The sequence below is a fragment of the Lissotriton vulgaris genome, chromosome 6 (assembly GCF_964263255.1).
Source record: "Lissotriton vulgaris chromosome 6, aLisVul1.2, whole genome shotgun sequence".
In the NCBI taxonomy this organism is placed as follows: domain Eukaryota; kingdom Metazoa; phylum Chordata; class Amphibia; order Caudata; family Salamandridae; genus Lissotriton; species Lissotriton vulgaris.
In genome coordinates, this window is record NC_141694.1 from 1373999013 (window position 1) to 1374071101 (window position 72089).

A 72089-nucleotide genomic window follows, 5' to 3' on the forward strand; every position below is an offset into this window, starting at 1 on the left:
GCAACTTTTCTTCTTGGATAGGAAAATATAGAGTTAATCTAGAAAGCAGAAGCTGTTACTGAAACAAAGCCAAAACACACATGCTAACTCATGTTCTATGAAGTCCTTGTATCACAGGGGTTTCAGTTAACAAGGTAAATTACGTGGACCCCTGATTACAACTGCCCCAGAAGAGGGTGCACTATTAATTTCAGATCGGAATTTATCGGGTGCAATAAATATCACCTATGACATGTTTTGGCCTAAAATGTGCACAGCAAGGATTTGGGGGCAGATTTACAAGCCCCAAGCACCGCCGGTGCATCATGTTGTGTGACGCACCGGTGGCGCAGCCTAAGGGATATTTACAAGGACAGGTAAAGTCACCCTGCGTGACTTAACCTGTGCTTGTAAATATCCCCCATGTTCACGCAACACTTTGCATGTTAGGGGCGGGACCTGGGTGTTGCAGTGGGTGTTCCCACCAACACCCATGTCCACTGCATCCTTCAGTCTCTGGTCCAACACTACTCTCCACCTCGCCTCCTAAGATCTTCATCCCTAGGGAACTTTCTGATTCCACGTTTTAAACTGACGAGAATGGGCGAACGCTCCTTCTCTTGTCTGGCTCCTAAACTGTGGAATTCTCTTCCTGCCGCGCTGAAACTCAAATCATCTTGGATGAAATTTCGAAGAGATCTCAAAACCTGGCTCTTCCCCCAGTGATAGTTGTTGGGCTTTCAGTGCCACCTCAAGCGGCGCCGGGAGACCCCATGTGGGTAGCTGAGCGCCTTAAAAGTCTAACTACAAATACAAATACAAAATGCATTTCCAGATTTACAAGTAATCGTAAACCTGGAAATGCGTCAGTTTGCTGCGCCACCGTAGGGGTGGCGTAGCCGAGAGAAACGAAGAGAAATGTTTTCAATTCTCCTCGTTTTTTTTTCTTCTTTCAATGCGTGCTGCATTGTACAGCACGCAAAGAAAGAGGAACATGTCTGCAGTGATTGCTTTTGTGCAGGAAGGGGCCCCTTCCTTCACAAAAGCAATCTCCCCATGGTGCAAGCATTCTTGCACCATGGTGCAATGGTGCCTGCGCCGGCGCATGGCAGCTGTTTCTGTGCCAGCGCAGGGGAGAGCACAGGAATGTGACATATCATTGTAGATATGTTGCATTCCTGTGCTCTGAAAGTGCTGCAGCGTGGCGCAGCCATAGGGCTTGCGGTGCCGTGCTGCAGCACTTTCTTGTAGATTTGCCCCTTGGTGTTTTCCAAACGAAATGCTTAATGCTCTGGTGTTTACCAGGCATTTTTCCCCAGTAAATTTAAGCAGGTTTGACTTACCAATAATTTTGGGGGGAAACTGTGCGGATGCAATGTTTGCCACAAAAATCATAATTCCGATACTAGCAGTAGGAACAGTTATCCGGGCATTGGGCCCTTAATGTGCTGATTTCTACAGACGCTCGCCGAACTGCTCTTAAATTATTCTTAGCTTTTTGAAATCTTAATTATGACCCTGAATTTCCTCCCGAAATGTCGTACAATAGCACAATCTTTTCTACCCAAGCAAAACATATTACGCTTAATAAATATATTTATGAGTTCTTTGCATAGTCCTTCTGCAGTCAGCCATGCTGTGTATGATAGCCCAAGACAATGAAAACCCATTGACTTTCTGTAGCAAATTAGTCTAGCACCTAATCGGTGAACCCTGCTAAGCTTTTGAATTATGACAAGAACCGGCAGCTCTGCGAGAACGCTGAAATGAATTATATCAATTCATAAACTTGTTCATGTCCAGATTTCATTAGCCACACATTAACAGCATTTTATGTTTATTACTGCTCTGACATAATCTATAAATAACTGAAATGCTAATCATAGTGTTCTGCCGGGCATCATCATTTAATCATAAAAAGATACATTATTATAAACTATAATAGATAATAACAAGCCTGGGTCAATGGCTGCCTATTAAAAGATGACAATTATATCCTAAAAGGGGATGTACCGCACACATTCGATGACACGCAGGTCCCAAACTAATCACGAGCAAATGTTTCCCCTCTGGCACACGCGCAGCCCAGGGTGGCATAGTCACGAAAATATGCTTGTAAAACAGGGTTGTACCGGAGCCGCGAAGTAAACAGAGAACCTGGGGCCAAGGGAAAGTTTATATCAATGTAGTTCAGTTACCCCCTTTCGAAATGGTCTGTTTTTAATCTGATAATGATGTTGTCCTTGTTACAGGGCGTTTTGAAAAATGAATGACTCTCGCATATCTCAAAAAAGGAAGAAATGCAGACATATTTACAAGCAGATGTTGCTCAGTTTCTCGGCATTCAGTCAGCAGACACAAAGAGATTGTTTTGTTTACAACTTTTCATAGGATCTTTGACTTCCTAAGTGACATGACATTTTGTGGCCACGGTCAGGGCTGGATTGGCCGTAGTGGGCACCAGGCGTTTTTCCAGTGGGCCGGAGGGATGGGGGCTGGTTTTGCGGCCGTGGGGGTTGGTTTTGTCAGTGGGGGATGGTTTTGCAGCAGTCCTCCAATATCGGCCCCCTGTAACAAAATAAAAGAGGCTGCTGTGCTCGCAACTAGAGCTTCTCAGTGACACATGCCCCCTCAATCCCATGGGGGCCGGTCCAGTTGAGTTGCCAGTGCTGGTTTTTCTTCCCAGTTCGGTCTGGTCACCACGGTTCTGCGACGATTGCGCCGATGTGATGCACTTAGGTGATATCTAGAACCCCTTGACGGTGGGATCCTAAGGCTGCCTAGAATTTCTTTTCACTAACTTTAATAATACTTACATTTTTTGGCCTCAGAAGTGTTACTAATGTTGAAGAAATGTTGAGCCTGATCCACTAGGATTTAAAGGCTTGACTTAGTTCTTGACGGATCAGGTCTCGCCATCGCTTTTCCATCAGTTTCTCCACCCGCCTACTAGGCGGTCCGCCTGCTCAGTTTAAATGCTGGCGGGTCTGTAGACGACAGTTTGTCCGAGTGCCACCATCTCGGCCAGAATTTTATACCCATGTTAACGGCACAAAGGCAAAAGCGACTGTCAGAGGGAGTCCAGCTAAGATTTCTGCTGTGCCAATCATGATGTGCCTTCCGGTTGACATAACTGTGGCGGGTAAACCTCCACAGCAGAGTTGGCAGTTTCAAAGGGATATGAGGTAGAAACTCCCTTTTTATCTCTTTCCACTTCTATTTCGGACATGAACTTGTTGGCCCAAGTCCTCCCTTTGCTGCTACTTGACCACAAATCAAATGAACCTCGTCATCGCCGGAATTGAAGGTAAGGTTCTTTTTTACCTGTTTCCATATGAATTGTCTGTTCACATTAGCTATGGACTTGTGATTTTTTAAATCTCTCCTACAAGCAATATTTTATTAATGTGTAATGCATATGTGTGTAATGTTGTCGTTTAAGAAATTAAGAGAAACACATCTGTAAAAATTGGTTTTAATTTTAAGTTTGGTGCAAGATAATGGGCACTTAAACAAAAATTTACATTAATCAAAAATTCAAAATGTATTGGGGATGCCGGACTCGGAAATATTTGCCTGCTAGCAGCCAACTTCCCTCTTCATGCTGCAGCGAAGCTAACGCCACTGGCACCCGCGGCCACTGGACCACAAGCCCCGGGGGGCTTTGCGAGATTGTGGCAGGAGCTGAGCAACACCTTGGCGCCACCCGGCGCATAAAGCACCGTGAGCGCTCCTGCTGCGCTGGACGCCCAACTTGGAAATCATTGCCTGCCACCCTGGGATGTATGACGTTAGCACGCATACTATTACCACGCATACCTTTACAACGCTGTATTTACAACGAATACCGTTACAACGCATAGCGCTTTGAGGTGCTGGATAGTGGTAAGTATAATTTTATATTCCAACTCCAGTCCCCGTGGACACTAGGGAAGGTGTTGGATATAAAATTAAACTTATTCCCTATCCTAGAGCGCCCCCCAGCGCAATGCGTTGTAAAGGTATGCCTGGTAATGCCTGCGTTGTAATGGTAGTGCGTGGTAAAAAATGCGTGCTAAACGTTGTATACCGCCACCCTGTTACCAGATAGCAGCCAACTTCCCTCTTCACGCTGCAGCGGCAGCTAATGCCACTGACGACCGCCACCCCTGGACTACAAGCCCCAGGGGTCTTTGCGAGATCGCGGCAGGAGCCGCGCAACACTTTGGCGCCACCCAGCACATAAAGCACTGTGAGTGCTCCCGCAGCACTGGACGCCCGACTTGGAAATCATTGCCTGCCACCCTGTTACCTGCTAGCAGCCAACTTCCTTCTTCATGCTGCAGCAGCAGCTAACACCACTGACACCCGCCGCCACTGGACTACACCCCAGGGGGCTTTGCGAGATCATGGCAGGAGCCGCGCATAAAGCACCGTGAGCACTCCCGCGGCACGGGACGTGCACGGGCACGCCCGGGTCAAGGGCGGGCACGTCCTTGCCCGTCAGGGACCATCAGAGGCCAGGCTGGGCCACCCCCTTTATACTCTGAAATACTTGATGGACTGCACCGTATATTTAGCACAACCCAGGAATCAAAAGGTACTGTTGTGAGTGACTTCCATTCATATGGTTTGTGTTTAAGTACATCAAGTTAATACTTGAAACAGACCGACTCTGGTAGAGTCAAGGAATTTTATTTCATTTATTTTGATTTATTTTTTATTTTAAGAGTTTTACATAGCGCTGGGTAGACCCGGAGGTATCAGAGCGCTTTACATGAGGTTCCACAAAATTACAAGATTACATCAGTTGCTAGACAAACAATTACAAGAGCATAGAAAACGAGATAAGTGAAGTGTAGAGGGGAAGGGGGGAAGGGCAAAGGGGTAGGAGGAGATACGGCAGAAAGATGAAGGAAAGTCTGCCCAAAGTTCGGCTGGGTAGGTGACGGTCGAGGGGGAAGTCCCAAAACCCATCTCCTCTATAGCTATCAGGTAGCTCCACCGGGCTTTGGCCAAATAGCTAGGTCTCAATGGAAAACATTTAAGGAACATAGAGGGCAAAATAAATGGAGCGTAGAGGGGAGGGGACAGGGAAGGTGAGAAAGGGAGGCGAGGGGAAGAGACAGCAAGGAGAGACAAAATAAAATCTGTCTAAAGGCCAACTGTGTAGGTGACGACCAAGGAGGGAGTCCATGGCCCATCTCCCCTATAGCTGAACCAGGTAGCTCCATCAGGGATCAGACAAAATAGTTCAATCTCAATGCATTGAGAGAGGAGAGAAGGAGAGACATAAATAGAGGGAGGATGCGGGTAGAGACGACAGGAGAGATGAACGGAAGTCTGACTAAAGACCGACTGGGTAGGTGACGTCCAAGGAGGGAATCCCCGACCTGTCTCCTCTATAGCTAAACCAGGTAGCTCCATCGGGCATCAGACAAAATAGCTAGATCTCAAATGACGAGGTAAAATTCACAGGTAAACAGGGAGGGGACTAGGGCCAGGACAAGTGAACGCAGAGGTCAATAGCAGGAAAATGGAGAGAAGTAGAGCGGGGAGGGGTAGGCTGTCTGGTAAATGTTCGCATGGATCTGCTTCGAGTCATTCAAAAAGCATAGACGGACCCCTGTTTGAGGCGGAATATACAATATATCCGGAATAGGATAGTGGATACTTCTGTACCAGAATCAATATTCGTGGAAAAAGAATTTGTGGTTATTTGAAAGGATTTCCTGAGTAAATGGTTTAATTTCGTGAGAATATACAAATTTCAAACAGAGGGGATCTTATGACATGTCATTATTGTATTGTTTTGAGAAAATCAAATTGGTCTGCACAACTGCGCTAGCACTGTCGAACATTGTTAGCCCTGAAGAAGTTCAGTTTCCTGAACGAAACGCGTTGGCTGTGATTCATCAAATAATAAAAAGAAGAATACAAAAAATCCAGAAAGAAGGATCTGCATTATTTTTGATGAACTATATACAATTGGGCCTAGTGAATATATGATGTTTTGAGGTGGTGCAAATTTAAAAGTTTTTGAAGAATCCATTCTGGAGAGAGTTGGATCCAGATATCTCTTCAATGGGTATAAATATCCTACCACTTGTTTTTTTCTATTAACCCCCCCAGGCGCCCACAGTACCAGAGTGAGACAGAGAACTGCTTTGGAGGTTTTCAACAAAGATTCTGTATTCCACCTAGCAATCAATTGAAGCCTTAAGCTCCCTGGGGGAAATTGACTGACTGAATGCGGGGGTACATCATCCTGCCGAGAATATTGAGGCAGTAAGGACCTTTGGGGAGGATCGCTCACATCCTGGGTTATTTAACATGGGGTTAAAAGTCAGCAAGTTTGTAAGATCAAGGGTTAGGCGAGTGGGGGGACAAGAAGATGGCAATGAGTTTACCTTCACTCCTAATACTCGTCCTACCACTCAATCATTTGATCTTCCCTATACTGGGGATAGTATTAGCACTAGGAACATGTCACTGCTACGGTCTGTGTACGGTGAAGTGACCCCCAGGGATATTATCTCCTGGAACATCACAGGATTGCATTCAAAAATAGATAACCCAGAATGGCATGAGTTCATTCAGGATAGAGATATTCTAGGATTACAGGAAACCTGGGTTAATGAGCCAATTCTTATCAATGGGTTTTAAACCTTTCATACACCAGCCGTGAAAGGCCTGTGGGGCAGGATTAAGGGCGGCCTGAGCCTTTATATTTCTAATAAGTTAGTAACTGTTAAAATACAGGCTTTTTTGAGTAGAAGCTTTTATCAGATAATTAAGGTGTCCATACTTATGAATCAATGTATGATACTGGTGAATTTTTATAATAATGAGATTTCAACAGAACTTTGTCTGGTTTTAAAAAATGTAAGTAAAGAGCTACATATAATTTGAAAGGCTAGCCCTGCCAATGTTGCGATAATTATGATGTGCGATTTTAATTGTGTAATGTTTTCCACTGAGGATAGGAGATTGTGTGGTCATTTATATGAGGAATCAACTCTTCTAAGTCATTTTTGTCATTCCACGATGGGAGAATTGTTTAATGAAGTTTTAGCTACATTTGACTTAGGTTTTGTGAATGAGCTTGTGAAGACCCCAGTAATGAAGCCTTATACCTATAATGGAAGAGGTGCCTCTACAATTGATTACATAGTAGTCTCCCATAACCACGTTTTAGGACTACTGAGTTTTGAGGTTGCTAAAAATTCCTTAAGTGATCACTTCCCGCTACACTTGGTTGTTGCTCTACCGGTAAAGAAGGTATCTAATACAAACAAGAGGAAGCGGGTGAATTGACTCTCGACAAACATAATGGGTATACAGTCAAATGGGCAACAGCGTATCCCTCAGAAATAACTAGAACTCTTGTGGTTAATTGTAAAACAGCAATTGAAACTTGCCTGTCCGAGATAGCACCGGTAGAAAGTATAGTGACATCTTATGCTGAAATATCACATGCCCTTAACAACTTATTAGTGGTGCAGCATATGAAGAAAAATAAGGCGGCATGCGGGTTTAACTCAAGATGTACTAAAGCTTATTGTAAACTAAAATTAGAATTACACAAGCATCCTAGAATAGTGGAAAATATCAGACTTGCAAGGATGGAATATCGACAGGCTTTAAGGAAAAGGAAGGATACCTTGAGAAATGAAGCATGGGAAGCCCTACATACAGCAGCAGTCCTGGAGGATAGTGCAGTTTTTTGGAGGGCCGTGAAGCTACCATTCCTAACCACACTAGAAGGCCCATCAACAGCTATTGATATTACAGAGGAGGAGTGGATAACCCATTTGTGCAGGTATATAATGGCACTGATGCTGCTCATACTACACCTGTCGAAAAAGTAGAGTACAACCACCCAAAACTGAATTTAAATTTCACTTTAGCTGAAGTGATTAGAGCATTGCACAGGAGCAAGTCCGGCAAAGCATCCGGCCCAGACGGCATCCCGATAGATTTGTTTAAATTCAATGTCGCACTATTGGGGCCTATTCTAACACAGGTTATAAATGCATGCTGTCAAACAAAACTGCCAGAAACATGGGGTTGGTCATTAATAGTACCGATTTTTAAAAAGGGGGACCGTCAGATCCCGGGCTGCTATAGACCGATCTCCTCATTAGATTCAATGGTGAAAGTGGCAGGGCGAGTGATTTTAGAACGTTTGCAGGAGTGGTCAGAAGAAAATAAAATGTTAACTGACTTACAATATGGTTTTCAAAAGGGGCTTGGAACCATAGAGCAGTGCTTAAACGTATCCCTACTTATAGGAAAATATACGAAGGCCAAAAATAGTAGATTGTACATGGTCTTTGTTGACCTAACTGCTGCCTTCGATTCAGTGAGACATGTAAGATTATGGGAAATCCTTGAGGACTTGAAAGTGGATCCCCAAATTATTCTTTTTTTAAGAAATCTCTATAGCAGCGCAAAGGCTAGTGTGCGTTATGGAATAGGGGGGAACATACAGCTAATTTTTCCGTTGGAAGGGGGGTGAGGCAGAGCTGCATGCTCGCCCCCTTTCTGTTTAATTTGTATACAAATGGATTAGAGGAAGCACTAGCTAAAACTACACATGATTTTCCCTATGTTTTCGGTCGGCCCATCCCGGTATTTTTTATGCGGACGACCCAGTTATGTTGGCTAGAACTCAAGTTGCCCTCCAAAAGGTCCTTAATGGAGTCTTTGTTTTTATGAAGGATCTAGGACTTAGTATCAACATCTCTAAGACATACGTAATGAGATATGGTCATGATCATGCGATTGATAAGTTACTAATTTCATAATCTTTTCATCTAATGTGTATCCTTCACCTGTTTGTATAATTTGTTTTGTTTGCTTTTGAGTGATTGTCTTTTAAAGTTACATATTACACGTTCTTTACTGCCATTTGTGTAATTTTTTTCCTTTCTTTTTAGTGGGAATACTTTAGTGCGTGCTGTGCCTGTGCAGAGTAGGTGCAGTTGATGCTCAGTGTTGCTGTTTCTTACAAGTGGGTGGAATCATTTTAGAGTAGATGAGTCTTTGTGTGCCTTGTAGTGATTGACTTTTCTTTCTAGATTTTACTATATTCCAGTAATTTTACTTTCCGTTTGACACACTTTGTTTATTACTTATTTTGTACATGGTTGAGTTGTTTGTCAAGTTGTGTTTCTCAGTAAGGATTATGGCTAGCTGGAGGATGACTGCTCAACAGGTTGTTAGTACACTTTTCGAGTTTTCTTCTGACCATGATTATGAAACGGACTCTCCTTCTGAGGCAAAGGTGGAAGGCCAGACTTCTGGCAGTGAATTTTCTATACAAGAGGAATCATCTGATGATGAAGCCACTCTCAGTGATGATGAAGTGCCGTTTTTAGAGGAAGACACTGAAGTGCCAACAGTACAGCAAGAGGCATCTGGATTGCTGCTTAGGACCTAAGGCTGAAAGGGTTCACCTTGGAAGTGCCGGACTCTGGGTGCATGGTGCAGTCGGTGTTGCCTACATTTAGTAGTGTTGCAAGGTGTAGAGTGAATACTGAACATTTTTGCCTATACATTTCTTTCATTTGTGTATGTACAATGTATTTTTGGATGAGATTGTTGAGCATACTAATTTGTATGCTGAACAGTATTTGAGGGACAACAGTGCAAGACTTAACCCCCATTCTTGATCTACCCAGTGGAGTCCCACAAATCTGAATGAGTTGAAGAAGTTCTTGGGTTTCACTTTTTTTGTTTGCTGCATTTTTTTATTAATGGTTTACCATTCCCACAAGATCACCCTGATTGTGAGCGTCTTTTTAAAATGTGGCCTTTCCTTGATCACTTTGTAGATTGTTTTTTAGAGATCTATGCTCCAGAGAAAGAAATAACTGTGGATGAGTCTTTGGTCCTGTTTAAGGGCCGATTGGTTTTTAGGCAGTACATTCCTAGCAAGAAGGCATGTTATAGAAATGATAAGTATATGCTGTCCGAGAGTAGTACAAGATGAGCCTATAATTTCAGGGTGTACACCGGTAGGGATTCCAGTATTGACCCCCCTGGTTGGCCGTCCACTTTTGGAGAAAATGAAAACATTGCGTGAGAACTTGGTAGAGTACTTTTTAACAAAGGTCACCATTTATACGTCGATAACTTTTATACTGGTGTGCAATTGTTCAGGAAATTATTCAAAGTGGACACTGTTGCTTGTGGTACAAGCTGCTCTAACTGTAAAGTTTACCCAAAAGTGCTTCTTTGTAAAAAACTTGAGAAGGGACAGTGCAGTGCCTTGGGTAGTGATGAACTAGCTGTGAAATGTTCTGTCAGAAGACATGTCTACATGCTATCTATCATCCATGATGAAAGGATTGCACCTAGTATTGTTTGGGGGCAGGTTGCTGAAGTAAGCAAACCTGTGTGCATTTCAGACTACAATAAGCACATGGGTGGTATAAATAGAGTAGATCAAATGTTGGAACCTTACACTGCTGTATGTTTGGTATACGAGGTTGGCTATCCATTAATTCCATTTAGCAGCCTTCAATGCTTTTATTGTATTCAAGGATTGTTCTCCAGTGTAAAATATGACATTTTTTAAGTTTCAGCAGTCTCTGATAAGCAGCATTATTTTAGCGGAACACTCAAGAGTTTGCAGAGAAGCAGTGGTGGAGGATGAGGTTAGATTGAAAGATCGCCACTTTCCTGATCACATTGCTCCCAAGGTTAAAAAAACCTTTCGTGCTGAGAAATGTGGGGGGCATATTTAAGAGGGCATTGTGCCACCGGAACATAATTTTTTCTGATGTTCCGGTGGTGCAATGCCCTGCCCTATATTTTGAAAGCGGTGTTTAGCAAATTGGCAAGGCTTAACGCCACTTTGTCAATATTGTCCCCTTTCACACAGCTATTTGAGTGACAGGGGCCTGAAATTGGGTGCTGCTGTGAGCTTTCCACCACAACAAGGATCTGTAAATCTGAGGCAGCGCCAAAAACTAACACCACTGAATAGCATTCCTTAGATTGGTGCAATGAGGAGAAATTACTTTATTTCTCCTTTTTTTTCTTTTTCTGTGTATGCTACAATCTGTAGCACAGCTAGAAAGAGCAAATTACCTTTAAAGTAGTAGTAGTAGTAGTAGATATTTATTGAGCGCATATTTCACCCTTAGGTCTCATAGCGCTTTGCCAACATAAAGACTAGAGGGGAGAAACAGAGATTAAAAGAACCATGTTTTAAGATTTTTTTGTGGTTCTTTTCCTGGCGAAGTTGTATCAGCAGTGAGTTCCATAGCTCAGGAGCAGTTTTGGAAAAGGACCTGTCCCCATTCTTTACAGTCCAACCATGGGGATCTTCAACAGGAACTTGTTGGATGATCAAAGGGGGCGCCGTGACTGATATTTTACCAGTTTCTTTGATAGTAAAACCGGGCCCTTGTTGTTAAAGATTTTGTTAATCAAGCAACATAGTTTAAAGCCGCAGTGCTTAATTTGTAAAAAAAGAAGTGCAGGTGCTGAAAATGTTTCTACAGCATAGGCATTGTCCCCAGCCTTAATGCTGCCTATGCTGGTAAGTATGTCTGTTGTGCCTACTGGACTCACGCATGCTCAGCAATTACCATGCTGCGGTGCAGCCCACAGGTTCTACAGGTGACGCAATGGCGCACAAAAGTTGTGTTGGTCCACAGCTGCATCAAGCACGTTGAGGATAACAGCAATGCAGGTCTGCAGGAAATGCCTCTCTGGCTACGCAGCTCTGGCTACGCAGCAAGTGGAAAGTCCACACTTACTTTTGTTTATTCTTCCTCAAGAGCCCTCACCCCCAAGTTCCAAATGCGCTCTTTTAGCCTCCTTGCCTCAACTCCGTCATGAGCCAGCCCCCAGCTACAATTATTCAATTGGAGGCTTAGGCTTAGGCAGTGGCAGGGTGCAGCAGACTCGGAATAGAATGCAAGCCATAGTTTGTTGATGACTTCTTGGATTTGTGATGGGCGTGATGACATCATCATTAACGTGGTGATACACAATCATGCCTGCCTTGACAGGCGTATGCTGGTCTGTCTATGAACATTTACTAGCCAGTCACCATGCAATGTATGTTATTCTTTTTATTTTGAATTTGAACAATGAATATTGGGACCACCACCCGCAGGGTCAGAAATTGTAGCCCCGGCCCTGTGAAAAAAGAGCCGGTACTGAGCACCTGAAAGCACCTGCTCAAATGAAGCACTCCCACCCTCCCCACGAGACGAGCTTGGTTTCTCCGATCTGGCGAACCTCACCTTGCCACTTTCAATAGGTATATCCTTTATGATCCTCATGCTTCTAGGTTCTAGCCATCTGTTGCTGATTAAGTTATATCTAGTTGACGAAGAACGTGATCAGCACTACTGTAGACATACTACTGACCAGCGTTTCATGTTCTATTATTAAACAATTCAGCTATAAAAAACATGTTGACATATTGAATGAACATTCCTCTCTCTCTCCCTCCTGCTCTCTGTCTCTCATAGCAATGGTAATTTCAGATGCCTGTAAAGAAGGAATCATTGAAACAAACAGTTAATTTAATGAAGGATATCTTATTTGTTTCCATTTTCCATAAGTGCCCATTTATTTCTGGCACAGCATCATTCTTGGCCTTTGGCAACGCATCCTATATACATGTAAGTTTGAGTTATTTTAGATATCAAACCAACAATTTGCCATTTCCCTTTATATTACTGTATGCTCTCGTTTTCTGTTGCATAAACTCTTCTCCTCTCATGCCAAAAAACTACACAGAGCCTTCCTGAAAGAAGCATATTCTGTGAAAATACCTCCTCTTGGTTTAAAGAATCTGATCCAGGGATCAGGAATTAATTACAGATTATGAGAATGAAGCATTTTGTGGAGAGAATTAGTCTCTCATTTAGATCCTGGGCTGAGCTGGAGCGGCTCTGCAGTTTGTCATTGCGAGCACTTGCACGGCTGCACCTAACAGCTCAGGGTGACATGGGGGAGATTCAGAAAGGAATGCGGAGCTCTATGGAAACCAACCTCTGGGGACTTAATATTCTGATCAGCTCACCTCCGAACATCTGTCTCTTAAATGTTCAAGCACAAAAACAAGAGAGCTAATGAAAGCGGTTCATATTATCTCTGCCATCAATGTACCTCGCAAACACCTGCTAAAATTAAAACAAATTGAATCTTGATTGCTGATTAAGCACCCCTTCTTTAGCTAGATATTCTGTCATTATTTGCCCTAGCGCACAATGTCTAAACTGATGAAAAGACAGCAGTGGGCTGCAGCGGCAAAGGTGGCTGGCAGGTGATTGCACGGAAGTATGTAAATCGCGGACTTTTGTGTGCAGTAACTAGGAGAAAGTTGATTACAGTTTCTCAGTGGCATCAAAAGGGACTAAAAATGACGAGCAGAGTCAAAGCTTGTGCACGACCCATGTTGTCTCTGGCATTGTCCAGCACACCTTTATTTGAGCGTGCTTTACAGAGCTGAAAACACATGAGTTATTTCCGGCCAATTGACTGAGTTTCTAAAGGTTGTTTGTCATCATGTTCTCTGGGTGATGAAGCAGCCAGTGGTTACTGGGCTCTACTGACTACAGCATGTGCCTGATGAATAGGTGAGCAACCTTGGGTGTCTCAGTCCTGGGCGTGATATTGTGGGAGCGGCTGTGGACAAAGATGAGGTGGAGGTGAAGATTATGCTTGACCTGGTGGAGAACCTCTATGAGACTTTGGAGCCCTATCGCCTTGACTCCCTTACACTCAGTTGTCCATCTCCCACACTCAGCTGTCCATCTCCCATAGCAATCTGTGATCTATGGCGGTGAGGACTCTCCAATCGGGGTGCTGCTTTAATGGGGGGTGGGGTAGGGTCAATCTTGCTTTCTCCCAAATATCCTGTGTGAGTCTGTAGGCATGGGTTTTCATTCAGCCCTGGAGAGATAGTTTTGAGCAGGGCAAAGGGAGAATAGACCTGTCAAACCACAGCAAACAGTATGCACGTGTCCGTTAAATAGGAGTGTTCATTTGACACAAAGTTATTGCTCTGAAGGAAAACTTGATATGCTTGCAGTGGTGTAGCTTGGGGGGTGGGCGGCACTTTATTGGTGAGCAATTTCAGTTAGTGCAAGGTAAATGGTTTTCTTTTTTTACATTTTATTTTTGTCTTGTCGTCGTCTGTCGACTCCCCACTCTTACCTGTATTGGCCGTCCCTAGGCAGCAAGCTCAGGGACCATCCCGGGTGGCAAAGGCTCTAGCTACACCACTGTATGCTTTCAATCCCAGAAGAAATCACAAAACAAAGCCTTCCTGCTCTCTCCTGCCGGACGTTTTATCAGCCAAGGTATCTACACCCGAGTCCGTCTATAAAAAAAGTGCACATTGCTTTTGCTAGTTTTGGGGGTCTCGCTCATCTCCTTCCCAAGGGCTGAATCTTTAAGCACTTCGGTCTAAGGCACTCTTTCTCTGGCAGCTTCACAGTGCTCTGCTCCGTTTTTTAAGCCAGCCAGCCCCTCTCCAGTGCAGGGTTCAAGACTACCCTGATACAAGTCTCCTTTCAGGCGCTAAGTGAATACTCCTTTTTAAATAACTCTAGTATTGGACTATTTTTCTATTTTACTTTTCCCTCACAGCCTTGCTGTGGGCTGCTGCTGCTCCCCTTTGTCTTCCCTCTGTTTTTCCCCCTGCCGCGGACCCCTCCCCCTATGCCCCGCACCCACCTCCAAACTCCTAGTCCCTACCCCGCCCCTACATTATGCCGACCACTGCACGGGAGCGCGTGTGAGTACTCCAACCTTGGTCTAAGGCTCACCCTCCCCGCCCTCCCCTCTCCCCCCCCCGCTGCTCCACGGTCCTCTGCTCTGTATTTTAAGCCAGCCAGCCACTCTCCGTTGCAGGGTTCAAGACTACCCTGATACAGGTCTCCTTTCAGGCTCTTGGGGATTACTCCTTTTTAAATAACTCTAGTATTGGACTTGTTTTCCTTAAATTCGTACTACTGTTAATTGGGCTATTGTTATTGTTCTATTTTACTTTTCCCCCACAGCCATGCTGTGGGCTGCTGCTGCTCCCCTTCATCTTCCCTCTGTTTTTCCCACTGCTGTTGACCACTCCCCAATGCCCGCTCCAGCCTCCCAGCTCCTCGTCCCTCCAGTCTCCCCTACATTATGCCGACCGCTGCGTGGTAACGCCGCTAGAGTGCCTAAGGCAAGCCCGTTTGCATCAGTCCGCACCTGGTCCATGCCCAGCGCCAGATCTCCTGGCCCCCACAAGCACCACGACGCCCGACGCCGCTACAACGCCAACATCATCCACAAACTCAACCCTGGTGGATCAACCACCACTTCCAGGCCACCCCGAAGCTCAGCCATGGGCCCTTCACCTGCCAAAGCTGCAACTACACCAGTCACAAAACACCTGCATGTCCTACCTCCCCCACCAAGGCAGGCCGCAACCATCTCAAGTGCATACTACTGAACACCCACTCCATACACAGGCACACCATCGAACTCTGGGATCTAGTCGACTCATCCTCCCCGAACGTTGCCTTCCTGATGGAGACCTAGTTGAACCCCTCCTTTGCGCCCAACGTTGCCATAGCCATCCCGGAAGGGCTACAAGATCACCCGCAGGGACCACACCAACAGACCAAGAGGAGGAATCTCCATCATCCACAGGAATACCCTCAGAACCTCGACAAGCACCGTAGACACCCTCAAAACCGCCGAACAGCTGCACTTCCAGATCCACATCAATCCCAACACAACCCTCTGAGGAACCCTTGTTTACAGACCCCTGGACCCAGACCACAATTCAGCGACACCATCACCGACGTCATCAGCACGTACGCCCTTGCCTCCACAGACTACAGCCTACTCGGAGATCTGAACTTTCACCTCGAGAACACCAACAACAGCAACTCGACTACCCTGCTTGACAAACTTGCCAACCTTGGACTCAAACAGCTTGTCACAACACCCACCCACTCTGTCGGACACATGCTCGAACCCATATTTTCAGCAAGCAACCACGTCACCTTCAGCCATATCACCAAACTCCACTGGACCGACCACTGCTGCATCCACTTCTCCTTCGAGAAAAGCACCACGCACAACCACACGCAACGAATCACACACCACAGCTGGAACAAGGTCACAGAAAATCAGCTAATCACCACCCTCACCCGAAACCCACCAACCGATCCCACCAACACAGCCACTCGCAACTACAGATGCTAGATTGACAACTGCGCCAACACTCTCACCCTGATCAAGAAACCCTCTAACAGACGCATGGAAAGGAGGGCCATCTGGTTCACCACCGACCTCCAGGCATGCAAGCAGACCTGCTGCAGACTCGAGAAGAAATGACGCCACCAGCGGATACTGGAAAAACACACTACCCTCATTAACGCCAGCCGCAAGCACCACCAAATCATTTGAGCCAAAAGGACCTCCTTCAAGGAATGCATCAACAACAACGCATACAACAACAAAGAGCTCTTCAACATCATGAAGGAACTCGCCAACCCCAGCTCAAGCTCCAATGACATCCCGCCGCCGCAAGACCTCTGCGACTCCCTAGCCACCTTCTTCCACTGCAAGAATGCAGACATCCATGACAGCTTCAACACCCAGACCCACCCGACAACCACCAACACCCCACACTCACCGCCCTCCAGCCTCACCGGCCCCCTGCTCTCCTGGGACCACGTTGAAGACAACAACACCATCAAAATCATGAAGACCATACACTCTGGCTCACCATCCTACACCTGCCCTCGCCATGTCTTCAACAAAGCAAGCTCCATCATCACCTCCCAACTCCGGAAGATCATCAATAGGTCCTTCTACACTGCCACCTTCCCAGGGAGCTGGAAACATGCCAAGATCAACGCCCTACTCTAGAAACTCAAGGCGGACCCAAAGGACCTCAAGAACTTCTGGCCCATCTCCCTGCTCCCATTCCCGGCAAAAGTCAGCAAGAAGATTGTCAACAGGCAACTGACCTGCTTCCTAGAGGAGAACAGCACCCTGGACTCGTCCCAATCTGGATTCAGCAGCAACCACAGCACTGATATCGCCCTCATTGCCGCCACTGACGACATCAGGGCCATGCTGGACAACAGCAAAACCGCGGCTCTCATCCTCCTGGACTTCTCGGGTGCCTTCGACATCGTCTGCCACCACACACCTCCAAGACGCAGGAATCCGAGATGGAGTCCTGGACTGGATAACCTCCTTCCTCACCGGCAAAACGCAGAGAGTTTACCTCCCTCCAATCAGATCCCAAGCTCCGAACTCACCTGCAGCATACCCCTAGGATCATCCCTCAGCCCGACCCTTTTTAAACTCTACATGACACCACTCGCCAACATTGTCCGATCACGCATTGAACTCTGACAAGATGGAGGTCCTCATCCTTGGCTCTACCCTCTCCGCCTGGGGCGACTCCTGGTGGCCAGCCAAGCGAGGAGCTGCACCTGTTCCAACCGACCATTCACACAACCTGGGGTTCATCCCGGACTCATCACTGTCAATGACCAAGCAAGTCAATGCCGTCTCCTCCTCCTGCTTCAACACCCTCTGCATGCTTCCCAGGATCTACAGATGGATCCCCACCGGAACCAGAAGGACGGTCACTCAGGGCCTCGTCAGCAGCAGACTGGACTACGGCAACGCCCTCTCTGCGGGAACCACAGCCAATCTACAGAAACGACTACAACGCATACAGAACACCTCTGCACGCCTCATCCTCGACATCCTCCACAAAGGCCACATCACACCCATCTGAGAGACCTGCATTGTCTTCCCGTCAACAAGAGTATCACCTTCAAGCTCTTCACCCACGCTCACAAAGCTCCCCACAACACCGGACCAACACACCTCAACAAACGACTCACCTTCTACACCCCCAACCACCAGTTTCGGTCTGCGGACCTCGCCCTCGCCCCTGTTCCACGCATACACCGAAAGACCACCGACAGCGGCAGATCTTTCTCCCACCTCGCCACAAAGACATAAACACTCTCCCCATCCACCAGTGCCAGACCCAGGACCTGCTCACCTTCAGGAAACTTCTCAAGACCTGGCTGTCCGAGCAGTAGCAGCACCCCCACCTCAGCGCCTTGAGAACCTCACGGGTAAGTAGCGTGCTCTACAAATGATTGATTGATTGATTGATTGATTGCTTGATTGTTCATCTCTGCTTTGGTAGGCCATGAGTTAGTCTGACTCTTCTTTATATTTCCACGTTCTTCTGCCCTTGGATTGCTGGGACTCGTGCAACTACTGCCAAAGCTTATCTCTTCTTCCTCATTTTTTTTTTTATTCTTGGCTGAACTATGTCCATTCTTTGTTTAAGTGATAATACAGCAAGCTACATTGACGTCAGTAGGGAAGCTATTTGATCTGACCCTCCTAAGTATTTCTTCAGCAATAGGAGTGATAAAGCGCGGGCTCACCCGTTCAACCTACTCACTTTGGGCCCATATGTCTATATATATATTAAAACAGGTATACCTACACTGAATCAATTTTAAATTTTACCTTTCAGGATCTATACCATTTGTATTACCAATCCAAGTCATTGATACCTATAGTCCTAAAGGATCAAGGAAGTTAGCAAGTAATAGGGAGTAAAATAACATTTAGCATTTTGTAAATAACCACAAACTAGGAAAAATGATTAATTTCTTTATCTAAGAAAAATCTTTTAAATATTTAAAACCATGAAATCAATAAGTTCTTATTTTATTTAGAACGTTGAAGATCAAGAACAATATATGCAATAATTTTGAGAGAAATATCATTAAGTAATTCGACAAAGGGTGGGTAAAGAGAAAAGGGGAAACAGTACAATAAACAGTACAATGACAAACCCACACTTTCTAGTTACCTAAAATGGTGTGGTGACCAACACTGGCCAGGAGATGAGATAAAGAATAAGAATCCCAAAGTGCAGGTGCCAGCAGGAAAGAAAAGGTGCAGACCAGAATAAGGACAGGTTACGAACCAAATTGGATCAGGAGTGGACCCCCACAGGCTAAGACCGGCACCCACAGCTAAAGTTCAAACACCAGCGTTGTAAACCTTCTCTGCAGCTAACAGTTGAACCCGATTGGGTAATCAAACTCCTTCCCAGAACCCCAATTGGGTTATCTAATCTTCAGACAGAGTGTTCCACCAGCAACTCTGCTCATCGATCACCTATTGAGTGCGTTGGGTCAGTGACAGGTCAGCTATTCAGACAAGTCGGACAATCTAACTAGCTAAGCCTATACTAGTTATACTAATTTCCAGGTCTGAGTAACACCCCCAAATGTTGCAAATGTGTGAATCCCACAATTTTATTGGACAAAGGACAAGGAGTAGTCATCACACCATATTGTTATGAGTTAACTTGTCAATTATGTATTCAAATGTTCCCTCTCATGACTTTATCTTCCCATGTACTTTTATTCTGCCAGGTAGTGAAATGTAACAATAAGACGTTCGAACAAATTATTCAATTTCTGCTTCCTCTGGCAGGGTGAGGAGTTCACTCTTCTCATAGTTCTTGCCATCCATGTCAGATTGGCATGGGTTCAATGCCACATCTTCAGTGGCTCAGGGTTTCTTTTGCACAGGCGCAGTCTTTCCAAAGATGGAGTTGAGCAGTACATTTAGGCTCAAATACGATACATGCAAGAATAGAAAAGAAACAGTTTTAGAGACACAGAATACAATGAATGCACTGTATACCACTTCTTTCTACTCTATTCCCATTATGTTATTTAAACTATTGCATTAAATGTTAAGCAAATTCAAACAACTTAGCAAAGCAGTGATGCAAGCTTCTTTCACGTTAGTACAGAGAACAGCCGTCTTAGTTCCAGTGCGCAGAAGCAAATGTTTTCCCACCAAGGATGTCACATGAGTGTGACAAACACATGCGCAATAGAAAATCCCGTGTAGCAGCAGTAATTTTAATGCAAGTGGATTATAGTTAGTAAAAGCACAATGACAAGCTTCCCCATGATACCTAAAATGTCATGTAATGCAATATTAATATGACAAAAAATGTTAGTTAATACATTAATATTATTTTCGAGAGGGCTGCATACAAGCAAGTCACTTTACATGTGCAACCTTGCTCCATCAATCCCCTCTTTGATGATATTTTTATCATCACTAATTAATGAAACAGATGCCAACTTTCACATTTCACCCAACTCAATGTCTTCAAACTTCCTATTAGAATTTTTACAATTTTTCATATGAAGATCTTTCACTTTCTTGTACAAATGTCCATTATGCTCTTCTAATTCAATTTCATTAATATTTCTTTTCTTTCCTCTTTTATTCACTGTATATGTATTTTTATGCTTGCGACATTTGCAACAAGTTATTATCCCTAAAATCATTAGGGCTATTCCCACCATTGGCATCAGTATTCTACCTACCAAACTTTATCCTACGTTAGAAAACCAACTACCTATAGAGTAGAGACCATCTGTATGTCTCTTCCATGCACTATCAACCTCCAGTGGTTTGAGTTATTTTTCTAAATATGCAATATTCCTTACAAACCCTTTCAATTCTACACTGTAAGTGCAACAATGTTGCGCTTTCAACATTCTGCAGACTCCGCCTTCTTTTGCCGACAATGTATCAAGAGCAAGTCGATTTTGTAAAACCATTGACCTTACCGCAACTATTTCAGCATTGATCATTAAAAGTCCTCCAGCAGGGTCAGTCGATAAACGATCCACCACTGTTGACAATTTGTAAATTCTTCGATTATTCAGAACCACTCCCACTGAAGGTATCAGTGCACTAAATATATCACTTACAATTTCTGCAAAACTAGCTCTTTTACTATGTATTAGTCCATTAATTTCTTAATTGCTTCCAGTGATTTTGTTTACATGGTATACCTTTGGGAATACTATTCCAACATAGCAATTCCCATACCAATGATCAGGCAATTTGTAATATGCTTTGTTCCCACAGATATAATAAATTCCAGGAAATACTGGCTCAGTTCCATCTTTGAAACCCCAACCCCGAATTACTTTATAATTGTGTTCACATTCACTAGAGCCAATGAATATATTGTGATAATAACTTGTTCTCTCCCTGTGGAGACAGAGTTTCTCTTACTTTTCAAAATCCAGCAACATAGCAGCTTGAGTTTTGCCATTCAAGGTGTATTCTTTATTTTCTGCCCATTTAGGAATTTTATGTTTCTTTTCTGTAGCTTTTCTCTGGAAATCCTCTCTCCTTTTCTCAACTACATTCAAAAATATCTTTTCTTCTTCATGTAAAATGTATGCTAAATTATTCTTGTGTGCTTCAGCTATATCTATTGTACCTATTGTTAAGAAATACTCTCCCATATAACGAGCTATATTATCTTTAGTATGTACAGGATTCAGGTTACTATGAATAGGAAGTTCAGAAAAAATCACGTCTGAATTAGAATAATAATATTGTAAAGGCCCTTTCTTGTCAAATAAACTAGCTAAAATACTATATGAGTCAGGGACAAATGGTGATAAGTGGCACCTTTGCAAAAAGCAGTGGCCTACAAGGGATTTTGTTTCTCTACAATTGTTTGTACTTGTTCAAGCAATAAACTTATTAAAAGTCACACTCTCATTGGTAGTGGACAACTGAATTAATCACAGCAGTAAATGAATCAATGGATAACATAAATCATACGCGGGGCAAATATAATATTTCAAGAAATAGATGTATTCGTATATTTGTAAAATAATTTATCATTGATAAATAGAGTAGCACCAACACATAGTTTGCAAGGTCACGTCAATTTAACCTATATACATCACTATGTTCAACATCTTCTCTGTACAATTAAAAACAATCAATGTTCTGAAGAGTGAGATGATCAAGTTGACGTTTCGGTCTGTCAGGGATATAAAACCATCAGACCATCTTCAGGACAAACAGTTGACTGGGACTCCACTAGGTTTTGACCTGTGTCTCCAAGTAGAGGGGTGTTTAAAACCTGAGTATTGTAATTGAGAAAAATCTTTGTCTTTTCCTCTAGGCGTATTTGGTTTGACGCGGGTGACGCCGAGTGCAAAGCCGTGCACATTTTGAGCGGTCTCTTGCGGTTTCTTTCGATGTCACTGTCCGGTGCGGTTTTTTATTTTCGCCAATTTACGGTATCTCCAACTCTATCGGTAACTCGGTCTCGGAGCAATGGACCCGGGAAACGAGCTTCTGCTACAGACAATGGTAGCTTCATACAAACATAGAAATCAGTTATTTCCATTGCCTGTACATAATGTACTAACTAGTTTGAAAATAAGTTCAAGTGTGTTCTATTTCTAACTTTATCGTAATGTAATTCTTCCTCATCTGATGCTTATAATTCTACCTTTTGCTGTCTAAAACTATCTATTCTTCCATGTATATTTCTATTTTCAGGTGCATATATTTTCTCATGACTACTAGTGTTATTCTTCTCACTTTTATCCGTTAGGTAAGGAATAGCTACTGTCAGTCCTAACCATATTATGAGTACTATTACTACACTACATGTGCATATTCTACAGCATGTTTTTAAGCAGTTTCTTTTCGGTTTACCATTAACAGTATGATCAGCCATTTTGCGATCAAGGAAACTTAGCCCCTCTTTGAGACTTTTCATAGTATTTCAACTTGTGAAATGTTCAAGTTGGTCTTACTTCTTCATCTGTTGGATCATCAATTAATTTGTCATCATTTTCATCACTCAGTTCTAGATTTTCAAAATCTTCAAGGATGAGTAGGTCATTCAGGGCCTCTGAATTTATTATTTAGTCTTTTCAATCGTGGACTTCTCCTTTTTGGTTGCTCTGTAGAAAGCCCAGCTTGACCTAATATTTCGTTTACTTGCTCTGGTTTTCCACTTTTATTGATTTAAGACAGATTTTCAGTCTTTTGACTAAACCAGGCCACTTATCTCCGTTTCTGAGTCTTTTAGCTGGCACTGTACTTTGTTTTTCTTCAATTGCTCTTTTATTCTTATTCAGTTGTGGCACAATTTGTACATCTTCGTCATCTGTATCCCTCTCTAGCTTATTCGGTCCAGGTCTTGCTTCTGTTTCTTCTGCCTGGATGCTAATCTAGCCTTGTTCAGGAGTGTTTTGTAATTTACTTTTATTTGGTTTACTTTCTTCTTCCTGAACACATTTTTCTACATTTATCTGCTCCTGCTCAGGTATCATGAACTTTTGTTTTTCTTCTTCCTGAGCTTTCGCCCTATTACCTATCTGTCCCTCCTCAGACTCTGGAATTGTGACAGGTATCTAGAATGTCTGAGTATATTGATCTCTCCATATCTGTTCCTCCTCAGAATTACTATTGGCTTTGATTTATGTAATCTGAGTATGTTCTTCTACTCAAGACTCATCCTCACTATCACTCTGTCTATCTAAATAGGTCTGGCTTCTGGTTCTCACAATATCTGCAGGAATGTCAATCACTGGAATACATTAATCCTTACTGGTGCTGGGTTGTTCATCATCAACTACTTCGGAATCACTTTCTTGGGACCCCTCAGCTGCACAATCTTCAGCTTCAGTTTCATCAGGTTCAGCTACTCTTTTAGTATGACTTGCATGGATCCAGTTCGGAATTCCTTCGCATTTCACTGCTGTAGTGGTAGCCAATATCACTTGTTTTGGCTTTCTCCACCTCAGAGTTAGGCAAGATTCCCGTGTATGCTCTTTTATTACAACCCAGTCACCTGGAATAAGATCATGTGCTGGAGTTGTTTGCCTGGTGACAGCGTCTTCTCCAACCCGGTGGGAGATAGCAATTCTGGTGTTGAGTTTTGAATGGCGCAGCCTTCCTGACTATGGGCCCAATGCTCTATAGGTTATACAATCCTAAATTGGCATTTTCAAAATAGTAATTAAAAACCCAACTTATATGTAGATTGGCTTTTACATTCCTATTAAGTTGAGTCATTGAAGTATAGGTCTAGCTTTTCCCAAACCAAAGTTTTACATTATAAGGTGTTATTATGTAACCCACTCGTTTTCTTTGGGAAAGCCAGCATTGCCACAGTAAAAAACAACTTTGGAGATTTTTCACTACCAGAACATGAAAACTTAAGAACAAATGTCCAGCCTTTTAAACACCATGCACCCTGCCCTATAGGCTATTGGGGTTTACTTTAGCTGTGACCTACCAATTTTAAAAAAGAAGGTTTAGGCCAGGCAAATAGTGTATTTTTCCAGGTTGAATTTGCAGTTTAAAAACTGCACAGCTAGGCTGCAGAGGATGGCCTAAGGTCATGTTTTCAATGGTCACTTTAGTAGTGACGCAATAGGTGCTGCACTCTACTGATGGGCCATGGATTGAATGGACTTGGAATCTAAAGAAGAGCAAGATGGCGTCTGGCTAGGCGGCTGGTCAAGATCACTTCCCATGCCGCTCTAAGAAGGAAAAAAGAAGGTGGTGCAGTTTGAGACCAACTATCCCGATCTCCCACCCATGGAAACGGGTCAGAGTGCTCACCTGTGTCTGGGAGCCTGCGAGGAGCTTTGGCGGTGGATGCTGGCGATAGTAGCGTTGGTGGAGAGGCTCGTTGCGGAGCTGGGAGGACGCCGCTGCCGAGAAGATGGGGTCAAGCTGAGCCGCTGGTTCATCGCTAGGGGCGGAGCCGGAGTTTCGGAGCGGAGCGGAGCCAGGCTTTCTGGAGGAGCTCGGAGAGCAGGATCAGGCGGCGCGCGCTGGGGCAGAGCCACTGAAACACGGGGTAGATCCCGCGAAACGAACAGAGCGCAAGGGGCAGGACAAGCTCAGTGCAGAGGAGCCCCGGGAGGTCAGGAGATCCCGAGGAACATTGGCGGTAGCCGTGGCAGTGGCTGTGGCAGCGGTAAGAGCTGGGAGAGTGACGTAGGCGGTAAGAGCGGCTCCAGCGATTGCGGTGACCATACAAAGGATTCTGCGGCAAAGGGGTCAAGGCGCGGCAGTCGAGAGGTAGAGGTGGAGGCAAGAACAATGGCCCCTAAAAATGCCCGAGGAGGGAGAGGGAAAGGACCTGATGTAGAGGTCCCTGGCAAGCAGCCTGTAGCACACAAGGAGCCTTCCAAATGCAAGGACAAAGGAAAGGAAACCAGCAAGATCCCCAGCGAGTGTGGGGCAGTGGGGGGCAAAGATATGAATGGTGAAGTGGCAAGTACCTTCGGGAAAACCGGGGGTAAAAGGCAGAGCACACTGGTTCCAACCCTGAACACAGGAACATCCAAGGCTATAACAGGCTACTTCTCCCCCTCCAGCCTGGCGGGCACACCAAAATCAGGTGCTGAGGAAAAGGCGGACACCCCTATAGTCACCTCCAGAGAGATCTCTAAAATCGCCACCTTAACAGCCATACAGAGGAGATCATTGACATCCTCAGGAATAGGAACAGGGACAGGGACAGGGACAGGGACAGGGACAGGGACAGAGGGGGCCCAATCCGAGGCTCAATGGGGGGAGATCATGGAGACTCATGCCGCATTGGAGTCCGGTCTGGAGGAGCTGAATCTTAGAGACTATAGGGCTCCCAACTGAATCGGAGCTGCAGATGGAATCAATGGTGCAAAAGGTTGTTGAAAGCAGTGGCCCAAGTGAGCAGAGTGGTCCAAGTGGTATAGAATACAACCTGGAGACAGCGGACAATTTCTACTCTGTTACGGATGGGTCTGAGGATCCTAAGGATTTACCCTCCGATGTTGAAGAAAGCGCAGAGGGGATCCATACAGACTCCAGCCTGGACTTAAGCTCAGAAGGTGAAAGCAGATCCTCGGAAAATAAGACACCAGCTGCAAGGAAGAAAAGACGGTTAAGGCGACAGAGGAGCTCGCAATCACAGGAGAAGGCTAGCAACAGCCTGAGGCAAGTCAGCACCGCTAGTACAGAAAAAGAAGCCTCTCTGAGATGGAACTATTCTGCTACCCAGTTGACCTGCACAGAGAATATTGCAGAGGGAGGAGTGCATGACATGGCGGCTGTGTAACCAACGCTCCAGTTAATCTTAAGCTCAATAAAACAACTGCAAGATGCCACAAAGATGGAGGAGAAAAAGGTCTAGCTTTTCCCAAACCAAAGTTTTACATTATAAGGTGTTATTATGTAACCCACTGATTTTCTTTGGGAAAGCCAGCATTGCCACAGTAAAAAAACAACTTTGGAGATTTTTCACTACCAGAACATGGAAACTTAAGAACAAATGTCTAGCCTTTTAACACCTTGGGTGCTAAGGGTTTTCCCGCTGGGTGCTGATTCCTCTCATTTCCCATTGTTCATGACAAAGCCAGCTCGTCATAAGCACAGGGCAGGTAACACCCATGACGAGCTGGCTTTGTCATCAGCACTGAAGGGGTTAAACACCATGCACCCTGCCCTATAGGCTATTGGGGTTTACTTTAGCTGTGACCTACCAATTTTAAAAAAGAAGGTTTAGGCCAGGCAAACAGGGTATTTTTCCAGGTTGGAAAACTGCACAGCTAGGCTGCAGAGGATGGCCTAGGGTCATGTTTTCACTGGTCACTTTAGTAGTGACGCAATAGGTGCTGCACTCTACTATTGACATTTAACTTACAGGTCCTAGGTACAGGGAGTACTATATACTAGGGACATATAGGTAAGTTATGTATGATAATCAGGGATTAGCCAATTCTATATGTGTTTGGGTGTCAGACCATATACACCAGGCACCAGTACGTCAGCACCCCAGTGTGCATAGTCATTAAACCAGCATTAAGTCTAGTGAAAAGAGGGAGAGGTCCTGCAAAAAGAACATTCCCTCACACTGTTGTTATGACTCTATGTTGTTCAAGACTACTATTCAGTGTCTTAAATGGTGCCGTCAAAATTGGTCTACTGAATGTACATGAATGACTTTGTTAGATGATACAGAATTACACTTTGGATGGTGAATTTAAATTTTATATGTGGGCTGTGATGTGAATTTTCGCCACTCACATTTCTAACAAAAATATGTGACTGAAGTAGGACCTGTTTACTCTACCCAAGCTACAGTTTAAAGACACTGCAGGAAAACATGGAAAAAGCAGGTGACGTTGTTATTAAAGATAACGTTTGAATGTATTAATAAGTCATCCTTAAAGTGTGCCCTAATAGTGCTAGGGCTGAGAACTTAATATAAAAAAGTGGCATATTACATATTTGAAATAATGTTCCATTACAGTGACTGAAACCCCAAGATATGTTTTACTCTGCAAAAGTGGTTACTTTCTCCATGAACAAATCTAGTTATACTTACATTGTTTACATTTTAGCTTTTCCAGGATATTTGCTAGAAAAATTAACCAAAGTTCGTTTCCACTGAATTCTTTTAATATCATTTACTGGTTAACAGTATTTTTTATAACTGTAATGAATAGGCAGGTTTATGAAAATGTGCTTTGACCTGTCGGAGTCAAAACTGGCTTAAAACCAGTGTTACCACTCCCCTCAGCTCCAGAAGCTCAATACACAATCTGGATTGGAGTTAACAACCCTGATCTTCACTGGACAATGGCTTGTCCTCTGGGCCCAGGAAAGCAGGGATGTTGGTAGTAAGAAGTCAATTATCAGTGATTAGTTATGTTGGAATGGAGCTTGGGTATTTGGGAGAACAAAGGGCAACTTTAACACTATCTCTTTTGAGTTGGAAATTCAAAATGGGTCTAAAAAGATCCGCTCGCAACCATCCCAGGGACCTCCTAGACATCCAACCACAGACCCCAGACAAAGGAGGAACCCTACACCTGAAAGAAGCAGTTAGCCAAATTGGACATAGGGATTCTGGTACTTTACATTAAAGCATAAACAAATTGGTGCAAAAGGGGATATCATAGGCACGAATGTAGACACAATTGGGTCCAATAATTGGCCTGTGCACAGGATAGGACTGGCATCTCACCACAACCTCCTCAGAACATCCCAGGACCTGGGGAGACGTTATCTAAATAAGTAGGCCCTGGAAAAAGAAATAAGACCCAAGGACTCCTGATGTCTTCTAGCACCTAGGGCTGTAACTGCTCTCCATGGGTCAGGAGACTGACCTCCTGTTTTCCTGCTCTAGTGAGTTAAAAAGCAGAAGGTCTTTTGACTCCAGGTGAGCCCAGCTGACCACGGAGGATTGGATCCTATCAGTAGTACTGGTTGGAGAGAAACCTGGTGCCTTGACACCTGCCATGAAGACCTGAGGGCTTCAGTAGTCACCAGAGAACACTGTCCCATGATTTGTATAAAAAGGATTGCTGGAGCAAGATGGATTAAGCTTTGACAAAGTGGTTTGCTCATTGCAATTATTACTGATTTGAAAATTGTGAACCGCTAATCCAAATATATTATATTAATAAGTAAACTTTTAGCGATTTGGTGAGATTAGCAGTCAACATGTACAGAATCTCAAATTGTGAGTCAGTCATTTGTGAATACATTCCCAAATTGCTAATGTTGCTTTGGCAGTGTCTGGTGACAACACTACCAGGAAGTACAACATCACGTGCTCAGTACAGACAAGGAGAAAATACAGGACAGGAAGGGATCTGCTTCAGAATCTACTGAAATACTATGGAATGAGGGCCAGCCAGAACCCAAGGTAAGATGGAGCAAGAAAGAGAAACATAAAAGTTCAGTGAGAAGGAATTGGAGATTCTTGTTGAGCAATGCGCTGCCCATAATGTTGAACTTTTAGGAAAGTCATCTTTATTACTTCCGGAGTTGCATAAAAAGAAAACCTGACAAAAAAGTCAAAAAAGCATAATGTGATCTCAGACACTCAACGTACCATTGACAAGATCAGGAAACGAATGTTTAACGTGCAGTGTTCTTCAAATGAGATGCTAGCAATTCAAAGAAAAGAGCTGTGTCATGGAAGGCGACAAGGCGGGCCTTTAAAAGCAATCAACTCCTATGGAGCTACTGATTGGGTCAACACTTCAAGAAGAAGCTGTGTCTCAAATTACAAATATAGACACCACTGCCCTTGCCCCACCATTTTCGAGTGAATGCTCATTATAAAAAGAACCCATCAGTTTTGAATGCAAAAACATATATATTATTAATAAACATTTGTTATTCAGTTTGATTATGTACAGTTATACGTACGTATTATAGAACTAATATCTCTACAGAAGCGGTATTACTAATAGAAGAAATGCATTTTGGGATAGGTATTAAAAAAAAAGTATCAAAATAATCCTGATCACGGCCAATGTTCCTTAACAAGAAGTGAAGTAATACACTATGTTATGTTTAAATGTATTAAGTATTGATATGTTTTGGTAATGTATGCATGCTACAAAACATCAATGTAATATTGTCATCTTTCAAAAGGCATACCATCAACTGGAGAAGAAGCAGAAAGAGGGAGAGATGGGAAAATAGAGCCTATGGATTCTGGCAGCACTGGCCAACTCAGAGACACTCATATTCCACTTGATTGAGTAAGATCAACAGGCCAAAGACAACCATAACATGGCCAGTATTGCACTCAACCTCCAAATTGGAGTTCAAGACAAATGGAAGCCTAGGCACTTGTAAGACAAAGAATGTTAAGAAGCTGCCTTCTACAAAGAGCTCCAAACAGAGCACGAGCCTCAAGTGACTAAAAGATGAGGGTGCAGTACCAACTCCGGGACAATTTAAAAAACACCTTAAGGCCTGAAGGGGTCAGTCTAGAAAACCTGGGGGCTTGTTTCGGGACATAAATCAAGAGTACATGGCTGTATGTGTCATTATTAACATATGCTACTAACCTGATAACAACATGGACGCCTTAACCAGTACTGTCACAACCTTGTGCATTACAATGCAGAAAGAAGGCAAATCTTAAAAACGCAGGCCGTAACAACTAATGCTCAAACTGATGTATTTCTCATTCTGCAAACTATCTGTCAAATGCCACATCAGTATTATGCAGATTCATAGGTAATTTGCCAGTAGAAATTGCCCATTACACGTAGCACGTGTATTAAGGATTTTCACTTTTGCACTAGACGTGTTGCAAACTTCACACACTACTGCTACTGCAACCGTATAACGAACTGAAAGGGAGTAGGCCTCTGGCCAACGTGGTTCAGGAGATACACTGTTTGCATCAAAGCCAGAGGAGAAGTGATGATCCCTCATAATCTGCTGTGAGGTGTAGCTTCTCGAAAGGAAGGGGTCACCAATAAAACAGGTTTATGCTCAATTTAGAAATTGTTGATGTTAATTTGTGCTTAATATATATTTTCTAATATTGTGCATTATTATTTCATTAGATGCTACTGCTACCTGCTATGTTTTGGTATTGTTATGCACTGTCAATAAATAAACAGATTATTTCTATCCAATATAAGAAAACACAGCACAAGTGTTGCTATTTCTTCTTTATTATAAAAGTCTTGAATTATAATTATTTTTAACTATATGTATGGGTATAGAATAGACTTTTTGTGAGGTGTACTCAAAAAGTATTTAGCTTCTTGATGTCTCAACAGGTAAATCAAAAATCGTATGTACATTTTTAAAGAATCCAATAGGACAAATCCCACCTACTGTCAACACAATGCTATCTAAAGTAATATAAACAGTAGGTGATATAATTATATGAAAAAATGGGATTCATTGATTAATATGTACTTTACTTCTAAGCACATGGTAAAATAAACTAACATCCTGCAAAGCCAGTACTACCCATCATTCTCCTTCACAATCCAGTTAATAAGTCTTACTGGGTCTTTAAAGATTATCTGGCACATGCATCAACGTAGGCTTTTGCGATTCCTAAATAGCGATTTTTAAGGAATCGCTATTTAGGAATCGCAAAAGCCTATGCATGTAGGAATTGCTATAAAAATAGCAATTTCTAAACATTCCTTTATTGCTACTCGCAAATTGCTAGTCGCACTTAAGGAATGCTTTCCTATTCATTCCTATGGGACTACAGGCCCATAGGAATGAAGTGGAGATTGTATGAGCAATTTGCGAGTACCAGTAGGTACTCGCAAATTGCACATGCAATTTCAAGGGTGCAAGGGTGTCAACATGACACCCTGTTGCACCCCTGAAATTGATCTCTGCACAAATGTTGCACACACACATGAAACTTTGAAAAATGCACAAAAGCGCATTTTCAAAGTTTTAGCAAATTACCATGAAGTTTAAGTTCATGGGAATCTGCTACTCCTGTTAGTGAAATTGCTAATTTTTTAACTTTCATGCATTGCATTTAAGGAATCTCAATTTGGGATTCCTTAAATGAAATCGCAATTTAAGGAATCGCAATTTAGAGATTCTTTAAATTGCGATTTTTGCATTTGGGATGATGCATCCCAAATGCAAAAATACCGGTGGCAAAGGGGCAGATTCTGAGAATCTGTCTGCTTGCGACTGGTATTTGGTTTGATGCATGGGGCCCCATGTCCTTTCTCCTCTTTCTCCTACGTTTTGTTTCTAAAATTTACAGTTTTTCATATGTGCATTTTAAGAGGCAATTCCGGCTATAAAAAAAGAAGCATCATATATCAATTTGTTTCCACATAGGCCTACCACTTAGTTCAACTTCAGAGTAATCTGAAAGTCCAAAATGTTGATTTTGCAACTATTTGCAATATGTGAATTGTTAAAAAAATACGGTTAATGACTTGCTATTATTAAATAGGTATTAAGAAAGGTCACACAAATTGCTAACTTGTATAGATTTGGTTCGCTATGCTATTTTTGCAAATATAACTGGATTGAACTTTACTATACATTACCAGAAGACTTTGTATGGTCCTAAATCAGTTTTCAAGTGATTTGGTGATTCTTTTGCACATCTGACCCTCAGTGATTTCTTTCACTTCCAGAGTACTGGAACAAGACTTGTCCAGTGAATTCACACCCAAGGTGGAAAAAAACAGGGTTGTCTCTCTCAAAGCTTTTTGTTGTGATGAAAACTGGTTCAACACAACCTGAAGGGTATTTGCTAGGAGGGAGATATGCAAGAAATGGAAAGAGTCCCTACCTCCTTCAATTAATGACTGGTACACCTCGGCCTTGCAGGTCTCTAGGTTAGATTTGGCCAGAACTGGGAACCGTGATAAAAGATCTTTCTGGCATCTCCTAAGGTGGGAACATTGAGAAACTGTTTTTTGTCCCCAGGTCCAATGATTAAGCCATCATTCCCATCTTTGGGTATAGCCCTGTTTTGATGCTCTACTAGCCTCCTGGCTGCACTCCTGAGACCTCCATATGGTTTTTGTTTTGGCAATCAATGCTGGTCTAGGCACTATTGCTGAGGGAAGAGCGCCCAGTTCCATCTCTACCCCCACCAGTCGAAAGAACTGAGGCAGCATGTTGCTTGTATACCTTGTATACCTGCAGGTTGCACAATCAGAACCTAGGTGGCATATGAGGACCAAAAAAAAAACAATGTTTCCTTCAAATTTCACTTGCCACATTTCTTTGTTAATAGTAGAACACAGCAATACCAAATCAGCCACCAAAATGACTCAAACCCTGTGAGAAAGTGCCATCTTTCTTACTTTGGTATGCCCCCTCTTTTTTCTGAATTGCTGATGTGCTTTGACTGAGTGTGCCCTGGGCTCCTGCCAACCAGGTACCCAGGGCCTGTGTTCCTTCCCTAAAACTGTACTGAAACAAAAGCCAACTGGCATCTATTGCCACCTGACAGCCCCTAGTAGTTGGTACCCTAGGTACACAGGGCCTGGTGACCAGAGAAGACCCCTGAGGGCTGCAGCACGTATTGTGCCACCCTCAGGGGCCCTGTACCCTGGCACCCACACACTGCCTTTGCAGGCTGAGTGCCTAAGTACAGAACTAAAACCAGAGTCGACATGGCACACAACCCGGTGTGCCATGCCCACAGAACCCACTGCCCTGGCATACTTCAGTCACCCCTCTAGCTGGGTGCCTATGCCAGATGTGTGGGAACAGGTGTATGAGCCCTTTGCCCCTACAGTACCCAGGGCCATTCCTGGGCACTGTAAGTGCAATGATGCCATTAAGAATATATGATGCTGGGAGGTTGGCATTATGAACTCCACAGCACCATAATGGCTACACTGAAGACTGAAAAGTTTGGTATCAAACTTCTGAGCACATTAAACCCACACTGATGCCAGTTTGGGATTTATTGTAAAATGCACCAGAGGGCGTCTTAGAGATGCCCTCTGAAACCCTAACCTACAATCCACGCCTGGCTGAGTGGGTGCAGAGGCTACCCCACAACAGACAGGTTGCTGGACCCCTGGGTAGGAGAGCCCCGCTCTCCTGGGCCTGCAGCAATACACATCCTGGGCGCGTTGCTAGTTCTCCTCCCCCAGGATGGGCAGGGGGAAGCTTCAAAGGCATCCCGCCTCTGTGAGCTTCTCCAGACCATTTGCTGTACACAGCAACCAGCCCCCACCAGTCCTGCCCCTCACTCTGGCGGGAATGACTGGCGGGAAAAACTACATCAGGAACGGGGGGTGCCAACCTGTGCCTCGGTGGGAGAGACGAGGTGAAGCACGACCCCGGTCTCCAGCTATCTTGAAGATGGGGAGCCCTGCCCTATCACAGCTAGGCTCCTGCCCCCCTCCCACGGGAGAGGAGCAGGCTACTGGGAGTACCCACCTCAGGGCAGGGACCTGAAGGACTGGGCTATTCTAAGGCCCAGCGGTGCCAGGGGACAACACCTGAAACCTTCGTGGGTTACCTGTTCCGGCGTACAAATCACAGAGACACGGGACACTTCCTTCGGCGTCAAAGATCAGCGTTTATTTACTGCAGGGATACAGAAATCGCAAGAAGTACACAACGTGTAGGTTCTGAGAGACTGCTTCGAATTGCAACAGTGGATCGCTCCTTTTATACATATTTTAGTCATAGCACAACATGGCGAACAAAAGGTTACAACTCAGTTCCCACAGTAAACTTCAAAAGGGTTGCTTTCATGTATTCAGGAGCCCGGAACATAATTACAGTAGCATCGCCGATTCCCAACTGTAAAAGTACGTTATCCCACCATTAAGTACATTCCATTCTGGCTGTAAACGAGTTAAGAAAAGAGACAGAAACAGGTGCAAGGAAGAGAAAGATAGACAACAGATTGAAAAAGAGTGTAGGGGGCAATATCGGAAGCGTGATTGCAGGATCAAAGGATTCGTGCCTAATGCATGCACGACTGAAACAATAGACCGGCACGGCAAGATGAGCCTCGAGCGGAGCCATCGGCCTTTGCAGTGTCATCCCCCTCGTCATAAAGACACCCTCAAAGGAACACGTGTCTTCCGCAAGAGCTTGGGAATCCCAGGGTCACGAAGCGGACAGTGTCCGTTCGCTGGCTACTTGAGGGCAAGAGACAAAATGGATGCCGTATCTAAAATGGAACCCGTGGGTTCAGATGGAGAAACCCACGAATGAGACGAACGGTTCAAGGCAGCGTAGCGAAAACGCGTACACCCACTAAACTCGTCATTTGCGGTTCATAGATACCAAACTCGCCCATATTCGAACAAGTCAAAAACGCCATTACGATTCTCACGGACCCTCAGACCCATTGGTCCCGGTGCTTGCCCTACTTATAACACCCCTAAATTCAGTATTTAGGGGCTCCCTGAATGTTCCTTCCTCAGATCCTGATACGAAAAGAAGAAAGAAGATCAAGAAGAAGAAGACCCGCCGTGCAGCTGCTAACAACAGGACGACAACAACTGACTTGGCCCCAGCCCTACCGGCCTGTCGATCCTGGAACCTGCTTAATCCTGGCGATTCCTGCAGACAGCAACCTTGGGAGACCCGGAGGACCTGCCTGCCTTTACCCTCTTGAAGACTGGGACTCCCATCAGCAGAGGCTCTGTTGCAATAGCCCACCTGGTGCCAACCAGGGAGCTCCGGACCAGCCCACTCTGCATCCGCCGAGCCCGGGCAGGGCCCAACTGAACCAAGACCACGAGGACGTCCAACCGGCGACTGGGACCCAAAGTCCAGTGCCCAAAGACCCTCCTCGACGAACCAGCCAAAGCCTGCAGATTCAGAACCAGGGGCCACCCCAACCGCCACCAGTCGAGGGTACGCTTTTCCGACACCCAAAGACACCCCTGCACCCGGCACCCTACAGCCCCCTGTGCCTCTCTTTGGAGTACCTACCTGTGCTCCAAGAACCCAACTTACCTCTTGAAGTGCTGGTCACCCCTGGAGAGTCGCCGTCCCCGAGCCTGCAGCCTTTGTTCCTTTTTGACCTTTTCCATTGGATTGAGCGGCCGATGGCTCAAAAGCACCCTGCACCCAGCCACCCGAGGGCCGCTGGCTGTGACCCCTGTGTTCTATCCAACTTCCCCCCTTGCCCTGAGCAAGTGACCTGGAGCCCAGCTCCCACAACCGAGTGACCTGCTAACCAGCAGCCACCAACCAAAGGATATCATTGAGCCTACATACTTCTGCACCCGGCCTGCCCTGTGCCGCTGGGAGTGAACAAACTGTACTTACCTGACCCTGGAGGACCCCTAAGTCTATGCCCAGAACCTTAACTTCACAAACCAAGTACTCACCTGGAAACCAGTAATTTACTTACCTGCCATTAGATAACATTGACTCATTTTGACTCGAAAATTTTCTAAGTGTGAAGTTTTGAAATCTGAAAATATTCACATAAAATCAGCCAAAGTCCGAATTCCGAAGTACTCACCTGTGATCAGGGGAGAAGCCAGTGCTGTACCTTTCAGCCCAGTACTGAACGCAAAAGTAATCCCTAGCGGGGTTACTAGTAATTTGTATTTTCTCCATAGGGACCCATTGTCTGCTTTTCTATGAAATTTCTTCTGTCTACTTTTGAAAACTTGAAATATTCTTTAAAAATCACATGAAATACTGAAACGCAATTACCTACCTGTTTGGAGTTAAGACCCCAGTGCTGACACTAGGAGACCAGTGCTGGGTTACAAAAGTAACGCGATCGTACTTTACCTGCAACCTGAATTTTCTCCCGTTGAATAACATTGTCAGATTTCCTTTGAAAAGTTTCTAAGTGTGAACTTTTAAAACAGCTTTATATTCATGAAAATTCACTACAATAACTAAAACGTTTCTGCAAACCTCGTTTCAGCTTAGACCCCAGGACTGAATCTAAGATCTAGTCTTGGGACTACTAAAGTAATCTATATAGTAATCAACTGTACTTACATGTGGAAAACCCATTGAACTCAATGCTATAGTGTGTTTTAAGATTGTGTTGCTTATTGTCAATACTGTATTAATTGTGTGCACTAACTTTATTGCTCCTTTGCAAAGTAATTACATGAGAGAACTCATAACAAGAAAAGTATATTTTTATAACTGTTGGTTCTAAAAATAAAACACCTATATCTGTGGTTATGAAAAGAATTGGCCTGGATTATAGTCCTTCAGTGTGTGAAACATTTTGCTGACTGAGTGTGTACAACCAATGCTTTACACTGTCCTCTGGAACTGCCTTACTGCTCGACCAAGCTACCATTTTGGAGAGTAAGGTCAGTTCTGACATTAACCTCTGTTATACCTCTGGGGTTGGTGGACTCTATACACACTGTACTTCATTCTAGTCCAGTATATAGAGCCACTTTCTCACAATCCCCGCCGTTATTATCTCACATTTAGGCTTATTTCTGGAATGTGTAGTCACGACCAGGCCATTTTCCTCAACCATTAGAACACAATCATCAGTATATAATTGATCCTCTTCCGCTGTTGATTCTTTTTGAAAATCTGTTACACATCGTATCTTCTCCCTCTTATCTTTTCTTTTACAAGTTCTTGCAAAATGCCGAATAAAGCCACACACTGAGCAGTTCAGATCGCTAGCTCTACATCTAATGCTATCTGCCAGGTGCTCCCAACTCCCACACCTGTAACAACTCAAATTATGCTGTTTAAAACCTTTGTCAGTGTCTCATTGCAACCTCATTACTCTTCACTACTTTATTGCCAGCAGTATCCTTCTTCCCTCCAGCATATTTTTTGAATGTTTTCCCACCTTTGATTCCACTCACTGCACACTATGGTCCGGGATGCCCGCCACCCCTTCCACCATCAATCTCAATGGTAGGAGACAGACACAGTTTGAACTTTTGGAAGGCAGGGGGGCTTCACAACCCCCCCCCCGGCCGTATTTATTAAAATATGAAACAAAATTTAAAACTTTAAATTAAAACGTTTCATGTATCATGTACAAAATTCAACTTTCATTACACTTGATGAAGACAGGTATCCAGGCTAACCTTAACAAATCTCTAATACAAAGATTTTCCTAACCGAGTCTAACATCATGACATAATGCATTGCATACGAATTTTGTACATCCTATCGTTAGGGGCCAACGGCAAGGTCTTAACCGGTGTCAGATCCCTATCACCAAATTTCCGCCCTCACATGTGAGTGTGCATGCGCAGAGGGCTTTACCCTCGTAGCCAACTGTAACTTCCCTTGTCATGGGGGCCCCCTTTCACTCGGCGCCATCTTAAGGTTGTCCGAGTTCCCGTGCGGGGTATCCGTAAGAAGGACAGTGTGGACTCCCCCCTTTCCCCGCACTCTCTTCCGCCGGAGCGGATATCTGGCCCCCGGGAAATTCGTGGGAGGGGCATATAGCCGTCTCCCCCGGGAGGGGCCTATGGCCGTCTCCCCCTGGGCGATCCCATCCGTAATGGGTGCCGCCCCCCCCGTGGGAGGGGCCAATGGCCACCTCCCCCCAGGCGCTCCCATCCATAATGGGTGGCGCCCATACTAGGGACCTTAAAATCACTGCTCACCGATCATGACCTTACCGCCCGACCGAAGACTAAATAAATACGACAGTTAGTTACCTACTAGGGGGAAAAAACCTATGCTTAATCTTAAAGTACAGCTAGGTATATCCATTGAACTATAAACATTGCTACAAAGGAGAAAACGGTCCTATAACAGAGAACGTTTTTATTGCATACAGTTCATTACATTTCTACAAAGGAAAAAAGGCCTATAGGCAAGTATTCATTTGCATGCACACTCTTGGCATCAATCTAAGATGAGAAAAACGGTTCCAACAAGACGTATATCCATTACAATCAAATTGCGAATTAGAACTTTGTTTACTCCTAAACTTCTGCAACAGGGGCTGGTGGGTGGGTCAAAAACTGCAGCTTGTTCCCTTGAGGGCTCACGAGCGACAAGTGGTGCAGCCTTCAGAGCGCAGGAACAAGAGGAAGCCTGCCAGGATTCCCGTGCCTTTTATCTTGCAGCGGGAAGGCGGGGCAGCATCCCCATCCCCCCCAGAAGTGCACGGACTTCCGGGCGGGTGTTAGGACAACCCTTTTAGGCGGTGGGGGCGTGCTCCAACCACGCCACTATGGTCATACCGGCCGGGACATGCCCCCCCCGCCCGCAAAGGTTTCCCGGGGGATCTGGGCACCCAGCCATGCATTCGGGGTGACCGAAAGATCTCCCCTTTCCAATATCTATGCTATCTTTACCTCCCTCTAGAGCTGCCTTCGCACATCTAATAGTAATTTCTGGTGTTCTTGCTATCCCCAAAACCTCCCTCAATTTGCTTCCCTGCTTTCCCATAATCTTTCTTGCATCTTATTGTTATTAATATGCATGATGTCTTGGTCTCTCAATAACTTATCTTGCAATTGCCCAAACCTGGATGAGAGTCAATTTCTTAAGTACTGACATGTAGACATCTATTGTTTCTGTCTGTTCTTGTTTGCGGTGATAAAAGTTATATCTATATATCTATCAATGACTATACACACAGTGGGTGCATAATATCTTTCCAGATCATCCAAAGTATTAACATGTCTGTCTCATCAACACTTCTAACGTTCTTTTCAATTTGATAGTACTGTCTGATCCATTCTGGACCAAGGGAGTGCAACAAAATACCTAACTTTGTTTCAGGTGTTTCTCATTGTCTATAGTTGCCATGTAATTACGAAGCCTGGCCAGAGTTCCACATTAAAATAATGTTGCCACGCTATGCGGAGCTGCCCAAGTGGTGGCGTGTGTTAGATTATTGCAGTTCATAGTGATTTTCAGCACCAGGTGTTTGTCTGCACTGTGCAATCAACGGGAATGGCTCCATGCAAAGTGCAAGCGGGCGCTGCTTCCTTTCTGCCACTCAAGTAGATTTTTTACATGAGCGCCAGCTTTCTCAGTGTGATCGGACAGTTTCTCAATGCGAGTGGTCCAGAGCATACGCAACCACTCTCAATGAGAAATCCGACCGCCCGGGTTGAGAAATCTCATCAGGAGGTTGATTTTCCATGCTCGCTCTCGCAAACTTGATGGTGATGATCGTGAACGAGGAAAAATCTTGTTGGGAGTTGGATTTTCCTCACTTGCGCTCGCCAACTTGATGTTGACAAGCGTGATTAAGGAAAAAAAGTCAGCTACGCTACGCTTACAAGCACAACACCACAAGATCACTCAAATCTGAGTTCTATTTTAAAACCAAAACATTATTTAGAATATTACCCTTGATAGATGTGGGGCAGGAGTGGTAAAACGCTCAGCGGAAATCATTTTTAAAATATCATACGCCCCTCACACTGGGTTCAAACAGATATGCACTACTGTGCCCTAATGCCATCAGGGTGATGCAGACCATGAAGTATCAGAACGTTTGTTGTGCCCTGAGTTTTGCTCCTCATTTTAGCACTGCCCATACAGTGTGATACTCAAACCAAACATATGGATGAAGTAAATTTTAAGGACATAAGCTAGGTGCATGTTTGCAAACCTTGACCTCTGGTTACCCGGACAGATCAGGGAGCCTGATTGGGTCAGAGGACTGAGTGTTTGTCCTTGTTTACACCCAAGTACAAGGCAATTTTGTGTAACATGAAGGCGGTATAACTCTATTGAAAGACAATGGTTGGAAGTCTGAAGGCAGTGAAGTGTTGGGGAGATTGGCCATATGCACAGCACTACAGGATGTAATGAATAATCAATGAATGTCTTTATTCACATTTCTTCACATTTCACTTATGCATTTATGATAGCTTACCTCAGGGGCTGTGTAGTGACGAATATTGAGTCGCATGACAGACACTGATGGTATGCCACATGTGAGCATGCATGTTGGATGTGTGTTTTCTATACTCACCAAGTAGCGACATGTCTCTAAAATACCTGGGATTCAAAAGCTATGCTGTCACCAACTGATTGTTGAAAAAGCTCTCTTTTGATTCACAGGAAAACTGATGTACATGTTTGTGACGTGGCACAAAGAATCGATTCGATTCAAAATCTTTATTCACATTTTTGCAAATTCATAAAAGCAATACAAAGAATCAAACATTGATGGAGTGCCAGAGATTCCAACTGGAATAAAGGAGTGCTGTCTGATTGTTAATGACCCCTAGCACATAAAAAGGCACTGTTGTTGCTTGTGAGACTCTAACCATGACTCTACTGATGCTTTGGAGTGGTCCAGAGATCAGGAAAGTGAGTGAAGCTGGTACATTAGTTTGAAGAGTTAAGGCCACTGAAAGTATTCTACCAGTTCTTTAATGTAACTATAGCTAGGATCACTTTCCCAGTATCTCTCCACCACAGATAGGGCAACAGAGCAATCTTTTGTCTCCATATCCATATAAGTTGTTCATTCTCACAATCAAGGACAATGCAACAAACACTTATGTTATCATCGTGGAAAACATGCTGTGCTTCTGGCTGTCCAGCTTATGGTTTTGGACATTGTGTCAGTGTTTTACATGTACATTTTCTATAATGTTTCTGTAGTATTACTGTGCTTGCTGATGTGACAATAAGGTCAGTGTCAATATTCAGTTTACTGGGACCTGTGATTCATTAAGCTAAAAAACATGTTTAATAGGACATCAAATTACCATGTATTAGCTAAAATTTGATAACATCTCCTCTCTCTACATCCCAAATATCATACAGAAGCTGAAAATGAAAAAATATTTTTACTCAATTAAAAATCTGGATTCATGATAAGAAACAGTACATAGGCTATTTTAAGGACATTAAATATCTTATTATGACTTGTAAAAACTTACCAATGGCACTTGTCACATCAAGAGAATACATAGTGAATATAAGTTCCAGTTTATTTATTCAAGTGTTTAGTCTTTTTAAAACCATTACACTAAAATATGTTTGTATAACAACCTTTTAGTCAAAATACATAGTATGGCTTATTAATTGATGTAAATTGTAAATTGTAAATTGTTGTGTCTTGTAAAGCGCACTGCTACCCGGAGGCCTCGTAGCGCTATAGACCGCTGGGGAACCCGTCCTGGCTTTCCCTGTGAGATAGTCCCTCCTGGGGGTCTCCAAGGTGAAACCAGGCATCCCCGGCGTTTGTGTGGGGCCGTTGTGGAGATTAGGCAAGCTAATGCCCAGAGTTGCCGAGTGTGCTCCCAGGTCGGAGTAGGCACCGATGCGAGAATTATCAGTCCGCTGATCCTGGTCCAAGACCCTGCCGCGTCGGGAATCGAACCCTTGTCCCGGGCCGTTCTCTGCACTCGGGTCTGCCGCCTCTAACCAGTGAGCCACACCTCTCCACTGTAGGTGTACATATAACATTTCTTGAGAACCACAGTACTGGGAAGACGGATTTTCCTTTATATATAATAGTAATCTTACAAGTGCCGGTTCCTTGATCGAACTGTGATCTTTGAGGTTGACATTGCTATGATGGCTTGATCTTTACTGGGATGCAAATGATTTTTGAGTGTTCTTAAATGATCTGTCCTTCCTTCTGATCATTATGTGTTATTAATCTGTTGTTTGTTCTATTTCTTTTAGATTCATTTACAACACATTTACCCCACTGCAGACATGTGGGATTGAGGAGCCCCCTAACCAGGTGGTTACCTCTTGCCTGCAGCAGCGGGTTATCAATTTGATAAAAATTGCTTTCAGAAGTTTTTCCTTTCTGTAATAAATTTCGGGCACATGCAAAAAAATGTGCATTAGGGATTCTTGCTTATATTTACACAGATGACATTCTTGGTATTGAAACTGTTCTTTCCATTTGAGATAAGATCTTTGGTTTCCCACATGTCAAAACTGAATTGCATTAACTGATGTTTTATAGTCAATTAAAAATTAGCTGAAAGGTATTCCTGGGGCTGCAATTTTTTGTAAGAATTGATTCCTGTCCAGACATGTCATCTTTGTATGAAGATGTTCATGTTTGTTGTATGACACAGATATTTGGTTGTAGCCTTAATTACTTCTTTCCCAATGCTCGCACTTCAGACTTCTTGTGCACCTAGTTCCTCTATAGCCTGATCTAGATGGGATCCCCAGGAGACTTTTTTATTGATAGGTTTTTGCTCCTCAATTTCCTGCCAGCACAGGTTGTCGATGGAGCCACTTTCAGATGTATGTAGTCTCCAGCATAATATAATGTATGTGCTTTGAAATGTTCTGTTTATCAGACCGAACTCTAGGCAAAATTGGTCCGGGAAGGCTGGCTTTGAGATGTTAAACACAGATTTGTACACTCTTGTTTGGATTTTATTTAGGGTAAGTGCTTCACAACTCCTCATCATTTCCATGCTGTACTTCACCATTGACATTAATGGGCGAATGATGGGCAACTCATTTTCTTTTTTAATAGTTTTAAACCATATGTTAGCGATTGGGCTTTTGCCAACATGACTGCTAGATGCTGTTTACAGTTCTTTTGATGTTCAATATTGAATCCTTTGTATTTATATGTGTCGGCTACGTCAACTTTTTTCCTTTCCAAGAACGAGAAATATGACTTATATTTGGACTCTACCAGCCGTACTACTTTGTCTTTTTCAAGTTTAGTTGCAGACCGTGTTTATTCATGAATGTTTTAGGGCCTTCATGCCACTTTGTAATCCAATGTCATCTGCATCCTAAAGACATCCTATTTCCTCAAGGTTGGCGGGTGGCAGTTGTCCTTCGGGAGTGGATATAAAACTCATTGCTTTATGGCAGAAGGTTATACCATACTTAATTAAGATCAGTTTTAAAATCCTACATATCCCTAATGCATAAAACTGGCAATCAAAAAAATATTTCATATTTAAAGAACATCTACAGTTGCCCTTCATCTCCTTATTCCATTTGAGACCTCAGGCCATGCAAATAGGGGATTAACGTCAATTCTAAATGTGAAAGTTATTTAACACATAGCTTGATCTGGGAGGATAGACATATACACAATTTGTGTTCCATAGTCCTAGGGGACTATAAATGAGAAATTGAATCTTTTAATTGTAAGTATTGTAAATCCATTTTATGTGGCAGCAATTGACTTTTGAGGTTTAAATATATTCGGAAAGTATTTTTTTGAACATCCACAGGGGGAGAATCCAAAGATAGCAGATACCTTATCTTTTTATCTGCTCTTCGAATCATACGGCCCAGCCCAGCTCACTAGTGTCAATAATACATTTTAAAACTACAAGATAAGTTTGTCCATATTAAGTAATTCCAGAATGTCAACATCAGCTTCAAAGGGCTTCTCTACAACTACCTTTAAAATGAGTCCAGTCATGATGTTCACTCATACACTTTAATTCTCTAACATATGAATATTGTGTTTGTGCCATAGCTTTAAATGCATCCAACACTGGAACAACAAGGGACCTCCATATGCCCTACTAATCCAGGGTAACCCTGGTATAGTTAAAAGAGCCCTCAATTTCACTGCATTAAATTGCATCTTCCAGTTCAGATTTTTCAAAGTATTTATAGGAGTTTACCTTTCCATTCTTGCTTTGTTTAAAAACCATTGAGACATTATTTTCCATATGAGCAAATTCCATATTTTCGGTCTTAGTTAACTTAATTAATAATTAACAACTACAAATATTTGACAGACATCTGGTTTTCTTTGTAAACGTACTTGAGTTGCATCCAAAATGACTAAATTATCAGCCTAAAGATGACAAAGCACATGTCTTCCACCAAATGTGTGTGAAAATGAATGGGAGTATTATTGAGGGTAAATCCCTAAGATTCGGGGTAAAACTGACTGGGAGGGATACACAACCTTGGCCTAAGCCATTGCTAATGAGAATGTTTCTTCTAAGATGGCCATATAAACTTACTTTTACCTAAGCCCAATTTCCTTTATGCACCTCCTTGAGGATTGCCATTATCCCTCCTGGTATTTCTGACTGCTAATGTCCCATAATATTTCACATTTACTAATTCGAATGCCACCCTGAAATCAACAAAGAGGCATTAGAGATTGACCCTATTTTCAATATTCTTCCGGGCTTTAAACCATAGATCGAAGCAGATATCCATCATTGAGTGTCATTCATTCATTAGTCTTTATTTGATATTTTTCAATCATAAAAGACACATAGAAAATACATTTATACAAAAACAAGTGTGCCAGACTTTATAAAATACAGTTATTATTAAAAGTTAATTATGTTAAAAAATAATAAATAAACTTTACATTCATTAGTTATATAAAAAGGGAACCACATAGAAGCAATATACCCACAATACTCATCAGAGGGGGAACATCAATCATAATAATGTTCATTTCATTCATGCAAGATAGGGTCTACAATAGCAACCAAACTATTCCTTCTGAGGGCCCATGTCCAGCTCAAGAATTTAGCCATAGATATGACCACAGGTTCCCTTGTATCTGTCTTTAAAATTCATAATGCTATTTGGCATGATCTTGTGCCAATATTGAGACAGATTGGCTTTAGCCATTTTTTGCGGGGACCCTTATATGCAGGGCACACAAATAATACATGGAGTGTAGACTCTTCCTGAGATGTGCACATGGTGCATTTTGTATCTCCATCTCCCCATCTTGCCGTAAAGGTTTTTAAGGGGAGGGTGCCATCTCTAAATTGGTGATACAGTTTCCTGTCACCAGGACTCGCAATGACATCCCAATAGGTCTCCAACCTATATTCATACTTATGGTCTAAAAAGAGGCCTGTCAGGGAAGCACCGTCCACCAGTGACATGGACTTAAGACAGACCATGTTCCTATATAGACATTTAAAATCATTTTTTGATGGGAACTGATTCCCTTCTGTGTCTTCCCACAGGTGCCTAAGCCCCATGTCAAATAGTGTGCCCTTAATTCTTTTCAGCCAGTTGATTTTTGAGGACATATCAGCTACTCTGATATGCTTGACTGCTTTGGCAACGGGTACTAACTCAGGGCTTGTCCATAGCCGTCTCCAATACGCGAGTGGTCTAAATCCCGCTTCCTCCTCAATGGACATGCACCCCAAATCTAAAAATAGAGGCTTAAGGGGAGACGATTGGGGAAGGCCAGTAAAAGATCTCAAAAACCTATTTTGGGCTAGAACTAAGGGGGCTAGATTTTTGATGCCCCATAGTTCTGCACCATAAATTATGGGAGCCCTGATTTTCCCGTTATCTATGGCTAATGCTGGACCTACCGGTTTGGTGTAAGACAGCCAGTACTCTTTTAAAAGGGCCCCTGCTAGTTGATTGTGTCTAAGGGCTAGTAAATCTATCTGAGGCTTCCAATTCATCCTCTTACCCATCGTTACACCCAGGTACGTAAAGGTGTCAGTTCGCTCCAAAGATGTGCGATTCATTTCTACTCTGCATTTCATAATTTTATGTTTATGCAGCACCATGAACTTAGTCTTATCGACATTGACTACTAGTTCATGGTCATTGCAAAATAGAGTGAATCTATTGAGGGCTCTTTGCAGACCCGATTGTGTTTTAGATAAAATTAAAGTGTCATCTGAAACATTAAAAGTGGGACCCTTGTACCAGCAAGAGTAGGGGCATAGGTTGGGTATTCCGAGTAATATGAGATAACATTATTAATAAACAAAGAAAAGAGGGTAGGGGCCAAAACACAGCCTTGCCTTATCCCCTTAGTCACAGGGAACCGGTCTGTTAACTCACCTAGTTGACCCCACCGAACCTGGGTATAATTAGACTCATGAAGTTTAATAATAAAATTTTAAATTGCAGGGAGCATCCCTATTTTCTTAAGTGTGTCCCACAACTTAAAGCGCAGCACCAAATCAAATGCTGATTTTAGATCTATAAATGCAGCATAGAGAGTCCCCCCTGCTAAAACCACAGTACTCCAATAAATCATCATGAATCTAAAAACTTGATCGATGGTACTGACATAAGGGCGGAAATCCGCTTGAAAAGTGGATAGAATTTCTTGGTCATCTATCCACATATTTACCCTACTCAGCACAAGTCTGGCAACAATCTTTTGCATGGTGTCAATAAAACTTATGGGCCTATAGTTGCTTGGACTGGCGCGGTCCCCTTTTTTGTAAATAGGGATAATCGCTGCTCCAAGCCAAGATTCTGGCAGAGGAGCACCTCTTGCCAGACCATGAACCATGCAATGTCTATATTTAAGCCAATTTTTCTTATCAGATTTAAAAATATCTGCTGGAATGCAATCCGGACCCGCAGCCCTACCTGCTGCCACACCATCCAGGGCCCTCTCAATTTCCTCTAAATCAGAAGTTAGCACATTGTCACACATTATTTGTGGATAGTGACTTGGGCTCCCAATGGTACAGGCAAACTGGGTCCGATAATGAATGACCAATGCTTCTGGGGCAGCATTATTGATTGGTGAGGGCCCTATATCGCCACTGCCCCATTTGACTATTTTCCAAAAACCCACCCAGTTTTTTCCACTACTTGCATTTAGCAAATCCAGCCATCTTTTTTTATAGAAGGTCTTCTTTGCCCTTCCCTGGATTTCCTTATATGCATTCCTGGCTTCCCTAACTTCATGCGGCAATCCCGTCCTAATAGCTTGGGAGAGGTGTGCGAATGCAGCGCTACATGCACCATCATACCATTGTGCAGAATTCTATATGACCTGCTTAGAATTCCCTTTGTTTTTTGTGAAAAAAACTTTCAACTTTGTGAATAGCTCCTCATGAACCTTTTTGAGGGCGGGCAGAGAAGCCTCATCCAAATCAAACTGTGAGAGAGCTAATAGGGTATCTTCAAGGGTTAACTTTATCAGGTCCAGAGTGCCCTCATCTTCTGCGACCATTGCCCACTTTAATCTATGGCTGTCATTGGACATTATTACCTCAGCCATTGCTATTTCAGTGCCCACTCTTTCTATTGGGTGGCCAGTGATATTTAAAGTTAAGATTAAAGGGTCATGATCATTCTCCATTCTATGTGAACAACAGAAGGGGACGGAAAAAGGACAATATTTAAAGGGGTCCAGTGTACCTGTCCTAAGAACAAGTAACCATAGAGTTGTACAAAGTTCCCCTGGGAATAATCTTGTAATAGAGTCTCTCTCTCTGAATTAACTAGTGAAGTCGACAGTCAGGGAACTAGGCAGGTCCCTTGTCGGAACTAAGAAACGTCACACAACTAATAGGCTGGATGACATGTTTCGTTCAGCCCTTGTGGTGTTGTCTCATCATCGGCTTCCTGCTCCCACGTCAAGCTGGCGCTGCAATGCCTGACGGGTAACAACGAGTGTTACACTTTTGTGGGGATCTTTTGTTCCTTGCCGTGGTTTGATAGCGTGTGAGGGACCTAGAGAAGTGGAGTAGTGAGCAAAGTGTGATTTAAAAAAGGTTGGTTAGTCCACTAGGTATCCTTTATTCATGTGGTTAGCCACCTTATTAAAAAGTGCAATGAGGGGTATCGAGAACCCAGGTTACATTAGTATGGCCTCATTTCAACCCTCATATGTGGTCAACATGTTTCATGCCCTAAAGGCAATTCTTCAGGACCGGATTGTGCTCATAAACTGATCAGGGGCCCGGAAGTGGGCTATGGTGTATACAGTATACAACCTGGTAGGTCTATGACTAGAGCAAGCTGGTAGTCCTGCGACACCGTCAGACCTAAGGATGAAATGAAGGTATTAGACACAGTATGTTACACGCTAACTTATTGTATGTCGCAACCTTCCCAAGTTTAGATATAGCACCCGGGCATCAGTGATCATCTAGGTGCTCGAAGGTACAGAAGTGAAATCGTGAAGAGAGAGAGACTTTAATTACTTAGTAAGTATATGACAACCAAAACAATTTTAAAACATTTTTGGATACTAACTCTGAGTAGAGGTCTGTTTCTTAGTAATACAAAAAACCTCTAAGGTTAGTTTAGTATAGCTTTTTCTGAGGGGCCAGTATCCCCCGGGATGGGATGGGGGAACTCAAGGATTAAAGAAGGAAATAGGCTGACAACTAACAAGTGTTGTGGCTTACCTTTGAAAACCCTGTGTAAGTCCACGCGGCTTGTTCTTGTGGGACCTGCGCTTAGCGGTAATGACCTACAAGGTGTACGAGTGAGGGATCAGAAAAACTGAAAACCAGCTTGGGGTCATGGAGATATATGTATAGGGACGACCAGCAGCACACATGGAGTCCTGCTCCACCAGGCTGCACTGCTCGGTTAGACATACCGCGCGTCATGACTCGCGACGCCGCCCGCAGGTGCTGCGTGGACACGCCAGGGTCGTGGGAGGGACCAACGGTGCAAGTGTCCGTAAGTAAGTAATCCTGTGTGGTAGCGCAAGCCCCCCAGCAACCAGCGTCGGAGAGTCAGGTGAGGGCAGTCTCCAATGACCGCAGCCTGGCGGAAGACCGAGACCCATACGGTCTCGCTAGGGGGTCCGTCAGTAGTCAACGCCAGAGTCCTATAACAGACACTGCAGGCTTACCTTAAATGCGCAAGGTCAGCGCCATTCTGAACCTACCCCAACACGCAGAACAGCTGAGGATCCCGCCCAGCAGACACGGCAGCAAGAAAGCACCATGGTTCACCGACGAACTCAAGAGCTCCAAGAAGAACTGCCGAGCCCTCGAGAAAGTCTGGCGAAGGGAACCTACACCGAACAACATGACCACCCTCAAGCTCGCCACCCGGAAGCACCACCAGCTGATCCGCACCGCCAAGAAAACTGCATTCAAGGACCGGCTGAACAACAACGCACACAACTGCAAGGAACTCTTTAACATCGTGAAAGAGCTCTCCAACCCCAGCGCAGGAAACAACGACATCACCCCATCGCAAGACCTCTGCAACTCCCTCGCCTCCTACTTCCACAACAAGATCGCGGACATACACAACAGCTTCAGCAGTCAAACGACGCACGCCACGACCACAGCAACGCCACCCACCACCACCCTCCGCGCCTGGACCCCGGTCAGCACCGAAGACACGGTCCGCATGATGAACTCCGTCCACTCCGGATCTCCGACCGACCCCTGCCCTCACCACGTCTTCAACAAAGCCGACGCTATCATCGCACCCCATCTACGGGACATCATCAACACCTCCTTCGACTCCGCCACCTTCCCTGAGAGCTGGAAGCACGCCAAACTCAGCGCTCTACTCAAGAAACCCACAGCGGACCCCACCGAACTCAAGAACTACCGCCCCATCTCGCTCCTCCCGTTTCCTTCAAAAGTCATCGAGAAGACCGTCAACAAACAGCTGGCCGCCTTCCTCGAGATGAATGGATCCCTCGACCCCTCACAGTCTGGCTTCCGAGCCAACCACAGCACCGAGACCGCCCTCATCGCTGCCACCAACGACATCCGAGCCCTGATGGACAACGGAGACACAGCGGCCCTCATCCTCCTAGACCTCTCCGCAGCATTCGGCACGGTCTGCCGCCGCACCCTAGTGCATCGCCTCAGCAACGTCGGAATCCAGGAGAAGGCACTGGATTGGATCATCTCCTTCCTCAACGGAAGAACGCAGAGAGTCCGCCTACCACCGTACAAGTCAGAGGCCACCGAAGTCATCTGCGGCGTCCCCCAAGGATCCTCTCTGAGCCCCACCCTCTTCAACGTCTACATGAGCCCCCTCGCGGCCATCGCACGCCAACACAACCTCAACATAATCTCCTACGCCGACGACACCCAGCTGATCCTGTCCCTGACCAACGACCCCGCCGCCGCCAGAGCCAACCTGCACGAAGGGATGAAAGAGGTAGCCGAGTGGATGACGACCAGCCGCCTGAAACTGAACTCAGACAAGACGGAGGTCCTCTTCCTGGGCTCCTCACCCTCCACCTGGGACGACTCCTGGTGGCCCCCCGCCCTGGGCACCGCACCCAAACCGACAGACCACGCACGCAACCTGGGCTTTATCCTGGACTCCTCGCTCTCCATGACCAGACAAGTCAACGCCGTCTCCTCGTCGTGCTTCAACATCCTGCGCATGCTACGGAAGATCTTCCAGTGGATCCCCACCGAGACCAGGAAGACCGTCACCCAGGCCCTCGTCACCAGCCGTCTGGACTACGGCAACTCCCTCTACGCCGGAACCACCGCCAAGCTCCAGAAGAGACTCCAGCGGATCCAGAACGCCTCAGCCAGACTCATCCTCGACATCCCACGCAACAGCCACATCTCCGGACATCTGAGAGACCTGCACTGGCTCCCCGTCAACAAAAGAATCACCTTCCGTCTCCTCACCCACGCACGCAAAGCCTTACACGACCAAGGCCCGAGCTACCTCAACAACCGAATCAACTTCTATGCTCCGAAACGCCGCCTCCGATCAGCCAGCCACGCCCTCGCCGCCGTCCCCCGCATCCGAAGAGCGACAACAGGAGGACGGTCCTTCTCCTACCTGGCCGCCAAGACCTGGAACTCCCTCCCGACCGACCTGCGCCTGACCCAAGACCACCTCTCCTCCAGGAAGAAGCTGAAGACCTGGCTATTCGAGCAGTAACGGCACCCCCCCCCCAAGCGCCTTGAGACCCTACGGGTAAGTAGTGACACCTTCCAGAAATATTTTCTGGATAAAGTTGACATTATCAGGCGTGAAATAAAAAGCACGGGGTGCAGTTTAATTGAGCAGCACACCGATCTAATGCCAACGGTTAGCGGCTTATTATTATTTCCCCCCATGGATCCACTAACCCTTGAGTCATTGATGAGAAAGACAAAATCTGGCTCCCCAGCAGATCCATGCCCCCCAAGCATCTTTTGCTTGGCAGGACCAATCCTAGAGAACCATATTCTCGCCATACTTAATAAATCCCTGAGTACTGGCAGGCTCCCAACTGGCTTCAAGGAAGCTCGTGTAAGACCGCTGTTAAAAAAAGTGGGGGGGGATCCCAATGTTTTAAAAAACTATCGACCTATATCTCAGCTGCCCTTCCTGTCTAAAGTACTCGAACAGCATGTACTTAAATCTTTGTCAAGCTATCTGGAGTCTAACCATCTACTCCATGAGAGGCAGGCAGGCTTTCGTGCACACCACAGCACCGAGTTGGTCATGCTCTCGGTGCTGGATGAGCTCAGAAGGATGGCTGACAGTAAAAGACCGAGCGCCCTGATTTTGTTAGACCTATCGGCGGCGTTCGACACTGTCAGCCATCCCATCCTGCTGAACAGGCTAGCTGAGTTTGGGATCCAGGGTCTAGCCCTTCGGTGGCTGGATTCATTTTTATCTGGGAGAACGCAGAGAATCCAGATGGGAGACAGTGTATCAGGAGTGGGAAGTCTGACCTGTGGTGTCCCCCAGGGCTCAGCACTATCCCCACTCCTGTTTAATATATATCTACAGCCCCTGATTAACACACTAGCGGGAATGGGCTGTCGAGTATTTAACTATGCTGACGACACGCAGCTGCTGCTGGGCATAGATGATACAACACATGCCCAGTTGCATGCGCAAGATATACTCCGATACACGGTCCACTGGATGTCCATCAACCAGCTCAAAATCAACCCGGAAAAGACAGAGGTGCTGATAATACCATCCAAGTGCACCTCCTGGAGTGACTTGTACTGGCCCCAGGAGCTGGGCCCAACCCCACAGCCGGCAGCCACGGTCAAAAGTCTGGGTATTAAACTGGACAGTGGCCTCTCAATGACCAACCAGGTTTCCACCGTGGTTGGCATTTGTACAGGTCTTTTAAGACAGCTGCGTAAACTGGTCCCTCTTCTTTCCCAATCAATGTTACGCACAGTGGTCTCGGCCACTATAGTGTCAAGACTCGATTACGGCAATGCGCTATACCTAGGCCTGCCAAAAACATTAACAAACAGACTTCAGGTAGTCTTAAATGACGCCGCTAGACTTATCTTCAATCTCCCGCGGAGAACCCATGCCTCTCCACTGTTAAAAGACCTACACTGGTTACCAATTGGACAGAGGTCTGTTTTTAAAAGCCTCTGCATAGCCCACAAAGCCATCTACGGGAAGGCCCCGACCTACATCAAGGAACGGATCGAGATATACAGACCGGAAAGAAATCTTAGGTCCTCTGATGCCAAACTCCTTGTATGTCCTCGCTTTAAGCTGGCCACAATGGGAGGCAGATCTTTTTCGGTTTTATTACCGAAGCTTTGGAATGCCCTGTCTGAAACACTCCGAAAGGAGGAGAATCTACTCCGCTTCAGGAAAGCCCTGAAGACCAGCTTGTTCCGAACATCGTTTAGCCCAGCCTAGGCATTCCACCCTCTCTCTCCCCTGGATGTTATGTTCTGTGGTCAAAGTGCCCTGAGACCTGTAGGTGACCCGCCGCTATATAAACCCATAATAACAATAACAACAATAAATGTCTTTGATTGATTGATTGATTGATTGATTGGTGGCGTACTGGAGACCCTGCCGCCATTGAATACAGAGCGTACGAGTCCCAGTTGGGGGCGTGTCCCTGATGACGTCTATGACGAAGCGGCCAATAAGGTGCCTCTAGTGTTAGGGAATAGGAATTGTGAGCCAATAAGGTGCCTCTAGTGTTAGCGAATGGGAGTTATGAGCCTTGTTAGAACGGGGTATAAGATATCTTGTATCTCAGACACCAGGATCCCACTTTCACGTACGTTAGATTTCTACGGACGCCAAATACCGGTCCCTCCCTTATAGTAGGTGTTATGGAATCCCCGGAAGTATAATGGTTCCTGAATGCGGGAGGGCCAGGGGACGTCTGAAAATGACGCAGGCATTCTAGAACGTCTGGTCTTTGTGCGCGCTGCTGTCATAATCCATGGTGATATTATGCCCGCAATGCGAGCCATGTTCAAGGGAGAATTGGAGACTATTGTAGTAGTGGGACCTAACTGGGTATGTAGGATATCTCGAAAGTGTACTGTACAATCACAACCCCATCAAGCACTAGGCAGAATGCTTATGGAGCATCATAGTTGTTATCTGGCTAGCTGATTCCAAGGGACTGAATCATTGAGCCCACAGGTGTCTAATTGCAGACTGTGCACCCACCTCTGTTCCATTCTGTGTAGTGCTTGCTGACTAATGGAGGTGTGCCATTCTAAGATCACCCATTTCATGCTCTCTGCTGAGTGGCCAGCTTGTTTGCAGTGTTCATATAGACGTGTGTGTGTCTTTGCACAGCGGATATTGCTGTTATGTTCAATAATGCGCACTTTAACAGTGCGCATCGTCATACCTATGTAGTTGAGCCCGCAGGGGCATGTGAGCATGTAAATACATCTGCTACTGTTGCAATTAGTATGCTTGTTTAGGTACCAAGTAAATGTATCTGATAGCATGATCTCTTTGCTTTGTATGGAATGGGGGCAGACAACGCAGTTACCACATCGGAAGTCCCAAAGTGTGTTCTGGGGGAGAGTGCTCGTCTTCTTTGGTCGAGTATGGATCAAAGTATCCTTCAAGTTGGCAGTTCTTTTAAAGGCAAAGCGTGGACGTGGGATATCTAGTCCAGCGGAATTAATGATTCCCCAGTGGGAATTTACCGTTTTTTTAATGAAAGTGGAATTTTTGGTGTAAGTCGTTACACATGTGATGACATCCTCTGTAGCCTTTGTGTGTGTCTCCAGAAGGGCTTCTCTGTTGTTGTTAAGTGCTCTTTTGACTGATTGTTTGAGGTGTCTCATCGGGTAGCCCCTCTCCTGGAGCTTATGTTGTAGGGTAGAAGCTTCTCGTTTGTAGTCAGTCACTGACGTGCAGTTTCTGCGAATCCGCAGGAATTGCTGAATGGTAGGTTCTCCCTCAATGCCCTGGTGTGGTGGCTATGGTAAAGGAGGAGACTGTTTCTGTCGGTCTCTTTCCTGTAGAGAGTAGTGGTGATCTCTGTGGGGTCCAACCTGATGGTAAGGTCGAGGAAGGGGAGTGATTGTTCGGAAATGGTGCCCGTAAATTTGAGAAATTGGTTCTGGAGGTTAATCCATGAGCAGAAGGCTTCGCAACTGGCCCGGTCCCCTTTCCAGAAGATCAAAATATTGTCGATGTAGCGACGCCATAGGGTCAGGTGTTCAAGAAACTGATTGGTATCAGCGGAGTAGATGAAGTGCTCCTCAAAGGTGGCCATGTATGTACATGCCAAGCTTGGCGCAAAAGTTGAACCCATAGACGTGCTACGGATCTGGTGGTACAGCTGTGACTCGTATCTGAAAAAGTTCTCCGTCAGGGCTATACTAGCTAGAACCATGATAAATGAGATGGGGGTGGGTGATGTCCATTCCTCCGACCTCAACGCAGATTCTACTGCCTCTAAAGTTGCTGGGGGATGTTTGTATATAGGGCTTCCACATCCAATGTCAATATGAGATCGACATTTTCCCTACCATCCATATCATCAATCAAGCGCTGGACATCTCCAGTGTCCTGAAGAAAAGATGGAATTTTCTTAACTATAGGTTGTAAAAATACGTGGCAAAATTGGGACAGTGGTTCCAGTAAGGAGCCTATTCCGGACACAATGGGCCTGCCTGGCACCGGGGTGACCCCCTTGTGAATTTTTGGTAGTGTGTAGAAATAGGGCGTTACCGGTTCGGTGGTAATGAGGAATTCTGCTTCCTTCTTTGTTAGCCATTCATTTGTTTCTCCCTCAATCACGAGACTCATGATGGTAGTTGTCAGACGTTTGGTAGGGTCTATGGTGAGAGGTCTGTAATGGGCACTGTTAGACAGTTGTCGTCTACATTCCCGGTCATATTCATCATAGTCTTGAATGACCGTGGCTCCTCCTTTGTCCGCCTGTTTAATGACGATCGTGTTGTCATTGCCTAAAGCATGGGAGGCTTGTCTCTCTGCTTTGGTCAGGTTATTGAATTGGTTGATATGTGGTTTCTTTGTAAGGCTGGTTAGAACCGCTCTCTCAAAAGCCGAATCTCCGGGGGGGACCATCCCATCCGTAGGGGTGAAAGTGGAGGGTTTCCATAGTCCAGTATCTGGATTTTCTGGTTCAGGTTTGTCATCAAAGAAAGCTCGCAGGCGTATCTTTCTGAAGAGTTGTTTAATTTCAATCATTTCTTGAAAGTTGTCTGGAGTAGGAGTGGGGACGAAGCCAAGTCCCTTTTCTAAAACTTGATTTTCATTGGGGGTCAAGACTCTTTTCGAGAGGTTCACCGTCAAACTCTTCTCCCCCTGGTTGTGCTCCTGGTTTCTACTGTGGTCTGTGGTGTTGGCTGGTCTTGCCACTGGACCCCTTTCTGTCCGCCTCGCTTTCACCCTCTTCCTCTGCCCCAACCTCTGCCTTGAAAAGGTGGCGGGTTCAAAGGGAAAAATTGTGGCGGACCCTGTTGGTAGAAGGGGTACTGCCACGGGAGTGCCATGTGTGGCGGCCCATGGAACACAGGTCCTTGGTGGTAACAAGGTTGCCAGTTGGGGCGTTGTGGGGCCCGGTTGTTCTTTGGGTTATATCCTCCACTGGAATCACTGCTAGTGGAGCCTTGTCTACTATTATTGTCCGAGTTTTCATCCGAGGAGTAGCTTGTCTTTTTATTCTTGAAGCCATCCTTCAAGTATGGGTATACTTTCTCCTTCTCGAACTTTGCAATATCTTTCTGCAGTTTGGCTGTTTTTTGATTCAGGAGATATTCGTGGTGATCAGCCATTTCTTGGTTGATATCAGCTAATTTGGTGGTGAAGTTAGCCTTGTTGTTCTTGTTGACCGCACTCCTCATCGTGGCTTCTATGGCTGGGATTTTCTCTAATAAGGCATCAGATAATCGTTTCGCTGTTTGCACAATTAAAAAGAGTAAATCTTTAGTGCATTTCCAGGATACCTGAACCCAGTCGACCTTAAATTGTTTCTCTTCTAAGAGGAGTCTGGGTATGATGTTAACGATTAGGCCCTGTAGGGCAATGTTACTTCTCTGATATTCGGTCATCATTGTCCCATGTATCGTAATCCTTATCAGTTCTTTCTTCATCTCGGTCAGTACGACCCAATCATCATTGGTAGCGCCAGAGGCGGAGGCAGCCGAGATGGTAAGTAAGCTGGGTGCTGCCCTAAGGGCTTCGGCAATGGCATCCTCATCAAAGCTAAGACCCGGTACATCTTCCATATTTTCGTGGAGTGTGGCCAGGTTTTAGTGTGCTTAAAGTGGTAAATTAAACCACAATTGTGGAGTGCTGGGAACAAAACCCAGTGGGTGTAGGGCCAGAGAAGTGAAGTAGTGTCACTCTTGGTAGCCTAAGAGTCCCGTGGGGGCAACCCACGCAATATATGTGAACAACAGAAGGGGACGGAAAAAGGACAATATTTAAAGGGGTCCAGTGTACCTGTCCTAAGAACATGTAACCAAAGAGTTGTACAAAGTTCCCCAGGGAATAATCTTGTAATAGAGTCTCTCTCTCTGAATTAACTAGTGAAGTCGACAGTCAGGGAACTAGGCAGGTCCCTTGTCGGAACTAAGAAACCTCACACAACTAATAGGTTGGATGACATGTTTCGTTCAGCCCTTGTGGTGTTGTCTCATCATCGGCTTCCTGCTCCCACGTCAAGCTGGCGCTGCAATGCCTGACGGGTAACAACGAGTGTTACACTTTTGTGGAGATCTTTTGTTCCTTGCCGTGGTTTCATAGCGTGTGAGGGACCTAGAGAAGTGGAGTAGTGAGCAAAGTGTGATTTAAAAAGGGTTGGTTAGTCCACTAGGTATCCTTTATTCGTGTGGTTAGCCACCTTATTAAAAAGTGCAATGAGGGGTATCGAGAACCCAGGTTACATTAGTATGGCCTCATTTCAATCCTCATATGTGGTCAACATGTTTCATGCCCTAAAGGCAATTCTTCAGAACCGGATTGTGCTCATAAACTGATCAGGGGCCCGGAAGTGGGCTATGGTGTATACAGTATACAACCTGGTAGGTCTATGACTAGAGCAAGCTGGTAGTCCTGCGACACCGTCAGACCTAAGGATGAAATGAAGGTATTAGACACAGTATGTTACACGCTAACTTATTGTATGTCGCAACCTTCCCAAGTTTAGATATAGCACCCGGGCATCAGTGATCATCTAGGGGCTCGAAGGTACAGAAGTGAAATCGTGAAGAGAGAGAGACTTTAATTGCTTAGTAAGTATATGACAACCAAAACAATTTTAAAACATTTTTGGATACTAACTCTGAGTAGAGGTCTGTTTCTTAGTAATACAAAAAACCTCTAAGGTTAGTTTAGTATAGCTTTTTCTGAGGGGCCAGTATCCCCCGGGATGGGATGGGGGAACTCAAGGATTAAGGAAGGAAATAGGCTGACAACTAACAAGTGTTGTGGCTTACCGTTGAAAACCCTGTGCAAGTCCACGCGGCTTGTTCTTGTGGGACCTGCGCTTAGCGGTAATGACCTGCAAGGTGTACGAGTGAGGGATCAGAAAAACTGAAAACTAGCTCGGGGTCATGGAGATATATGTATAGGGACGACCAGCAGCCCACATGGAGTCCTGCCCCACCAGGCTGCACTGCTCGGTTAGACATACCGCGCGTCATGACTCGCGACGCCGCCCGCAGGTGCTGCGCGGACACGCCAGGGTCGTGGGAGGGACCAACGGGGCAAGTGTCCGTAAGTAAGTAATCCCGTGTGGTAGCCCAAGCCCCCCAGCAACCAGCGTCGGATAGTCAGGCGAGGGCAGTCTTCAATGACCGCAGCCTGGCGGAATACCGAGACCCATACGGTCTCGCTAGGGGGTCGGTCAGTAGTCAACGCCAGAGTCCTGTAACAGACACTGCAGGCTTACCTTAAATACGCGAGGTCAGCGCCATTCTGAACCTACCCCAACACGCAGAACAGCCGGTGGCATACTGGAGACCCTGCCGCCATTAAATACAGAGCGTACGAGTCCCACTTGGGGGGCGTGTCCCTGATGACGTCTATGACGAAGCGGCCAATAAGGTGCCTCTAGTGTTAGGGAATAGGAATTGTGAGCCAATAAGGTGCCTCTAATGTTAGGGAATAGGAGTTATGAGCCTTGTTAGAACGGGGTATAAGATATCTTGTATCTCAGACACCAGGATCACACTTTCACGTATGTTAGATTTCTACGGACGCCAAATACCGGTCCCTCCCTTATAGAAGGTGTTATGGAATCCCCGGAGGTATTATGGTTCCTGAATGCGGGAGGGCCAGGGGACGTCTGAAAATGACGCAGGCGTTCTAGAACGTCTGGTCTTTGTGCGCGCTGCTGTCATAATCCATGGTGATATTATGCCCGCAATGCGCGCCATGTTCAAGGGAGAATTGGAGACTATCATAGTAGTGGGACCTAACTGGGTATATAGGATATCTCGAAAGTGTACTGTACAATCACAACCCCATAAAGGACTAGGCAGAATGCTTATGGAGCATCATAGTTGTTATCTGGCTAGCTGATTCCAAGGGACTGAATCATTGAGCCCACAGGTGTCTAATTGCAGACGGTGCACCCACCTCTGTTCCATTCTGTGTAGTGCTTGCTGACTAATGGAGGGGTGCCATTCTAAGACCACCCATTTCATGCTCTCTGCTGAGTGGATTTACAAAAGGGGGTGGTGATGAACAGAGTGTCTGAATTGAGCAGACCACTCTTACCCAGTCCAAAGATCAGGGCTTGATCCATCACCGTTATTTATCTCACTGCCCCATCCCAGCTCAGAACCTGGCTATATGCAAATCAGTCTGTCCCTGGCCCAGTGCATCATGGGAGCAGGGCAGACTAAACTACCAAGCCAATTCTTTACCAGAAAGGAGACAAGCTACCGGGGACCGGTTTCTGGCATTTCAGCCTCTTCGGCCCGGCTTGCTTGAATCCTGATGGAGCAGTGAGAAAGGGACTCATGTCTGAGTATACCCTGCCACACCTATAGTGGCCAAAATCGATTTACAAAAGGGGGTGGTGATGAACAGAGTGTCTGAATTGAGCAGACCACTCTTACCCAGTCCAAAGATCAGGGCTTGATCCATCACCGTTATTTATCTCACTGCCCCATCCCAGCTCAGAACCTGGCTATATGCAAATCAGTCTGTCCCTGGCCCAGTGCAACATGGGAACAGGGCAGACTAAACTACCAAGCCAATTCTTTACCAGAAAGGAGACAAGCTACCGGGGACCGGTTTCTGGCATTTCAGCCTCTTCGGCCCGGCTTGCTTGAATCCTGATGGAGCAGTGAGAAAGGGACTCATGTCTGAGTATACCCTGCCACACCTATAGTGGCCAAAATCGATTTACAAAAGGGGGTGGTGATGAACAGAGTGTCTGAATTGAGCAGACCACTCTTACCCAGTCCAAAGATCAGGGCTTGATCCATCACCGTTATTTATCTCACTGCCCCATCCCAGCTCAGAACCTGGCTATATGCAAATCAGTCTGTCCCTGGCCCAGTGCATCATGGGAACAGGGCAGACTAAACTACCAAGCCAATTCTTTACCAGAAAGGAGACAAGCTACCGGGGACCGGTTTCTGGCATTTCAGCCTCTTCGGCCCGGCTTGCTTGAATCCTGATGGAGCAGTGAGAAAGGGACTCATGTCTGAGTATACCCTGCCACACCTATAGTGGCCAAAATCGATTTACAAAAGGGGGTGGTGATGAACAGAGTGTCTGAATTGAGCAGACCACTCTTACCCAGTCCAAAGATCAGGGCTTGATCCATCACCGTTATTTATCTCACTGCCCCATCCCAGCTCAGAACCTGGCTATATGCAAATCAGTCTGTCCCTGGCCCAGTGCATCATGGGAACAGGGCAGACTAAACTACCAAGCCAATTCTTTACCAGAAAGGAGACAAGCTACCGGGGACCCGTTGCTGGCATTTCAGCCTCTTCGGCCCGGCTTGCTTGAATCCTGATGGAGCAGTGAGAAAGGGACTCATGTCTGAGTATACCCTGCCACACCTATAGTGGCGAAAATCGATTTACAAAAGGGGGTGGTGATGAATAGAGTGTCTGAATTGAGCAGACCACTCTTACCCAGTCCAAAGATCAGGGCTTGATCCATCACCATTATTTATCTCACTGCCCCATCCCAGCTCAGAACCTGGCTATATGCAAATCAGTCTGTCCCTGGCCCAGTGCATCATGGGAACAGGGCAGACTAAACTACCAAGCCAATTCTTTACCAGAAAGGAGACAAGCTACCGGGGACCGGTTTCTGGCATTTCAGCCTCTTCGGCCCGGCTTGCTTGAATCCTGATGGAGCAGTGAGAAAGGGACTCATGTCTGAGTATACCCTACCACACCTATAGTGGCCAAAATCGATTTACAAAAGGGGGTGGTGATGAACAGAGTGTCTGAATTGAGCAGACCACTCTTACCCAGTCCAAAGATCAGGGCTTGATCCATCACCGTTATTTATCTCACTGCCCCATCCCAGCTCAGAACCTGGCTATATGCAAATCAGTCTGTCCCTGGCCCAGTGCATCATGGGAACAGGGCAGACTAAACTACCAAGCCAATTCTTTACCAGAAAGGAGACAAGCTACCGGGGACCGGTTTCTGGCATTTCAGCCTCTTCGGCCCGGCTTGCTTGAATCCTGATGGAGCAGTGAGAAAGGGACTCATGTCTGAGTATACCCTGCCACACCTATAGTGGCCAAAATCGATTTACAAAAGGGGGTGGTGATGAACAGAGTTTCTGAATTGAGCAGACCACTCTTACCCAGTCCAAAGATCAGGGCTTGATCCATCACCGTTATTTATCTCACTGCCCCATCCCAGCTCAGAACCTGGCTATATGCAAATCAGTCTGTCCCTGGCCCAGTGCATCATGGGAACAGGGCAGACTAAACTACCAAGCCAATTCTTTACCAGAAAGGAGACAAGCTACCGGGGACCGGTTTCTGGCATTTCAGCCTCTTCGGCCCGGCTTGCTTGAATCCTGATGGAGCAGTGAGAAAGGGACTCATGTCTGAGTATACCCTGCCACACCTATAGTGGCCAAAATCGATTTACAAAAGGGGGTGGTGATGAACAGAGTGTCTGAATTGAGCAGACCACTCTTACCCAGTCCAAAGATCAGGGCTTGATCCATCACCGTTATTTATCTCACTGCCCCATCCCAGCTCTGCTGAGTGGCCAGCTTGTTTGCAGTGTTCATATAGCCGTGTGTGTGTCTTTGCACAGCAGATATTGCTGTTATGTTCAATAATGCGCACTTTAACAGTGCGCATCGTCATACCTATGTAGATGAGCCCGCAGGGGCATGTGAGCATGTAAATGCATCTGCTACTGTTGCAATTAGTATGCTTGTTTAGGTGCCAAGTAAATGTATCTGATAGCATGATCTCTTTGCTTTGTATGGACTGGGGGACAGACGACGCAGTTACCACATCGGAAGTGGCCGACAACTGGTGGAAAGTCCCAAAGTGTGTTCTGGGGGAGAGTGCTCGTCTTCTTTGGTCGAGTATGGATCAAAGTGTCCTTCAAGTTGGCAGTTCTTTTAAAGGCAAAGCGTGGACGTGGGATATCTAGTCCAGCGGAATTAATGATTCCCCAGTGGGAATTTACCGTTTTTTTAATGAAAGAGGAATTTTTGGTGTAAGTCGTTACACATGTGATGACATCCTCTGTAGCCTTTGTGTGTTTCTCCAGAAGGGCTTCTCTGTTGTTGTTAAGTGCTCTTTTGACTGATTGTTTGAGGAGTCTCGTCGGGTAGCCCCTCTCCTGGAGCTTATGTTGTAGGGTAGAAGCTTCTCGTTTGTAGTCAGTCACTGACGTGCAGTTTCTGCGAATCCGCAGGAATTGCCCAAATGGTAGGTTCTCCCTCAATGCCCTGGTGTGGTGGCTATGGTAAAGGAGGAGACTGTTTCTGTCGGTCTCTTTCCTGTAGAGAGTAGTGGTAATCTCTGTGGGGTCCAACCTGATGGTAATGTCGAAGAAGGGGAGTGATTGTTCGGAAATGGTGCCCATAAATTTGAGAAATTGGTTCTGGAGGTTAATCCATGAGCAGAAGGCTTCGCAACTGGCCCGGTCCCCTTTCCAGAAGATCAAAATATCATCGATGTAGCGACGCCATAGGGTCAGGTGTTCAAGAAACGGATTGGTATCAGCTGAGTAGATGAAGTGCTCCTCAAAGGTGGCCATGTATATACATGCCAAGCTTGGCGCAAAAGTTGAACCCATAGACGTGCCACGGATCTGGTGGTACAGCTGAGACTCGTATCTGAAAATTTCTCCGTCAGGGCTATACTAGCTAGAGTCATGATAAATGAGATGGGGGTGGGTTGCTTGCTGGGGGATGTTTGTATATAGGGCTTCCACATCCAATGTCAATGAGATCGACATTTTCCCTACCATCCATATCATCAATCAAGCGCAGGACATCTCCAGTGTCCTGAAGAAAAGATGGAATTTTCTTAACTCTAGGTTGTAAACATCTACGGGACATCATCAACACCTCCTTCGACTCCGCCACCTTCCCTGAGAGCTGGAAGCACGCCAAACTCAGCGCTCTACTCAAGAAACCCACAGCGGACCCCACCGAACTCAAGAACTACCGCCCCATCTCGCTCCTCCCGTTTCCTGCAAAAGTCATCGAGAAGACCGTCAACAAACAGCTGGCCGCCTTCCTTGAGACGAATGGATCCCTCGACCCCTCACATTCTGGCTTCCGAGCCAACCACAGCACCGAGACCGCCCTCATCGCTGCCACCGACGACATCCGAGCCCTGATGGACAACGGAGACACAGCGGCCCTCATCCTCCTAGACCTCTCCGCGGCATTCGACACGGTCTGCCACCGCACCCTAGTGCATCGCCTCAGTAACGTCGGAATCCAGGAGAAGGCACTGGATTGGATCATCTCCTTCCTCAACGGAAGAACGCAGAGAGTCCGCCTACCACCGTACAAGTCAGAGGCCACCGAAGTCATCTGCGGCGTCCCCCAAGGATCCTCTCTGAGCCCCACCCTCTTCAACGTCTACATGAGCCCCCTCGCGGCCATCGCACGCCAACACAACCTCAACATAATATCCTACGCCGACGACACCCAGCTGATCCTGTCCCTGACCAACGACCCCGCCGCCGCCAGAGCCAACCTGCACGAAGGGATGAAAGAGGTAGCCGAGTGGATGACGACCAGCCGCCTGAAACTGAACTCAGACAAGACGGAGGTCCTCTTCCTGGGCTCCTCGCCCTCCACCTGGGACGACTCCTGGTGGCCCCCCGCCCTGGGCACCGCACCCAAACCGACAGACCACGCACGCAACCTGGGCTTTATCCTGGACTCCTCGCTCTCCATGACCAGACAAGTCAACGCCGTCTCCTCGTCGTGCTTCAACATCCTGCGCATGCTACGGAAGATCTTCCAGTGGATCCCCACCGAGACCAGGAAGACCGTCACCCAGGCCCTCGTCACCAGCTGTCTGGACTACGGCAACTCCCTCTACGCCGGAACCACCGCCAAGCTCCAGAAGAGACTCCAGCGGATCCAGAACGCCTCAGCCAGACTCATCCTCGACATCCCACGCAACAGCCACATCTCCGGACATCTGAGAGACCTGCACTGGCTCCCTGTCAACAAAAGAATCACCTTCCGTCTCCTCACCCACGCACACAAAGCCTTACACGACCAAGGCCCGAGCTACCTCAACAACCTAATCAACTTCTACGCTCCGAAACGCCGCCTCCGATCAGCCAGCCACGCCCTCGCCGCCGTCCCCCGCATCCGAAGAGCGACAACAGGAGGAAGGTCCTTCTCCTACCTGGCCGCCAAGACCTGGAACTCCCTCCCGACCGACCTGCGCCTGACCCAAGACCACCTCTCCTTCAGGAAGAAGCTGAAGACCTGGCTATTCGAGCAGTAACGGCACCCCCCCCCCCCCCAAGCGCCTTGAGACCCTACGGGTAAGTAGTGCGCTCTATAAATGTCTTTGATTGATTGATTGATTGATTGGTGGCGTACTGGAGACCCTGCCGCCATTGAATACAGAGCGTACGAGTCCCAGTTGGGGGCGTGTCCCTGATGACGTCTATGACGAAGCGGCCAATAAGGTGCCTCTAGTGTTAGGGAATAGGAATTGTGAGCCAATAAGGTGCCTCTAGTGTTAGCGAATGGGAGTTGTGAGCCTTGTTAGAACGGGGTATAAGATATCTTGTATCTCAGACACCAGGATCCCACTTTCACGTACGTTAGATTTCTACGGACGCCAAATACCGGTCCCTCCCTTATAGTAGGTGTTATGGAATCCCCGGAAGTATAATGGTTCCTGAATGCGGGAGGGCCAGGGGACGTCTGAAAATGACGCAGGCATTCTAGAACGTCTGGTCTTTGTGCGCGCTGCTGTCATAATCCATGGTGATATTATGCCCGCAATGCGAGCCATGTTCAAGGGAGAATTGGAGACTATTGTAGTAGTGGGACCTAACTGGGTATGTAGGATATCTCGAAAGTGTATTGTACAATCACAACCCCATCAAGCACTAGGCAGAATGCTTATGGAGCATCATAGTTGTTATCTGGCTAGCTGATTCCAAGGGACTGAATCATTGAGCCCACAGGTGTCTAATTGCAGACGGTGCACCCACCTCTGTTCCATTCTGTGTAGTGCTTGCTGACTAATGGAGGGGTGCCATTCTAAGATCACCCATTTCATGCTCTCTGCTGAGTGGCCAGCTTGTTTGCAGTGTTCATATAGCCGTGTGTGTGTCTTTGCACAGCGGATATTGCTGTTATGTTCAATAATGCGCACTTTAACAGTGCGCATCGTCATACCTATGTAGTTGAGCCCGCAGGGGCATGTGAGCATGTAAATACATCTGCTACTGTTGCAATTAGTATGCTTGTTTAGGTACCAAGTAAATGTATCTGATAGCATGATCTCTTTGCTTTGTATGGAATGGGGGCAGACGACGCAGTTACCACATCGGAAGTCCCAAAGTGTGTTCTGGGGGAGAGTGCTCGTCTTCTTTGGTCGAGTATGGATCAAAGTATCCTTCAAGTTGGCAGTTCTTTTAAAGGCAAAGCGTGGACGTGGGATATCTAGTCCAGCGGAATTAATGATTCCCCAGTGGGAATTTACCGTTTTTTTAATGAAAGTGGAATTTTTGGTGTAAGTCGTTACACATGTGATGACATCCTCTGTAGCCTTTGTGTGTGTCTCCAGAAGGGCTTCTCTGTTGTTGTTAAGTGCTCTTTTGACTGATTGTTTGAGGTGTCTCATCGGGTAGCCCCTCTCCTGGAGCTTATGTTGTAGGGTAGAAGCTTCTCGTTTGTAGTCAGTCACTGACGTGCAGTTTCTGCGAATCCGCAGGAATTGCTGAATGGTAGGTTCTCCCTCAATGCCCTGGTGTGGTGGCTATGGTAAAGGAGGAGACTGTTTCTGTCGGTCTCTTTCCTGTAGAGAGTAGTGGTGATCTCTGTGGGGTCCAACCTGATGGTAAGGTCGAGGAAGGGGAGTGATTGTTCGGAAATGGTGCCCGTAAATTTGAGAAATTGGTTCTGGAGGTTAATCCATGAGCAGAAGGCTTCGCAACTGGCCCGGTCCCCTTTCCAGAAGATCAAAATATTGTCGATGTAGCGACGCCATAGGGTCAGGTGTTCAAGAAACTGATTGGTATCAGCGGAGTAGATGAAGTGCTCCTCAAAGGTGGCCATGTATGTACATGCCAAGCTTGGCGCAAAAGTTGAACCCATAGACGTGCTACGGATCTGGTGGTACAGCTGTGACTCGTATCTGAAAAAGTTCTCCGTCAGGGCTATACTAGCTAGAACCATGATAAATGAGATGGGGGTGGGTGATGTCCATTCCTCCGACCTCAACGCAGATTCTACTGCCTCTAAAGTTGCTGGGGGATGTTTGTATATAGGGCTTCCACATCCAATGTCAATATGAGATCGACATTTTCCCTACCATCCATATCATCAATCAAGCGCTGGACATCTCCAGTGTCCTGAAGAAAAGATGGAATTTTCTTAACTATAGGTTGTAAAAATACGTGGCAAAATTGGGACAGTGGTTCCAGTAAGGAGCCTATTCCGGACACAATGGGCCTGCCTGGCACCGGGGTGACCCCCTTGTGAATTTTTGGTAGTGTGTAGAAATAGGGCGTTACCGGTTCGGTGGTAATGAGGAATTCTGCTTCCTTCTTTGTTAGCCATTCATTTGTTTCTCCCTCAATCACGAGACTCATGATGGTAGTTGTCAGACGTTTGGTAGGGTCTATGGTGAGAGGTCTGTAATGGGCACTGTTAGACAGTTGTCGTCTACATTCCTGGTCATATTCATCATAGTCTTGAATGACCGTGGCTCCTCCTTTGTCCGCCTGTTTAATGACGATCGTGTTGTCATTGCCTAAAGCATGGGAGGCTTGTCTCTCTGCTTTGGTCAGGTTATTGAATTGGTTGATATGTGGTTTCTTTGTAAGGCTGGTTAGAACCGCTCTCTCAAAAGCCGAATCTCCGGGGGGGACCATCCCATCCGTAGGGGTGAAAGTGGAGGGTTTCCATAGTCCTGTATCTGGATTTTCTGGTTCAGGTTTGTCATCAAAGAAAGCTCGCAGGCGTATCTTTCTGAAGAGTTGTTTAATTTCAATCATTTCTTGAAAGTTGTCTGGAGTAGGAGTGGGGACGAAGCCAAGTCCCTTTTCTAAAACTTGATTTTCATTGGGGGTCAAGACTCTTTTCGAGAGGTTCACCGTCAAACTCTTCTCCCCCTGGTTGTGCTCCTGGTTTCTACTGTGGTCTGTGGTGTTGGCTGGTCTTGCCACTGGACCCCTTTCTGTCCGCCTCGCTTTCACCCTCTTCCTCTGCCCCAACCTCTGCCTTGAAAAGGTGGCGGGTTCAAAGGGAAAAATTGTGGCGGACCCTGTTGGTAGAAGGGGTACTGCCATGGGAGTGCCATGTGTGGCGGCCCATGGAACACAGGTCCTTGGTGGTAACAAGGTTGCCAGTTGGGGCGTTGTGGGGCCCGGTTGTTCTTTGGGTTATATCCTCCACTGGAATCACTGCTAGTGGAGCCTTGTCTACTATTATTGTCCGAGTTTTCATCCGAGGAGTAGCTTGTCTTTTTATCCTTGAAGCCATCCTTCAAGTATGGGTATACTTTCTCCTTCTCGAACTTTGCAATATCTTTCTGCAGTTTGGCTGTTTTTTGATTCAGGAGATATTCATGGTGATCAGCCATTTCTTGGTTGATATCAGCTAATTTGGTGGTGAAGTTAGCCTTCTTGTTCTTGTTGACCGCACTCCTCATCGTGGCTTCTATGGCTGTGATTTTCTCTAATAAGGCATCAGATAATCGTTTCGCTGTTTGCACAATTAAAAAGAGTAAATCTTTAGTGCATTTCCAGGATACCTGAACCCAGTCGACCTTAAATTGTTTCTCTTCTAAGAGGAGTCTGGGTATGATGTTAACGATTAGGCCCTGTGCGGCAATGTTACTTCTCTGATATTCGGTCATCATTGTCCCATGTATCGTAATCCTTATCAGTTCTTTCTTCATCTCGGTCAGTACGACCCAATCATCATTGGTAGCGCCAGAGGCAGAGGCAGCCGAGATGGTAAGTAAGCTGGGTGCTGCCCTAAGGGCTTCGGCAATGGCATCCTCATCAAAGCTAAGACCCGGTACATCTTCCATATTTTCGTGGAGTGTGGCCAGGTTTTAGTGTGTTTAAAGTGGTAAATTAAACCACAATTGTGGAGTGCTGGGAACAAAACCCAGTGGGTGTAGGGCCAGAGAAGTGAAGTAGTGTCACTCTTGGTAGCCTAAGAGTCCCGTGGGGGCAACCCACGCAATATATGTGAACAACAGAAGGGGACGGAAAAAGGACAATATTTAAAGGGGTCCAGTGTACCTGTCCTAAGAACATGTAACCAAAGAGTTGTACAAAGTTCCCCATGGAATAATCTTGTAATAGAGTCTCTCTCTCTGAATTAACTAGTGAAGTCGACAGTCAGGGAACTAGGCAGGTCCCTTGTCGGAACTAAGAAACCTCACACAACTAATAGGTTGGATGACATGTTTCGTTCAGCCCTTGTGGTGTTGTCTCATCATCGGCTTCCTGCTCCCACGTCAAGCTGGCGCTGCAATGCCTGACGGGTAACAACAAGTGTTACACTTTTGTGGAGATCTTTTGTTCCTTGCCGTGGTTTCATAGCGTGTGAGGGACCTAGAGAAGTGGAGTAGTGAGCAAAGTGTGATTTAAAAAGGGTTGGTTAGTCCACTAGGTATCCTTTATTCGTGTGGTTAGCCACCTTATTAAAAAGTGCAATGAGGGGTATCGAGAACCCAGGTTACATTAGTATGGCCTCATTTCAACCCTCATATGTGGTCAACATGTTTCATGCCCTAAAGGCAATTCTTCAGGACCGGATTGTGCTCATAAACTGATCAGGGGCCCGGAAGTGGGCTATGGTGTATACAGTATACAACCTGGTAGGTCTATGACTAGAGCAAGCTGGTAGTCCTGCGACACCGTCAGACCTAAGGATGAAATGAAGGTATTAGACACAGTATGTTACACGCTAACTTATTGTATGTCGCAACCTTCCCAAGTTTAGATATAGCACCCGGGCATCAGTGATCATCTAGGGGCTCGAAGGTACAGAAGTGAAATCGTGAAGAGAGAGAGACTTTAATTGCTTAGTAAGTATATGACAACCAAAACAATTTTAAAACATTTTTGGATAATAACTCTGAGTAGAGGTCTGTTTCTTAGTAATACAAAAAACCTCTAAGGTTAGTTTAGTATAGCTTTTTCTGAGGGGCCAGTATCCCCCGGGATGGGATGGGGGAACTCAAGGATTAAGGAAGGAAATAGGCTGACAACTAACAAGTGTTGTGGCTTACCGTTGAAAACCCTGTGCAAGTCCACGCGGCTTGTTCTTGTGGGACCTGCGCTTAGCAGTAATGACCTGCAAGGTGTACGAGTGAGGGATCAGAAAAACTGAAAACTAGCTCTGGGTCATGGAGATATATGTATAGGGACGACCAGCAGCCCACATGGAGTCCTGCCCCACCAGGCTGCACTGCTCGGTTAGACATACCGCGCGTCATGACTCGCGACGCCGCCCGCAGGTGCTGCGCGGACACGCCAGGGTCGTGGGAGGGACCAACGGGGCAAGTGTCCGTAAGTAAGTAATCCCGTGTGGTAGCCCAAGCCCCCCAGCAACCAGCGTCGGAGAGTCAGGCGAGGGCAGTCTTCAATGACCGCAGCCTGGCGGAATACCGAGACCCATACGGTCTCGCTAGGGGGTCCGTCAGTAGTCAACGCCAGAGTCCTGTAACAGACACTGCAGGCTTACCTTAAATGCGCGAGGTCAGCGCCATTCTGAACCTACCCCAACACGCAGAACAGCCGGTGGCATACTGGAGACCCTGCCGCCATTAAATACAGAGCGTACGAGTCCCACTTGGGGGGCGTGTCCCTGATGACGTCTATGACGAAGCGGCCAGTAAGGTGCCTCTAGTGTTAGGGAATAGGAATTGTGAGCCAATAAGGTGCCTCTAATGTTAGGGAATAGGAGTTATGAGCCTTGTTAGAACGGGGTATAAGATATCTTGTATCTCAGACACCAGGATCACACTTTCACGTACGTTAGATTTCTACGGACGCCAAATACCGGTCCCTCCCTTATAGAAGGTGTTATGGAATCCCCGGAGGTATTATGGTTCCTGAATGCGGGAGGGCCAGGGGACGTCTGAAAATGACGCAGGCGTTCTAGAACGTCTGGTCTTTGTGCGCGCTGCTGTCATAATCCATGGTGATATTATGCCCGCAATGCGCGCCATGTTCAAGGGAGAATTGGAGACTATTGTAGTAGTGGGACCTAACTGGGTATGTAGGATATCTTGAAAGTGTACTGTACAATCACAACCCCATCAAGCACTAGGCAGAATGCTTATGGAGCATCATAGTTGTTATCTGGCTAGCTGATTCCAAGGGACTGAATCATTGAGCCCACAGGTGTCTAATTGCAGACGGTGCACCCACCTCTGTTCCATTCTGTGTAGTGCTTGCTGACTAATGGAGGGGTGCCATTCTAAGACCACCCATTTCATGCTCTCTGCTGAGTGGCCAGCTTGTTTGCAGTGTTCATATAGCCGTGTGTGTGTCTTTGCACAGCGGATATTGCTGTTATGTTCAATAATGCGCACTTTAACAGTGCGCATCGTCATACCTATGTAGATGAGCCCGCAGGGGCATGTGAGCATGTAAATGCATCTGCTACTGTTGCAATTAGTATGCTTGTTTAGGTGCCAAGTAAATGTATCTGATAGCATGATCTCTTTGCTTTGTATGGACTGGGGGACAGACGACGCAGTTACCACATCGGAAGTGGCCGACAACTGGTGGAAAGTCCCAAAGTGTGTTCTGGGGGAGAGTGCTCGTCTTCTTTGGTTGAGTATGGATCAAAGTATCCTTCAAGTTGGCAGTTCTTTTAAAGGCAAAGCGTGGACGTGGGATATCTAATCCAGCGGAATTAATGATTCCCCAGTGGGAATTTACCGTTTTTTTAATGAAAGAGGAATTTTTGGTGTAAGTCGTTACACATGTGATGACATCCTCTGTAGCCTTTGTGTGCTTCTCCAGAAGGGCTTCTCTGTTGTTGTTAAGTGCTCTTTTGACTGATTGTTTGAGGAGTCTCGTCGGGTAGCCCCTCTCCTGGAGCTTATGTTGTAGGGTAGAAGCTTCTCGTTTGTAGTCAGTCACTGACGTGCAGTTTCTGCGAATCCGCAGGAATTGCCCAAATGGTAGGTTCTCCCTCAATGCCCTGGTGTGGTGGCTATGGTAAAGGAGGAGACTGTTTCTGTCGGTCTCTTTCCTGTAGAGAGTAGTGGTAATCTCTGTGGGGTCCAACCTGATGGTAAGGTCGAAGAAGGGGAGTGATTGTTCGGAAATGGTGCCCATAAATTTGAGAAATTGGTTCTGGAGGTTAATCCATGAGCAGAAGGCTTCACAACTGGCCCGGTCCCCTTTCCAGAAGATCAAAATATCATCGATGTAGCGACGCCATAGGGTCAGGTGTTCAAGAAACGGATTGGTATCAGCTGAGTAGATGAAGTGCTCCTCAAAGGTGGCCATGTATATGCATGCCAAGCTTGGCGCAAAAGTTGAACCCATAGACGTGCCACGGATCTGGTGGTACAGCTGAGACTCGTATCTGAAAAAGTTCTCCGTCAGGGCTATACTAGCTAGAGCCATGATAAATGAGATGGGGGTGGGTTGCTTGCTGGGGGATGTTTGTATATAGGGCTTCCACATCAAATGTCAATGAGATCGACATTTTCCCTACCATCCATATCATCAATCAAGCGCAGGACATCTCCAGTGTCCTGAAGAAAAGATGGAATTTTCTTAACTATAGGTTGTAAAAATACGTCGCAAAATTGGGAAAGTGGTTCCAGTAAGGAGCCTATTCCGGACACAATGGGCCTGCCTGGCACCGGGGTGACCCCCTTGTGAAATTTTGGTAGTGTGTAGAAATACTGCGTTACCAGTTCGGTGGTAAGGAGGAATTCTGCTTCCTTCTTTGTTAGCCATTCATTTGTTTCTCCCTCAATCACGAGACTCATGATGGTAGTTGTCAGACGTTTGGTAGGGTCTATGGTGAGAGGTCTGTAATGGGTACTGTTAGACAGTTGTCGTCTACATTCCCGGTCATATTCATCATATTCTTGAATGACCGTGGCTCCCCCTTTGTCCGCCTGTTTAATGACGATCGTGTTGTCATTGCCTAAAGCATGGGAGGCTTGTCTCTCTGCTTTGGTCAGGTTATTGAATTGGTTGATATGTGGTTTCTTTGTAAGGCTGGTTAGAACCGCTCTCTCAAAAGCCAGAATCTCCGGGGGGACCATCCCATCCGTAGGGGTGAAAGTGGAGGGCTTCCATAGTCCTGTATCTGGATTTTCTGGTTCAGGTTTGTCATCAAAGAAAGCTCGCAGGCGTATCTTTCTGAAGAGTTGTTTAATTTCAATCATTTCTTGAAAGTTGTCTGGAGTAGGAGTGGAGAGGAAGCCAAGTCCCTTTTCTAAAACTTGATTTTCAATGGGGGTCAAGACTCTTTTCGAGAGGTTCACCGTCAAACTCTTC